Source organism: Gracilinanus agilis, chromosome 2 (assembly GCF_016433145.1).
Source record: "Gracilinanus agilis isolate LMUSP501 chromosome 2, AgileGrace, whole genome shotgun sequence".
Lineage (NCBI taxonomy): Eukaryota > Metazoa > Chordata > Mammalia > Didelphimorphia > Didelphidae > Gracilinanus > Gracilinanus agilis.
This window is the reverse complement of record NC_058131.1, coordinates 647,522,226-647,594,314: the sequence shown is the minus strand read 5'-3', so window position 1 is coordinate 647,594,314 and position 72,089 is coordinate 647,522,226. Positions and strand designations below refer to the sequence as shown.

Sequence of the window (72,089 nt, the reverse complement as noted above, 5' to 3'; positions counted from 1 at the left end):
CTCACTCAGAGTCCGAGTGCCAGGGGGACCCCGTTCGGGATTTCCATCAGGTCCAGAGGGGCTATGCCATCTGCCAGACCACCCGCCCGCTGTCCTGGGTCGAGTGTCGAGGCTCCTGCCTGGGCCAGGGCTGCTGCACGGGGCTGCGGATGAAACGGAGGAGATTCACCTTTGAGTGCAGCGATGGTTCCTCGTTTGTGGAGGAGGTGGAAAAGGCCATCAAGTGCGGCTGTGCTCGCTGCATGTAGTGCCCGAAGGGCCCGCGTCCGGGCTGACGGTGGGGGAGGGCACGGGCGAGGGAGATGGGGGAGGGAGGGAGGGGGGATGGGACGGGGAGCGACCGCAGTGAAGAGGGAGATGCCGGAAGGTGGATGGTCTGTGCGGCAAGAATAGGCATGGACGGTGGACTGGAATAGCCGTGGGACAGCAGAGCCGTGTGGCAGGAACTATGGCCATTGGAAGCAGGGGAAGGAAGGAGGGCAAGGGTGACTGCTGATGGGCAGAACCTGTGTGTAGATAGATTTTTTTTTTCCTTTTTAAAGCTCAAAACAAAATGGCAGCTGTGGGCATGGGGGCTGAGCTGAGCTGCTCTGTGTTGTCGGCTTGCCCTCTTCCCGGGGCCGGCTCGAAGTGCCTTGCACATAGTAGGCGCTCAATAAATATTTGTTGAATGAATGAATGAGTGAGTGAGGTGCCAGCAGGGGCATATGCCTTGCCCACATCCCTTCCTGCCAGATGCCCAGGCCACTCCATCCGGGTGGAATCTAGCCGTCTGTACTCAACTCTTTCTTCCTCTATGCCTGTGGCTAGGCAAAGCGGAGGAGCAGCTTCCAGGCTGAGGGGTGAGACCACCGCATGGCGCTGGAGCCCAGACGTGTTCTCCCCCTCTCCGGGCTGCCGGCTCCTAGCACGAAAGCCGCTCGGGAGGATGGCTCCTGGCTCATTTGGCCAGGCTCATGTGCAGTTCCTGTGCCAGAGAGGATGTCTTCGGGGGCGCAGACTTAATTATACGATGGAACTGATTCGGATGGTTCAACCGGCCTTCCTCCCTGGGAACGGACTGTTCAGAAAAATATTTCTGGGTGCTCTTAATGGTCTCGGGGTTGGGCACGCGGGCACCCGGCTCCCTTAGGAGCCGTAGCTGCCCTGGAGACCAGAGGCATGCTCTGAGGACTTCTGGCTTCGCGCGGGGCCTCCAGCACAGAGAAGCACAAAAGCAGACGGCGCCGACGTCAGCCCTAGAAACTTGTAGAGTTGCCCCTGGGATGGGGGTTGGAGGGGGGCGGGCAATTACCTCCTGCCGGTTCTTCCCCTTCCCGGGCAGCAGCAACGCCTTCATCCTTTCGAGGAGGCAGAACAGCCTAGTTCCGAGGCTCGCCATCCAGCACTCTTCACTTAATAGGGAAAGCAAGCATCGCCTCGAGCTCCTAGAGGGGAGCCTCTTCCCCAGGGCCCGGCAACAAGCCGAGAGGACAGCGGCGAAGGGGGGAGGCGACCGCCCCTGGGGGTCACAGATAGGAAGGCAGGGAGAGCAGGGCGCTCTTTAAAAAGTGGGCTGGGAAAATCGATCTTAGCAAGGGCAAATATCCAAGAGTTTGCCGAGGCCCAGATGCGCTGACCCTGGGGAAAATGATTTCTGAGTGGTGCCAAGGGGGCGGGGATCCGTACGCAGAGCAGAAGCCTTTCCTTTGGCTGTGGAAATGGGCTCACGGAGAAGTCATGACCAGGGTCAGACTAGAGATGACTGTCTTCTTCCTCCCCCACCTCAACGCCCCACTCGCCCTCCCCATCCTAGCAGCAGCCGAGGTCTCACCAAGCCCCAAGCCAGAACGGTAGCCATGAATAAGACTGTGGCTGGGCTCAATCCATCTCACCCAACCGGGTTCCCTCCCCGGATGTATTCTGGGCAGCTCTTTCGCTACAAAAGCCCTCGCCACGAGAGTATAAGGAAAACTGGATTTGGAATGGGATGAGCTGCTCTAGTCTTAGCTCTCTTGCTCACCTGCTGTTGGGCAAGTCCTCATCTGCAAAATGAGACTTAAACAAGAGGATTATCTACGGCCCCTTTCAGATCCAGGATTCCAATTCACGGATTAGATCCCAGGATTTGGATCACCATTTTTAGCTTTGGTCACAGCCTTCCGTGATCTCTCGGGACCAGGGACAGGCAGACTGCTGAGGCACGAGATGGCACGGGTGGGTGTTAGTCCAAGTTGGCTGGGAGAGTCCAAGAGATGAACTATTTGGGGAGTGAACTTGGTAAGACTTCCACCGCTGAGCTAGAGGGACAGTTTAGGATGGAAGTTGGGGAAACCATCTCTTGAGATAGAAAACATTTACCCAAATAAAAATCCAAACATGAACCAACAAGTATTTAGTAAGCACTATGCTAAGCATGGAGACTGGGAGGGATACGAAGCAGAAAGAAATCTCTGACTTTAGCCTATATTCAGGAAGGGAAGATAAAACATTTAGTCCCATTGTAAAATAGTACGGCACATTATAATTGGGGTTTGGAGGGGAGGGACGCTCCAGAGAAGGCTTCCATAGAGGAGGGGAGACTTGAGGTGGCCCCAGTGGCTCCCACTGTAGACCTCTAGGTCGGATTAGCAGGCCATCAGAGTATTAAATGGAAAGATAGCCGAAGGTGGAAATGGAGTGTGTGAGGGGCCAGGTTTAAGACTCACTAAATTGTTGACCATCCATAAATAAAAATTCCACTTGTAAATGGAATTGAATTGATTATTAATTTAAGTATTATGAAATTGAAAATAAAACATGAAACTTCATTCTTTTATTCTAAAACACCAGCCTGGCTAGAGGACCAAGGTGGGGGTGGGGGTNGAATTGATTATTAATTTAAGTATTATGAAATTGAAAATAAAACATGAAACTTCATTCTTTTATTCTAAAACACCAGCCTGGCTAGAGGGCCAAGGTGGGGTGGGGGGGTGGGGAGTGGGGGAAGGTCCTGATCTCCTCTTCCCAGATTGTCCGAGATCCAGTCTAGATGTCATTAGAACAGGGATTCTTCACTTGGGGGCCATGAACTTGTTTTTTAAAAAATGCTTTGATATCTGCCATTCAGTGTAATTGGTATCCTTTACATACTGTCTATTTTACTTTATGCCGGTAAAAACATCATTCTGAGAAGGGCCCAAGAAAAGAAAGGTTGAGAACCTCAGACTTGGAGGAGCTCTGGGTGGAAGCGCAAGGCTGGACCTTTGGGGAACTTGATTCTCTTTCGGTGGAAGACTTCCGTGGCTTGTCCTTCTGTCCTGAAGCTGCCCATGAGCTCTCGGCTGCTGTTTCAAAGGGCAGAGGAGATGGGAATTTCAAAGTTCAAAGGGTGGAATTCTCTCTCACCCTCGATGAAGTTGGCTCTGGCTTGTCTCTCAGCTCCACAATGTCCACTCTAGAAGGTCCTGGAACCATCTCTTGGGAAAGAAGGAAGGTCAAGGCATCTCTGGCCCCTGATTGAGACACAGGCTTATTTTTTTTTTTTTAAACCCTTACCTTCCACCTTGGAGTCAATACTGTGTATTGGCTCCAAGGCAGAAGGGTGGTAAGGGCTAGGCAATGGGGGTTAAGTGACTTGCCCAGGGTCACACAGCTGGGAAGTGTCTGAGGTCAAATTTGAACCTAGGACCTCCCGTCTCTAGGCCTGGCTCTCAATCCACTGAGCTACCCAGCTGCCCCCCACAGGCTTATTTTTAATGTCATCTCATGCTTTCAAAATGCTCCTTTCTTCCCCCATGGGCTTTAGCTTCCAGCAAGCAGGAGCTGGGTTTCTATTTAAAAAAAGGGAATGAAAGGTGGAAAAAAACCCCAAAACTTATGAAGTCTCCTATCCCTAAGGAAACAACTCTCAACCATTGATGTGCACTAAGTAATCCCCTTCCTCACCTCCTAAAACCCTACCAACACGAGCCACCTGATAGGCCTTGTGGGAAAAGCATCAGCCCTAAGCCCCAAGTTATAGGACAGTCAGGCCATTGTATCAGGGCAGCTGAGGACTGAGGCAATGATTTCTGTTCCTTCTCCAGTTTCTCTTAGAATACTATTCTCCCTCTTACCCAGCTAGGCCTAGTCTATCCTTGGGCTTCGCTCTTCCAAACATGATAGGGAGAGCTCAGCAGGCCTCCATTCCAGATTTTTCTTGCCTCCCATTCATTACATTAACAAGTTGAATTCCACCCTGATGTATGTCCCATCCTCATTTGGATTTGCTACTGAGGCCACTCCTTAAAGACATCAGCCACCTCCACACCTGACAAACCCATTTGAGAACTTTGAACTATTTTTGGTTTTATCACAGGTCACTGCATGAACAGGTTGCTTTTAGCCATTGGTACTAAAGGGAGGAATAGGGAAGAGAAAGGGTTCAATACGGATGCTTTGGCAGGGCCATTTAAAAAGGAAAATGCCACAAAACTCCCCGTGAAAACCAGTAGAAAATAGAAAAGGCTGGACTTTCTGCCTGCCTTCTTTCTTTCCTTCCTTCTCTCTCTCTCTTTCTTCCTTCCTGTTGTAGCTTAACCTTAAAGGAATCTCTTTCTACAGACTACTTACAGATTCTAATATATATACACACACAGACACACATATATTTGTATTTCATTTTGTTATAGTATTTTTTTTATGTTAAGGGTAAAAACAGTGTTTTGTTTTTGATGTTCTGCAATAACGACATTTGAGGGTTTCTTTCTCTTGGTATTGATCCCAGACAAAGCTGGTTAGTGCTAGGCCAACGAGGGAGCCAGCAGTGGTCCTTTGTTTTAGAACATATGACATTGTCTATGTTGCCTTCCATGTGAACGTGACGTTTATTCCTTCTGAGATTTGGGGTTGCTGGTCTCTTCTTCGTGGCTGCCTGCTGCCACTTGGCTGCTCCCCGGGCACGAGGAGTCTTTCTCTAGATACCCCCGGATTTAGGCAGGGCCTGGACTTCAGGAACTCCCGGCTTCCCCGGAGCCTTCCTACGGAGATGAGAGACAGGAAGCCAATGTGGAGATCCGGGGCTCGTCCTCTCCTCGCTTTCTCAAACGTCATGTATTCTCCACGAACAGCCAACAAACCATGTCCTTGAGGTGCTTTCCAGTCAGTACAACTTCATTAGAGCACTGAAATAATCATTTATATCCTCTGCCTACCCACATTTTGAAGATGCAAGAACATTCTCGGCCAGTGGTGCTCTTTGCTACCACGGCCAGAGAACTTAATATTTACTATTAATAACCAATATTTTCTCTCCACCCACAGAAGCATCCAATTATTAGCGCCGTTAAATGCCCGAGACAAAATATTGCACACGGGTGAGCTCAGTCAAGTTCTCAAATCAAAAGTATACTGCGGACCTCCAATCTAGGGAGGCCGTTACGATGTCCACAAGATTCCTATCTTAACGGCATTCATTTCACTTTGGCGGCAGACTGTGAGAAAAATCACTATTTTGGCCATCGACAACTTTAGAATTCGTATAGGTGGGTCACTAACTAGGCTGTAAATACAGCCAGCAGTTTCACTACAAAAGAGCATGCTACTGGGCGGAATGAATGACTATCCAAGGGAATGAATACTACGACACACCGGCCCACGCTTACCAAGAGCCGATGTTAAGAACACCACGTCACTCTGGGGGCTTTCGGGTGGTTTTTTTTTTTAGTAAACATTTTAGGTTTAGATATTAAACCCCTTTGGGTTCATCTAATCCAAAACTCATCCTTCATGCCGATATGGGTTTCCACAATTATGGCTTTTATGCTGGTACACCTCTCTGGAGGTTCTAGAGGTTTCCACGTCTCAAATAACCTACCTCCAAAAACCCTCCATTCATCTCGGATTCTGCTCTGCCTCCATCTCGCCTGTGTCAGCACAGTACCGAGTCCTCTGTGTCCCTAGATCTCTCCCACGAAGGACCAAAATGGTGGTGGGGGTTATTTAAACAATTGCTACTATAATTAGTGGGGCCCAACACAGAGCCAGGTGAGGAGTTCCAATGCAGAAGTCAATACTCTGGAATTTAGCTTGAAATAGGCCTCTATGAGGTTGACTTTGTCGCCTGCTCCATACTCAGTCGGCTGATGAGATGTTGAGTGGGAGGCAAAAGGGACCTGTGGAATCGCTGGCCCCCTAATTCTCCGAAAGGCAAGGTTCGAGTCTCTCCCTCCAACAGGAATCATTTTAAAATAAGGGCTGTTAGGACTGAGATTGAGTTATTCTTCATTACCAGACATAACACAAAGGTGAACCCAGAGATGAATCGTGGGCAATGGTGGTTCGGCCTTCAGTAACTTCTAGTGCTCCAGAATTAGGCAACAGCAACCGACAGCAGTTCTGTGTAAACCCAAAAGGAAGCACTAACTGCACCGTTATGTTTCCCTTTAAGTTAGCCCTGAAATGTTAAAAGTTTCTAAATCATACTAGGATACCACCCATCCCTTATTGATTCAAGTTTTTGCTCGCTTCAGATTTACGTGCCATTTGTGTTTTCTTTGGATAGGTAGCTGGGTGTATCCAGAGTTTCTAGACTTGCAGAGTTTCTGGACTTGATAATTCTTCATTCAGTGATTACACAAACACATTTTAATATCAAAGAGATGTTTAATAAACTTCAATAAAATAAGCGCCTTTAGAAAGCTTATAAGATAGACGTCAATGATGGAGAAGCTCTTCCCACCAATCCCATCACCCATACCACCCTTCCCCCCAAATCAAACATGGGAAAAAAGAAAAAAAAAAAGGAAATCCTTCAAAGTTTGGATTTCAGTGAGGGCCCCTTTACCAATAGCAAGAACACAGTTTCTTAGATGGCCTAACAGGAAAGTAAAACACAAAAGCACAAAAATTCCACAAAATTTCAATATTTAAAGACTTGGTACATATTCAAAGTTAAAATAACTCCAACTCCAACTTTATAGCTATACATATTGTTTTAAAGCAACTTAATATAATTTTTATCTTTATTTACACTTTCAAAGGTTCTTCAGGTGAGGTATGTAAACATTGTCTAATGAATTTTTTCAATGTTTCAGACCAACAATTCACAGCATACATTTATTTGTCATCCATTAAAGACAAAGTATTTTCCTATCCCCACTAACATAACGGAAATCCAGAGCCAAGAGATAGTATCAAATCCTTAAGAGCACCAGCTTGCTCATTTCTCATTCCTGCTCTTTGCTTTCACATTGGCCAGGTTCACGCACACAGTACCAGAGAATGGGCAGGGCCCTCTGAAGATCCAATTCTTGGACATCTTGGATAACCGTCTCTAAGACTCACACATACAGTAAAAAAAGAGCACAAGGAACTGACCTCAGCAAAGACACTGGGAGGAACCTGAAAAGACCTTTAGAGGAATGGCGGATAGGTTTTTGGAGCTCCCTGCAGTACACATTTAGGTGGATACCCCGCTCTGACCCCGCCACCTCCTTAAATAAATTCTACGGGGCCGAGACCTACCAAGCATCCCCAAACAAAATGCCCCGTCAGCTTCCCAGGAGGCTTGCCACGGCTCCTTTGGCAAAGTGACCAGTGTGGGTTTCTAGGAGCCCCCTCTGGCCTCGGACACACGATCTAAAGAAACTTGTCTGTGCTTTTGGGCTGATCTCGGGGGACCATCTCGAGCCCGAGGCAGGGTTCCCCGAGGATTCCTTCCCGATGCCGCTGCCGCCACAAGGAGCCCATCACTAGCGCCCCCGTGATCCCGGGAGGGTGAGGCCCAGCTCTCTCGGGGTGACTCTGGGGGGGCCATAGTGAAGATGTCTTTTCACTCCACCCCCAACCAATAACACAAGACACACAAGAGGAGGCCAGTTTCTTTGCCTGTTTGGCTTCAGGCCTAGCAAAGGAAAGGTTCATCCAAGGGAACACTTCGAGCTAAGTAACACTAGCAAAACTTCTCCAAACATTTTCATAAATACAAGAGAGAAGACGTAGTCAAAAAGCCTAAAATTTACAGAACAGCTTCTAAAGAGAACGCAGGGCTTTTCTGACCGGAGTTCAGGGTGGTCCTGGGAGGTGCTGCTGGTCTGCCTTGGGGGAAGGGACTGAAGGGATGGTGAGGAAGCCCCCGGGATGCGCCTGGGACATTCTCTACCTAGTTAGTGCTTCAAAGTGGAGGGCTTGTGTGTGGTTTTATAGAAAATGGAACTTAGTCAAAAGGGAATTAAAATATGGCCAGATGACAAGTTTCTTCTAATGGCCATTTCTTTTCCTGTTCTAAGAGCTCCCCAAAGCTGCCTCCTTTGCAGCTTGGCTCCCCCTCCCACTCGGACTCCTGACAGGGACCAGCATTCCTCCCTGGACTGGGTCTTCCTCAGTGCTGCCGGGCCTGGTCCTAACAGATTTCACATCTCCTCTATGGAAGTAGGAATAGGAACAGGCACATCCACAGAAGCAGAAATTCAAGTAGAGCAACGTCTCCGAGCCGAGCCCAGAGTTCTTAGCAGGACGACATTCCACCCCTGCCCAGCTGTCCGAGCCCAGGAGCCACGGGGGTCCCCATCATGAGGGTCATTCTCAAGATTCTTATTGCTTATGAGCGGCACACCAAAAGGAACAAAGGGAAATCTGCTCTGCAGACCCGTGTACTGACCACTGACCAGTTTCAGTCCTCTATATATAGAGACAAAGACATCATTTTTAAAAAAGTTATTGGATGAGATGAAGAGAAGCATTAAAGCTCAGACTTGATGCTACTTTAAAAATCACCCCTCCCCCTGCAAACCCCCCACCCCCACCCAACAGCTCATTCTTGTTTTCTTTCTAGATGTGAACTGGATTTATTAAAAGCAAAACCACAGCTCATAATATATCCTTCTACAACATTACAATGCAAACTGACATCACTCAGAACATGAATCTGCACACAGCACACGTAATAAATATATTTTTAAAAAACTATTTACAATATTTCTTCTTGAGACCATTAGATGAGTATGTCATCTCATTTCTTCCCCCAAAGATTAAAAAAGTTTTGAATGTCTAGCTTAGTGCTAAATTCCCTGGCACCTGCAGTAAACCATTCACATTTTATTGTAAAACCAGATTTACTTACAAACAGGATCTTAGAAAAAACATCCTCCAGCATTACTATTCGGGTAACCTCTTCACTTGTTTGGAAAAGACAAATGGAGGTTCCAAAGAAATATAAATTGCGATTCAACTGGACGAAAATATCCCAGTGTGCCCTCAGCTCTGGTTACTAGCATTCCCAGTGACACGGGCTCCGGTCCTCTACACGAGGGCAGTAACATACTTCTCAGTATTTACTACTCAGACAAGGGAGCCCAAGAATGAAGCTAAACATGATTATGGAAATTAGGGTTTCACTACTCTATGGAAACTTTTTGTACAAACCAGGACTCCTGAGAAGTAAACTGGACACATCTTAGAACAGATGGATTCACTTCATAACCCCCTGGTTATGAGCAGGATCAGGCTAGATGCCCACAGATACTTGTTAAGAGGGAGAAAGATGAGGTGTTCACTGGAAACGTTCAAAATAATTCAAGTGACATTTCCTTCCCGCCATTAGTGAAGGGCAGAGAAGGTTTTTAAAAATGATTATCAATGTGTCTTAATGCTTTGTTGAGGTGACTGATGGCTTCCCCCATTTCCCACGGATGTGCACGCATCCAGATTTCCATGGGCCTGCAGCTGAGGCTCCTGTTCCCACTGAGGTTCTCAAGCTGAGGAGAGGCCAACTGTGTCTGCAAAAATAAAGGCTTGCCTGAAGCAATGCCAGGTAATGGATCTTCTAGGGGCTGTGGCTAGAGCTCACGATGTAGGGCACAGGGCTCCAATCTTATTGTGAAGTGGATAAAAATCAGGAAATGCAATATGGCTCCTCACCCATGGTTTTCTCACACCTGGATCTGCTATGCAAGTTAAAAAGTACCTGTGGCATAAGGAGGAGAAAGATTTTAGTCTCCTCTTTTCTTCCTCTCACGTTATTTGGGGGTGTAATAGCTGGGCACAGTGGCTGGGGGTGTTTAACTGTCAAAAAAACCCCAATGCTTTTATGACAGCCCTTTTGACCAATAGTACAGTTGGTTTATATTCTTAAAATAAATACTTTCAATAGAAGCATTTGAACAGGAAATTACCACTATTTACAAAGTGAAATCAACTCCACAGTGGTATGTATAAATATGTATATATACAGATATCTGAAACCTTATTCACTGAGACAGTCATTAACAAACCATACTCCTAGGACTACTCAGAACATAGTAACTATTGGTAAAAATTCACAACTTTAAGCTACAGTGGCTCTAAAAATACCCCTCCTCAGTTATGGCATAAATATACAACTTAATGCAAGCCTACTTTGTATAGACTCTTTTCTGCAAACCAGAGTTTTGAATATTTTACAGCATTAAATATAAGACAACATATTGTATAAATTACAGAAAGCAATTGGGCATGAAAACAACATCAAAGGCTCAAAGACAATGACAAGAAGAACAATTAAAGAGAAACAAAGGGACAATTTTTAGACAAGAAAATATAAAACTTGTGAAACAGATGAATATAAAAACTGATTAAGACAGTACAGGAGAAGGTGCTTGCACCACTATAGGGGGTGGGGATGGGGGCAGTGCCATAAAGGAATCAGAGGCCTAGAAGTGGAAGTCATAGGAAAGGATGAGAAATTCTGGTTCCCTTCCAATGGGGGGGTGAGGGGAGGTGGGGGGCTCTGTTCAAAATCAAAAGGATAGCTGTGGTGAGAAAAGATCAAGGGGCTAAAGGGAAGTCTCAACAAAGGCAGAGACAAAGTGTTAGTAGTCACAGATTGCTAGCTTGGAGGGTAATAGAACTGCAAACGCTTTAACTGTGGAAGGGACTAAACAAGTTAGCAATATGACTGCCATCCACTTCCAGCTTCTGTGCAGTAATAGGTCTCTCTCAAAAAGGTACAAGTTTATACTGGAATAATGAAAATAAAGATCAATACCTACTCCTAGTAGTCGCACTACAGATACATGATGGATTCGAATGTTACTTACATATGTGTCACTGACAATCATTCAATCAACAATGGAACACATCATCCTTTATGAAAAAGCATCACTCTACAGGCCAATGAGGAACTGTGTGTATACACTCAGGAGAAAATGCAATTATCATCAAAGAAGGGAAAAATTATAGAAAGATTAACTTTCTAAATAGGTATTTATGAAGACCAATCTGATCCTACATGGCATTTTGGAAAACCATGTATGTTTTTTTCAAACTAGCTACCCAAAAAGAAAGAGGCCTTGAATTTCCTTTTTTTAAAAGACACTTATGGTCCAATATACTCAAAATTGAGATGAAGCTCAGAGACTCTGCAGGCGTACCAGCAAGCTGAGTCACTAAACAATTCTCCGTCTAGAGCCAAGCTCTCAATGGGCACTTAATGAACATTAAATGACAATATATAGGAATTGCATATGGCACCCATGTTGTGTGTGTGTGTGTATGTGTGTATGTGTGTGTGTGAGAATAACTTCATATTTAACACCACTGGCACAACTATTTTCTAGAAAGGCAAAGCCAAAGAGTTTTCTCAAGAACCGAGCATATGAGATAAAGCTCTGAGAGAAGGACAAAGACATGATCATCATAATAACTGGTTATCCTGGTCTATTTTACAGAGTCCAGAACAATCAACCCCTCAGTGCAGGTATTATTACCAATGATGCTATGTAGCCCCTGGGAAGATACTTCCCCGATATAACACAATCTCAAAATACTGTAGAACACAAAGGAGTCTGTGTTTCTCTTCAAAATTTGTTTATCTTTGAAGCAAAGGATTTAGATTCCAAGATTTCTTTTGAAACATTGCATAGTAGGGGGGTCTGTCCTGCCATGTGCAAGGAGGACACAGTATCCATAATCTTCAGAAAGTTGTTATTCTGCTTGTTTTAAGAATGGAATCCTTTTTTATTACTTTTTAAATATTAAAAAAAAAAAAGCAGGGAAACATAGGGCTGGTCAAGAATGTGATACTTATGTACCTAAGGCAGTCATGATTCAATATGGGGTTGTTTTTCAAACCTGATTTCTAAACAACTAATAAAAATACTCTGGTACTATGGACAGTCTGTCCAGCCTACATGATGGCAATACAAGAAATAGCAAAGAACTTTCAGCAATGCAATAATCATTTTCCTTTTTAAGTGGAAAAAAAGGCAGAAGAATTTCTCTTTGATATTTATGAATAGAAAACAAGGAGCTGACCTTTCCATTATCATTTGCCCTTGTGTCATCACTCTTTGGAGCAGACAAGAAAAAAAAATAACGAATCACTTAAAGCTTCCATGATCCTGTGACTCCACGTTAGCCTGAAGGTTCTATATATTCTGGTCTCTCTTTTCTGCACTTTTGTTTTGGTTTCACCTTCTACGTGACAATTTTGGAAGGTGCAAAGGAACATGTTCATCAAGGGCTCAGTGACATAAACCTCTTTTTCTGGACTCAGATTAAAAAAAAATTATAATACTATTTAAGACTAAATGATATTTTAAAATCATTTTGAAAGGCAAGCTATTATGATTTGAAGTGATCTTTGCTTTGAATTCTATTAAAAAAAGAGCTTTTCCATAGCCAAATTTGCAATCCAGAAAACTAGGAGTCCAACAGGAGAGTAATGAATTCTTTCCAAACAGAAATACAACTTTGCTTTTTTCAATGACAAGTAAATAAGTCCTCAGTATACTTGGATTAATTTGCTTACACATTTCAGAATTTTGAACTTAGTCAGATTCTGGATAAATAGATTGGTTAATAGATGGGTAAATAATAAGACAGAGGAAGAAGGTCTACTTCTAAGGTGTATGAAATTGATGGAAAATGCCTATTTGGAAAATAAGAGATATGCACACATCCACTTTTGTAGAGAGAGAGAATGAGTTATAAAGATAAGTAAGTGGGAAAAGAAGGGGAAAAAAAGGAGTCAGAATTTTTTTTTTTTAATAGAGGTAGAAGAAGGTGGAAGCAAGGAAACAAAGAAGAATGAAGAGACTTCTCTAACAGGAAAGGTGGTTAGGGGGGAAAAAATCACATGGATCTACTGATCTCAAAGTAAGCAATTTGAGTTTCTCAAACTTGAGCTGGTGTCAGAAAAGAAAATGTGGCATTTTTTGATATATCAGTTTGGCTCAGCTGGTGGTTTCCTACAGCCCCTAGTATCATTCCCTTGGCCAGAGCAGGAGCTGGGTAAGCAAAGGCCACAACATCATGGTCATTGCTGAGAGTGATGGTGACACCATCTGGTAATGCCAGTCTTTACTACTCTGCAGTACCCTTTGCCCCTCTTCTTCCAATAAGGCCCAGAAACCAATCAAATTGATAACTCAGAATGAGAGTAATGGCATAAACTATAAGTGGCAAGTATGGGGCAATGATTAGTATATTTTGGAAAAAAAAATCTCAATTCCATTTGCTTATCTCCAAGTAATGACTTTTGTCTATGATGTCTGAAGTTTTTCAGTTAAGAAATCTATAATAAGATAGTATGTGATGGATATAATTGATTGATCTAAATTCTCTATTAGTAGGTGGCATACACATATGGTAGTATATATTTTTATACCTCTTCCCAGGTTACCTATTATAAGTATACTGCTACATGTATCATATTATGCCTACAGTAATACGTAAAAGTGATCACAGTAGTTATTTCTATGTTAGTTTCTTTTTTAGTAATAGTAATGGGCACTGTCCGAAAACTCCATAAATACTAAGGGGTCAGCAAACTCCTAATGGGAATTTGTGACCAGCAGCTATTAGTAATGCCACAAGATGGAATAGAAATAGAGAATTTTGCCTGCTTTGGGGGCACCTCTAAGTCATCAGGTATCTGACTGTGAGAATTAAAGGAGCTGGTTAGGTGGGTTGTTTCTGAATGCTGATTTGGTAGAAGTCTTCCTTTTACCTCTCCACACTGAAAGTCTTAAGACTTCTCCTGCAAGTAGAACTCAGGTTTCCCCTGAGAAATAGGTGAATATTTAGAAGACAAAGGAAGAAGGTATATTCTAAGGTATATAAAATTCAATTTGAGAGAAAATGTCTAACTGGAATGGGAGATGATAGTTATTTAGATACATATACATACACATTCACCTTTGAAGAGACAGAATGAGTTACAAAGAAAAGTCAGTGGGAGAAGATATGAGTATTCTAGGGGTGAGGATGCCAACTGTCTCAAAATTCTCTCATTGATCTAAAAACATTTGGGGATGTAGTGACAATTCAGTGCAAGCCAGGAAGGATACCACAATGCCACAATGAATATGGGTTGATAGGAAAACATCCTGTAACTTGTTGGCAGGCAGTGCTGCAGAGACTGGCATTGCAGCTGCAAGCCTGTGGAGGAAAGGGCTAAAAGAATACTTGGCAAACAACAGAAAGAGAGTAGCAGGAGGAGAAAGCTTCTTGTACACTTACTGCACACATCATTTCAAAGGAAACTTTCAGAAGCCTTGGTACAGAGTAACCTAAACAATGTGATGAGATTTGCTCAAGATACAGAATCATCATTTTTAAAAGGTGTCCCATCTGTCCCAAAGAATTCCATCTGCTTCAATAGTAGTAGTACAAACTATCAGTAGATTTAAGAGGCTCCATTATTTTAACAGATGTGAAATACACACATTTTCCAAGAATAGCCCAGAATAGGAAAACAGAAAATGATGAAATCTCCAAATAAGATTTAAAATCTCCAAATAAAATTTGAAAGAAAGTCTATGTAAAGTCCTCTCCATTTACCCCATTACTCCATGCTTCTCTGCCTTATTTCAGCTCCTGCAAAAATGGGATATGTATAGCTAAAAAAACCAAAACAAATCCAAACCAGATATATTTCTACTAGGGGAAGATGCACCTGGCAGAGGTAAATGAAGGACTATTTAAATCATGATTAAATTCTCTTCATCAATATTTTTGTAAGAGATTTAAGAAAAATAAACACTCTTAAAAAAACACTACAACTGTGTCCCTATTTTCATGCACCTCAGTGTTGGGGGGCAAGGGGGAGGGAAGGACTATTAAAATGTACACTTGGCAACTTCATTAATGTCAGTAGCTCGCAAGTAGCTAAGCACAGGGATTTTTTCAAAGAATAAACACAATCTATATCTTATAGACTAATGAACAAAGGTTATTCCTTCCAAACCCCTATTACAAGTCTTGGAATCTTTGAAGTTCAGCACACCCCTCCAGGTTGGGTGAATCAAGTGCCTGTCACTCCCTTCTTCTTTATTGTACCTCTACCAGTTGCTAGCATTAAGTAGAATGCATCTTTCCAGACGTCATAGAAATGCCTCTTATCTTGATTTGAGTGAAGGGCATATAAAAAAGACAAACTAGTTTTATGTCCAGAGATAGTGAACATCTCAGAATGGGTAACTGTTCTTCAAACGGACACCCATAGGGTACCCTTTTCAGGTGTTGCAAAGGAAGTAAAAACATGGAAACGTCTTCCACAATTCAGCTTTCATTTGCAGTAGCTCAATGGGAAATGTTCTGGTTTTGCAGAGAAGCAACATGAGAGGCACAGAATTATAGCCAATGTGTGCTCCCTTCCTCTTTCCAGAGGCTTACATTGAAGAAGTAAAAAGGATTTTTGTTAAAGACACCAGTGGCTGGACTGGGAGCCACTGAAGGAAGAGCCTGCATGGGAAGGGCTGGCTGACTAGTCCAAAGGAGGTGGATTTGTTTGTTTGTTTGAATTGTAGCAGCTGATTCACTTAGTGGTTCCCTCTGGGGGAGAAGGACGCTAACCCTTGACATTATCTCGCAGGTTACACTGGTTAGATCTTCAAATGTCTATTTCTAAAATAGGGGGACAATGATGAAGAGGCATCTTGTTCTATTCGACTGCACAATACTGATGCCATGAACACATCATCATGTGGGGAAAACACCAATAACAAATTGAAAATTGGAACTGAGGCATGTTCATTACTGTGTGCCCACATGCTGGGCATACACAAAGCTGAGCCTTGGAAGGACTTTGGACAAGAGAGAAAATAAAAATGGCTGGTTTGATCCTAACAATATTATTACAAGTGGACAGAGGAAAAAAAGTTTAGATTGTTTTGGGAATCAGAGAAACTATTAGGAGGAAAGTCAGGCTATAAGACCCCAAATCAAGGAAGATGACCGATACTGAAGAATGGGCAGCAAAGCCTGAGGCTACAAACAAATTCTCAACTTCTTGTGCCACGTGGATTTTAAGAGGGGTTCAATGATGAGAATACATGGTATGAAATTTTAAAAACTCAAAGTCCACAGAAGTGACCAACAATTATATGATAAGTTTAAAAAAAAGTTAACAAATAGGATAATGTTTAATTAAAGGGCAACAGACCCCTCCCCCTAGAGTCTTCACACCATCCAAAACGATTTTGGTTCTGCTTTACCACAGAGGTAAAATTATAACCCAAAAAAGAGTGGGAGGGAAGGAACACCAAGAGGTTTTCAAAGAGGAACAAATGTTCAAACAGAGACACCACTGAAAGGCTGCTGGAAAACTACTTCAGGGGCTTGATGGTAGTCATTTCTGCTACAGTACAAGTGCTTGTGCATCAAGTATAAAATGCAAGCCTTTAATCATACAGATTAGCTTTTTTTTTATTTAAAAAAAAAAGGATAAATAAGGCACTGTACTTTTAAACTAAAACTGCCTGGTTCCAAGTTTAAAATCCAAGGAACATTCAGAAAGTAATTAATAACTCTCTTTCTCAGCTATAGAGGAGAAAGTAAGTTCCTTTCTCCATCTCAGACATTGTTTTCTGATGCCTAAAATTGTGGGTGGTTTCCTTTAACTGCAGATTTTAAAGGCTTGCTACAGCTTATAAAAGCAGAGGTTGAGTTAATGCAAAATAAAGGGTTGCTGTCATAGAACAGCTTAAAACTGGCTCCCATTCTTTGTCACTTGGCCTCCAGGCGTCTTCTCTTGCTATGGGAATAGTCCAGTTTTGCCCGAAGCTTTCGTTTTCTCTGGGCCATGATGCTTTCCTGGGTTTTCTTCATGGATGATTTGTTATTCTTGGTTTTTCCACTATTCTGCTTTTTGTGAGAAGATTTTTGTGGTCTGGAAGGGGTCTCACCAGCAACTTTCTGCTTTGGAGATTTGGAGAGTTTCTCTCGAGGGTTGGGTTGGGTTTGGGGAGGCTTTTTATGAGTATTCTCTTTTCCTTTCCGGAGGGGAAGGTGGCTCTTTCCTGAAGCCTTGTCTGTGACTTTCTTACTCTTTTTCTCTTTCAAGGATGTCTTTTTGGCCAGCTTGTTAGTCTTATCTGATGAAGGCCTTTTCTTGTTAGCAGGAGCTTTGGAGGATGTTTCTAAATGTTTTGCTTTACTGGCTTTCTTTACTTGCAATCGGTCCTTGCTAGAGGAAGTAGCACTGTCTTGCAGGCTGCTGCTCTCACTGGATGTTTTCTTCTTTTTGTTCTGTTGACCTTCTACTTTAGGTAAGAAATCAGACTTCCCTTTCCTTCCTCGGGATCCTTCAGCACTTGAAGACTTCCCAGGAAATCCATCTGTACTGACTTGCAAAGCAAGCTTAGGAGACATTAAAGGGTTAATGCAAACACTTTTCCGATTCTGTTTATTTTCTATAGGGAGATCAAATGAACTTTCTGTCTTCTGATTCTTTATTGAACGTTGTTGGGCTCGGAGCTTTCCTCTAATATTAGAATATTTTCTTAAGATTCGAGTGCTTGCTGGTGTAGGCAAGTTAGAAGAAGGCTGGCTAGTTCTTTCTTCCTTGGACTCCAAACTGGCTTCAGAGTGAGATCCAAGGCTGACAGTGGTAGACTCCGGTGACTCCATTTTATCAGCATTTTCTCGGAGCTTGGCCCAGAGTTTTTGAGTTTTCCAATTATTTCTAGCAGGTGTGGCCCCAGGAAATTTTTTTAAGTGTTTTTTCAAGCGCTCAGCCTGCTGTGAACTAGGATACTGATTGGAAGAGGAAGTTTTCTGGAGGGGGCTTTTGATTGGGGGTACATCTCCTGGGAGACGAGTATTGAGTTTCTTCACAATTACAAGTGATTTTGTTTCAGTTGTCTCTAAGAACCACTGACAAACATTAGACAGTTTAAAAGGCTTCATGAATAGCATCTGAACAGGGGAAAGCTTCTGAACTTCTAATGGGCCCTTACATTTGCGTGATCTTTTCTTACTTTTCCAGATCTCTTTCAGTTTGTCTGACTTATTCTTCACCTTCGGTGTGGGCTGGGTTTCTTTCTCTAGCTGGATCCAGCCTTTCTGAACTCTAAGGTACTGGGCATTGAAGTCCGCAATGAGTTCCTGATTCTCTTCTTCAGCACACCATTCCACAAACTTTGGCTGATCATCCACCAGCGTGTCCATATCTTTCAATTCCATGGAATCATCAGTGTCTGAAGCTTGGTTTTCTTCTGGCACTGAATTTACCAGCACAACATCCTTTCCTGCAGTAGGTTTAACAGTATCTGAAGAGTCCACTGTATGAGCATGTCTTAGGTTATAGGTGGGAGAGGTGAGCCTTTTCTGTTTCATGGATGATTTTAGGGTTGTACCATTGCTTTCCCCTCTGTCACTTGGTAATGCACACAGACTAGATGGCTTATCACTAAGTTTTATATTTTCGCTGTCTACCACATTGACAACTCCCTCTAAATCTTTTGCAGGGTTGCTCACAGATTCTTTTTCTGATTGTTTTGTGTCCTCCTTACAGGGACTGCTTTCTGCAAGAAGGTGAACATTTCCAGTGGCAGAATTAGTCTGTTCACAGATGGCAAGCCTCTCTCCTTGTGGGTCCAGGTTAGTTGTGATGATGGGGTTATTACTTTGAGATGAAGTTTCTTCTCCTCTGGTAACTCTGACTTCTTTTGCTATCACACTTTTAAAAGTCTGTCTGGTGGTTATTCCATTCCCTTCACCGTCCTTTTGCTCAAGATCCTTCTCATCGGTGTTTGTATTTCCAATATTCTTCAACAGTGTTTTATGGAAGCAATCAGTTGGGAAATGTACAGAGGCTGCTCCGTCTAGGTACACTTCTCTCTTAGGACGTTTTGCACCAGGACTTTTAGAAACCTTGATTTGAAGACAAGGAAGCTGGAAAGCAGTTGGTGTATCTGAAAGTTGACTTCTTAAGCACCTATCAGAGGCCACAAGGGCTTTTTTACCTTTCTTTTTCTTCTTGTCTGAATTCTCTTCTGAATGAATATTTTGATCACAATCCTCTGTTTCTGAAGACTGTTTATCATCACTTTGCTCTTCATTCTCTAGTTTATTTGTATCATCTGTTGCCTCACTTTCCTCAACTTCATCAAGATTTATATTAGTATGCACAACTTCAACTTGTTTGTGTTGATTTTCATCTTGCTCTTGAGGGTTTTCAATTTTAGTTTCAATATTAATGCTTTGATTTCTATCAACACTTTCCAAATCTGCAAGGGGATCCAGATTCAAGTCACCAGGGGAAGCCTGATTTTTAGAGCAAACAAGACTTTCCTCTCTGGTAAGAGTTTCAGAAGGAGAATGAGGCCTTGAGGCACTAATAGTGTCACTATTCTCTTCAAGAATGCTCTCAGGAGAGTGGTCAGTGCAGCTATCCATTTCCAGGGTTGGAACACTCACCTCACTATTGCCTAATAGTTCAGTTTGTAATTGGTCCCCCATATGCAAAGGTGAGCCATTTTCTATGGTATCAGAATTGCCTTCTAGTACCTTCTCTTTACGGACAAGAGAAAGAGGAGACTTTGCAGTTGTAGTTTCTTCAGAACTCAGAAAACTGACTTGATTGGGTTCAGTTTGTACTTCAGTGTCATCAATAGCAGAATAAGCTTCAGACTCCTCAGAGTCATTTTTTGATGCAGAGTCTTGGAACACTTCCTTGAGAGGAATTCTTTCCTCACTGTGTCCTTCAGGGTCTTCTCCAAGGATCTCTATATCTCCTGTGGATCCATTGTCTGAAATTGTCTGGGCCTGTTTGGAAGTGCCTGAGGCCTCTGTTTGCAGAGCTGAGTAGCTGCTTCTGTCCTCACCTCGTGTTCTAGCCAATGTGCGGACAGTTGGTAGTTCACAACAGTCTCCATTAAAAAGATATCCTCGAGTGCTCTTTCTTGCTGTCTTCCGAGAAGATAATATTGATCTCTGACTCTCAAAGTGGCACTCAGTTATGGGTTGGCTGATATAGACAACATCATACTGGTTATCATAATCGTTAATTCTCAAACCTGAAGTTCTTTTACTTTTCCGAGCTGTTTTAATGGAGGCTGATATAATTTTTGTTCGTGAATGTCCAATGGATGTTTTGTGTAGACCTGGCATAGAGCTTGGTGATAACCAAACATCTTTGGAATTATCAAATTGGCCCTTGTCACCAGGATGTAAATGGCAGCCTGCCTTATTCCTTCCTAGCATGTGGAGATGATTTTCCTGCTTTGGCCTTGTATCTTGTTCATTTTCCTCTAAATCCTGGTGCAAAGATGATTTTGAGCTACATTGTAAAGCATTCTCTTTGTCAGCAGTTCTAGGTGAGCTTCCCATAAACCCTGAGTCCCAAGTCTCTTCTGGTAAAGCTCTGAATAAGTTCTTTTGAGAAACCATACAACTGTCTCCATCCTCAGTACTATTCACATTTGCCACTTTTACAGCAATAAAACCTTCTACTAACGCTGTGCTTTGTATCTGGTCTTTTTCATCCTCAGATTTTTTAACACTAACGTCACTCTCTTGTCCAGTAGTTTGCCCTTCTGGGCATTTAGAAACATGGTGGGAGTTAAATGAGGAAGAATTAGATGCAGTGAGGTATCCAAGAGTAGAACTATCCTTTGGACCACCAGAATTGGCTTTAGTAGTTGGAAGTTCAGAAGAATCTTTTTTGATAACAGTGAAAGAATTCTCTTTTCTGTCTAAGGATTTCATTTCAGCAGGCTCCTTCAGGGTTGGCCCTGTAAAACAAGGGGACCCTTGACATGCTGTTCGGTCTACGAGTAAATCTGCAGAAGGGGACTTCAGGTCAAAACAAATAGTTCCCTTTTCCTGGTTTTCAGTGCTTAGCTGACCACACCCAGGACTGCAAGTAGAAAGATCCATCGTTTCAGAATCAGGAAATCGCTGGCCTTCAGTCCCTGGCTGCACTTCTGTGTAGAGGTCGTTTAGAACACGAATGAACTGCTTCTGATGATGGGTACACAATCTGACCATAAACTTTTCCAGTGGTGACTTCGGCTGATTGTTAGAATCTACTGTTATGGTCTCTGCTGGGTCCTCACTAGACAGATAGAGAGAAAAATAGTCAATAAAGTCAAGTTAGTTTCAAAAAAGAAGAAGAAAAAAATGTATTATTACTGAACCTTAATTCCACTCATTTGTCAAAATAGCCAGAATTCATTTCTAATGGATATGGCTTAGAATGATGACCAAAGTAATAAGTTCAGGTGGTTAGCTGAACTAAGTTTGCTTCCTTAGATTTACTTGCTGGTGGATTACAGCATTCACAAAATTAAAGTTAATAAACCAGAGCTCTGTCTCAGAATTAAGAGAAACCTTAGGTCATTCAGCCCAAACCCCTCATTTGATGAATGAGGAAACTGAATGAAGTCCAGAAAGCCGAGGGACTTGCCCTTGTTGTTGATTAATAAGTAGGTGTGTCAGGATTCACTCACACCTAATTCAAAATTATCAAAAGGAGTGGTCTACCAGATACAAAAGAAGAAAAGGACAAAACCACTTCTTTTGAAAATTCCAAACAATATGCTTAAATAATCCTGATTTTCAAAATTATTTCACTTACATTCTCTATCATTACAGAACATCCTTCATTCTTTCAAAAGGGTTGCTCAGAAATATCTCTGCTCCATGTTCATGAAAATGATTACTAAATATGAAATTGCCTTAACATTGCCATTTAAAGACAGCAATTCTATCAGTATGGCTTGCTGACACACTTAGGCAAACAGATTATCAGGCTCAGAAATAAACAGCCAATTTGAAAATGAAGCCCTAGTACTCTAATAATTTAATACATGACAAAATTATGATAAATCTTAGGGTTTGTATTTCACAAGTGGTATTCATATATATATATATGTGTGTGTGTGTGTGTGTATACATATATATATAATTTTTTTTCAACACAGTCTGTTAGTTGATAACAACAATGCAATGAACTGCCTTCTGAGACGTTAATACAAAGGCAGACTTACAACCCAAAGTGTCTGACTCCCAGGATTTAATTCTGAATTTGTGAGGCAGTGAGGTGGCACAGTTGAAAAAGTGTGGGACTTGGAGTCAGGAAAGCCTGAGTTCAAATCCAGTTTTAGACACTTACTGGTGGGGTGACCCTGGACAATTCGCTTCACCTCTGTTTGCCCCAGTTTCCTCATCTGTAAAATGAGGATAATAATAGCACCTATTTCCCAGGGTGGTTGTATGGGAACAAATACAATAATATTTATAAACTGCTTAGCTCAGTGCCTACTAGCACATAGTAAGTACTATATAAATGTTGGCTATTAATACTATTAACATTAGGTCATTGTGGCATTTTCTCAGTCATCTAAAGAAAATCTCTAATTTTGGGTAATTTTTATGTTATACCAGAACCCTTTATTTTGAAAGCATCTATAAACTAAGCCATGATAAGCTTCTTGAGTTTTAATGGGGAATTTATATGATGTATATAGAAATGACTTCATACCGGGGAAAAAGTAAATGTAGTGGCGACAAGGCAGCAAGGTTTAGCAAGATAACTTTCAGCACGTCTGGGATTTGCTGAGAGAAAAGCATCCTAAATATGTTTAATATAATGGTCCTGCTTAGCCAAGTTTTCTCATTGCCAATATTTCCAAGAAGTTTTATTCGATTTATCAATGGCTTTTTGTATAAAATCATAAACTCCTTCATAATAGAATCCATTGTTAGAATGCCTGGTGCAGAGCAATAATTTTTATGATGATGACATCTTTCATGAAATCATCCCTCTGTTCTCAATTTTCAAATTAATTATAAGAAATCTTCTGGCAATCCTGTGACAAGTGTGAACTAGGAAGTTTACATTCTCTCTTTTTGGTTTTCTATCTAAACCCTAAAAATTCCTGAAGAACATGGCTCTTGATGCATGGCATAAAAGTGTACTCCATCAGGTGAGGAATCAATTCAGTGTTCAGATTTTATCTCTTCTATCTTGGTGCAGATTTATCTCTTACTTTTTGGGATGATTTTCCCTAGTCTGCTCATGTTAAGTTTAGAGAATTTCATTTTTTTTCTGGAAGACATCTTTTGTGAATGGAAATAGAATGTAAAAAAGTTCTCTGAACTTATGAGCTATTTTTCATTGTCTTGCATTCTGGCTATGTACATAGCATAGGCACTTAAAAATCTTGAATACTTTCCCACACTGTCAGCCAGGTATAAAAAAGTCTGAAGTATAACCCACAGAAATGTTATAGGTAGAAGGGAAGGGGATAAAGCACCTAATATGTGCCAAGGGAGGCAACTAGATGGTACAGTAGATAAGAGCACCCGGTCTGGAGTCAGGAGGGCCTGAGTTCAAATCTGGCCTTAGACACTTACTAACTAGATGATTCTGGACAAGTCACTTAACAGGGTTTGCCTCCATTTCCTCATCTGAAAAATGAGTCAGAGAAGGAAATAGTAAACCACTCCAGTAATATTTGCCAAAAAAAAACCACAAATGAGGTCACAAAGAGTTGGACATGACCACAATGGATCAGGTATCATATTAAATACTGACTACGAATATCTCATTATCCCCCATTTATAGTTGAGGAAATAGGCAAACAGAGGAGAAGTGACTTGTCCAGGATCAAAGAGCTAAGTAAATATCTGAAGCTGAATTTGAACTTAGTTCTTCCTGAACACAGATCCACTATCCTATCTATTTTGCACCATCAGCCACCTCTAAGGCTTTGAATTAGAACTTGCTATTTGAGAAATAGATACTGAGAATTCTCCTAATGTTTTATATTTCCATTTCTGCTCCAAATAAATGCCTTTATTGATTTTTAAAAAGTATTGGGACTTCCATTATGAAGGAGTTAAAGCACACTCTCTATTTTCACAATAAGCAAGATACCAACACTATTTGGCCACCCCTGGGCAAATAAGCGGCCTTCTGAGGGCTCTCAGACTATACCATATAGATTTCTAGAAAAGATATCATAATAAAGTGACTACCTTATGACTTTGCTAATTTATTCATATTAAAAATAGAACAATGTCTCGTTTATCCAGCATTATCAAGAGCAGATGTTCTGAATAAGTGAAATTTCCATATATATAATTATTGCTAACATCTTTGAGCAAATCCATTTTCTGTTATTTTAGCTATCTAAACTGGAACTCTTCTAAAATGTATTAAAGAGATTTCGCTATCTTCTGAAATAGGATCATTTAAATAAGGCTACTATACTCTTGTCTTGCCTATCTTGTAACAGATGTTTGACCCAAATATAGAGCTTACCTCTGTGTTAAAAGACTGCAGACCACTGGGGTTTTGTGTCTTTGCCTTTAGTCATTTCTTCTTCCCACCCCTCACCTGTCTTAATTCTTTCTAATCAATCACTACCTAGGAAACCAGATGATATTTAGGACCACCCGGGCAGGAAGATCTGAGAAACTTCTCTACCTATGGTGCATAAGTTTTGTGGATATTAACTTTGGGCCTTTGGAGTCCTTTTTAGCTTACTTCTTGGATCTTAGCCAATTTAACCAAATAACTAACTGAGAGTTCCAGATACATGAACTATAAATGAAATCAATGCTGCTGTACTCACAGCAAATCAAATGATGCATTGCAAACACTTCCCAGTTTCTCATGAAGAAAAGTGCTGTTATAAAAGCTAAGTCATGAGCAATTATAATATCTTAACTCACATCCTTCACAAAGCAATGTACAATGGTCTAGAGTAGAAGGTACTTGATCAAAATTTGTGGAATGACTAGATCAAAGGATAAAAGGCCAGGAAAACTGACAACAGATTTCAAGAATTAGGCTTTAGGACAGCAAACTCTGGTGTGATACAAATGTCTTTCAGTTAACAGATAAACTGAGGTAACGCTTTTGCAAATCAAATTAAGTTCAATGAATCAGGTTTTTCCCTTTGCCTTACATTATATAATCAAGGATATGATCTATTCTGGCCCTGAGTAACAAAATCATTCTTGAGAATATTTAATCATGTTTCAGGGGAAAACAAAATGGTCAAATTAACAACAGTATTCCAAAACATTAACATTTAAATTGGAAATAATAAGCAACTTAATACATGAATTATGTTGAATCTTTCCAAATTAAAAAGATACTTAACTGGCTGATGTCCTGATATAGGGGGCTATGAACACACAGACATAACCTTTCAGTCATTCAGAGTGCTCATGTGCAACTAGATAATTCATTAATTCCTTAAATCTGTATATGAGGGAATTTGAATAAATGTACCTTTACCCTCAATCAAAAGAACCTGACCTAAGCACTTAAAATTATTTAATAGCACACTTAACAATGTATTTAATAATCTAGTCTTTGCTGGAAAAAAAAAATTAAAGGTTGTAATTTCTCTTTCTTGGGCTCTGGTAGAGCCAAACTCAAAAAGTACTTTGACTTATTTTATTTTTAAAATGAGAAGACTGGGAGAATATTCAAATCTCTTATATCTCTGACATTTTAAGATGCCAATGATCAATGAAGAAACTCATGGAATACATAGAGAGGAAATGAAAGTACTGCTGATGATTTCTGTGACTCTAATGTTTACTACTCTCTAAAGGCAAGCCTTGGAGTCTGTTAAAAAATCCTTAGACCTGGTGTCTAACAAAATTCTAAAAAGTAAATTCGGATAAACCTTCCTATTCCAGAAACCTTTACAAAAATACAGACTTTGTACTACAGAAATGACATGAGTGTTCATTACTATCATCTATATGTACATTATAATTTTAATGAAAAATGAAAATTCCTCTTAGCTATCTAGTCCTTCCTTTGCTTTTTTTTTTAAACCCTTACCTTCCATCTTACAATCAATACTATGTATGGGTCCTAAGGCAGAAGAGTGGTAAGGGCTAGACAACTGGGGGATAAGTGACTTGCCCAGAGTCACATAGCTGAGAAGTGTCTGAGATCAAATTTGAACCTAGGATCTACGATCTCTGGGCCTGGCTCTCAATCCACTGAGCCATCTAGCTTCCTTCTCTTCCTTTTTAAAGCCCACTAAGAATTTTAACCAGATATGAGACTCTTTATAATAATAACTGACCTTTGGTCAGGTTTAATAAAATCTCTCTACTACTATATCTAATCTTAAACTTAAAACTATGATAATAAAAACACTTTTGACTGTTTTTCATTTTCCTAGTTTGTTTTGTTTCCTGTGGAATCACCCCCTCCCAAATACATGCCGCCTCCCCTAAAGCCTCTCTAAACCATAACAATTTATAATGTTGGCCTGTTTTATGATCTTGATCCTCCACTTCTCTTCTACAACCATAACTCCTAAAGTACTTCCTACCCTTTTACTAATGTCTTCCCAAAGTGTAAGAATTAGTCATTTATAGCCTTATCATTGCTTTAGTTTTAAACTCTAAGAAGACTTTACCTTTGACCCTATTTATTCATTTTTCCCAAGGAGTCCTTGGTCTTCATGTAAAAGTCCTTTTGAAGTCTAAATTCAGCACAATATATTAGAGAATACTTAAAAAATATATCACAGAGAAGCAAATGACCCTAATGGAAAACAATTTTCTACTTGAGAAAAAAACCTGTTTTGGTCTAGAGATTATTGTCCTTGTTATAAGTGCGTTTCAGTGGCTGACTACCCCATATGAGGCCAATAAGCCACTTAATGGACCTGGATTTAACGTTATTTGTTACGCTTCATTTTTTCTAAAGCCCAAGAAGAAGGATGTCTATATCAGAATGGACCACAGACCAACTATAATCAGCATTTTCAAAAAACACTTATAATACAGGAACAAAGAACCTTAAAACAAGAGGGACTAGCAGAAGGGGAAAGGTGGGCTCTATGGGAAAAAAAAGGGGAGCTTTTACACATAAAAGGACTTGAACAAATATCTGCTGAATTAAATTTCATAGTTTAACCCTAAGTGCAGAACTGGCTAGTATGTCCGTAATCAATTAATGTTCTATCCCTTAATTTCTTCATGACTATCCAACTAGCCATGACTGCCTAACTTTGAAGATTGTGGCATTGGGGGGTAGAAGAGAATAGAATACTCATAAATTGCTTTGAAAGGCATATTTAAAGAGGAGGAGCTATTTCACAATCCTATCTTTAATGATTTGCCTAAAAATTAATTTTTCCAGTATAGATAGTGGGTATAGTTAAAATCACCTACCATCACCTCGACTATTTGAACAAACAGATAAAAAGGTAAATATATTCTAGCTACAATTTATCTTATGATGGGATTTGGATCATAGGCAACACGTACTCTAAATCCCTCTTTTTAGAGATGAAGAAACCTAGTGCCCGAGATTGTTTTAGGAAGGTGAAGTGCCCAGTGTTAAACAGTTAAGTAGTGGGATTTGAGCTCAGGTCTTCCACCATTCCAAAGTAGGACTTCAATCACCAACACTCCAGATTTCTGGGCCAAATTATCTCTCCCTGGCTACTACTTTCCAGGGTATATTTTCCTCCCCATTAAAATGTGAGATCCTGGATGGTAGGAATTGTCTTTGTTTTTGTATTTGCATATTAGAAAAATGTTTGGCACATAGTAAGTGCTTAATAATTGGCTTTTCATTCAAGAATTTATTCTGAACCTATTGGTCTTCCTATTAAACTAGGAATAGACATAGCAAGAGATGGGGATGAAAAGAAAAAGAGTTTGAAGTTTGGAAGTGAGAAATTCAGTCACTTATAACCTGTCCTTCAGCAACAATGAGATTTCTAGGGAAGCAAACGTAATCTCTTTGAAACATATATAACAATCTTTTATTGTTTACAAGTGGAACTCTAACTGATGCTTTGTCTTCTTTCATCTTCTCCTATCTGGCTATCTTGGCTATCACTTTTACAGCTCAGGCAAGAGATCCATGGACTTTACCTCTTAGTATATATTATTCCTGAATGGATAGGACTCCCTCCCACACTGCCCCAAGATAGCTTCATTCCTGGGGTGGGGGTGGGGGGTGGGAGGGTACATCAGAAGAAGTCCAGGTCCTCAGGAACAATGCCCTCAAGGGGAAGCCACATATGGCTTGATTTGGGTGACAGTCTCTACCCTCATCACCTAGACAGTGTGTTGTGTCTGGGAATAGATAAAGAGCTAACTAATAATGTAGAAAGGCTCATCTTGTTCATGTTGAGATAAAGATGGAGACCACAAAAGAGCAGCAATCTTGATAGGAACATAAACTTAGACATATTAATGATCTGTGGAATTAAGTAATATCTCAGCAGCTAAAAGAAAAGCAGCTATAGGGAAATAATCTAAAAAGTATACCAGACAAGCAAACATAATGGACTTCTCTACTAGCAGCAATGCAAAGATCCAGAGCCAGGCTGAGGGACTTATGAGAAAGAAAACTAGCCACATTCAGAGGAAGAACTGTGGGAGGAGAAACACAGAAGAAAAACAACTGCTTGATCACATGGGCTGATGGGGATATTATTAGACGCTAAACGATAACTAGTCCAACTAGCAATAATATGGAATTAGGTCTTGATCAATGATAAATGTAAAACCCAGTGGAATTGTGCATCAGGGAGGTTTGGGGGAGAGCGAAAGAATATGAAACATGTAACTATGGGAAAATATTAAAAATAAAAAAAATATATAATTGGAAAGTATTTAACAAAATAAATAAAAATAAAATAGCACATAAAAATTAAAATAAAAAATAAAAAGTATACCAGAGGATCATGGTAGACAGAGGAAGCAATCATTTAAGTAGAAGAAAGCAGTTACTACCAGGGAGATTAGAAATAGGCTATAATTATAAAATAATCCAGCTTGATTCCTTCTTGAGGCACTGAAGGAAAAGCACACTTTTTTCAGCTATAGTAGTTTTTTTACTAACCCTCTATGCAGCGAGCCTTCTCTGCCCTATGTATTCATATTAAATATATACCTTTAACAGCTTTAATATCATTACTTCAGTTATATTATCACAATTAGTGACTCAGCCCATCTCCCCCTGTTGTACCTCTAATATTTCAGTGACATTCTGATTTCTGTAGTGGCTTGGTTTTCTTCCATTCAGTATAGCAAATAAAATTTGTAATAAAAACAGAAAAATAAGGGAAATAAAGATAAATTTTGAAGAACTAATAAAATTTCAAGAAAGATAAAATTCCATTGATTTTTCTCTGGAAACATATTTCTGTTATCCCACATACTATACTCTGGGTAAATTAGGGATATTGTTAGTACAACTGTGTGTGTGTGTGGGGGGGGGGGGTGGTGGTGGTAGTAATGGTACAGGAATCTCTTTAAAATTATAATCAATTTGCTTAAATCACACACACACACACACACACACACACACACACACACACACACACACACACACAAATCAGAGCAGCATAAAAACATTTTTAAATGCATTTGAATAATGGTGAAACCACCATAACCTTCAGAGAAATAACATTTGGAAGGATCACGGAAATATCCTTACTTCACCCTACTGAAGTAGAATATAAGTAAGACCAAAGAATGGTAAATGAACTTTACTGAAAAGAAATTTGCCTTTCAACCTTTACATATCCATTCATTGTTATTTCCAGGCCGTCAGAATTTATAATGTGATTTCAGCAGTTGCAAACTAGCAATTTATCCTTTAGTTTAAAAGAATCCTTTGATGAACTATAAATAAGGAGAGGAACAAATTTTCAATCTGAATGGATTATGCAAAGGAGAGATTATCAGGTGAAAAGAAATGAAGAATTAATGTTTCCTAGTGGAAGTGGCTGCCAGGTAGGATTTTGAACACTACTATCAAACCCCTAAAGTTTAACTGAGATATTTAAAATCGCTGTCTATGGCACCAAAAGGTCAGGGATCAATGAGAGGCTGTATGTGAGGGCATCAGGTATGCTTGAAAGACAACTAGACTTGGAGCCAATCTCAGGTCTACTTACCCCAGCTAAGCTGCCTTACTTAATTGAATCTCAGTTTCCTCATCCATAAAATTGGGGAAAGGAGAGGGGAGAGTTAGGGGTTGAACTAACCTTGTCCCTCAGCACAACTGAATCAACTGCAGTAAAAAAGCACTTCTTTTTTCTCCTATGTTCCCTAATTCTCCATAATGTTCATCCCCAATCTAGTTAGAGGTACACTGCCAAATACAGTTGTCCCTAAGTTCCCTGGCACAAAAGATACCAGTTAACTGCAGCTGTTCAGCACATACACAAAAAAAGGAGGTTAATACTATTCACTATTATGCTATGTTAGTAAAATAATCTTTGGTATTTTGTTGGATGACATTAAAATTCAGATGTTTAGGAAGGAAAAAAAGTTTTCTAATTTGTTTCTAATGCATAATAACATGAGGAAATAAAAACATTCTGCATTGTCAGGTTTTTTTTTATGGAATTCTGCTTTTTCAGAGTTACTTTATAAGTCTGAAAAAAGACTGATTTTTACTACAGTAAAATAGAAAGTCATTGGACTCTGATAGAAAAAAAGGGGGGTGGAGGCTGGGCACCTGAATGCTATATTTAAAGAAAGTGAAAACTATCCAATCTATTACCACCAGAACACAGAGTAAAAATATTTCTATATTTACATTATTTAAATTAATAAAATTAGGTAATTAGAATAATTATTTAGAATTAACCAATCACTTTCACAATGTCACAACCAAAATCCAAAGCTTTCTCATCAAAGAAAAAATACTGGAAGCTTTCAGAAGAAAGTGGTTCAAGTAGCAAGGAACAATATAGTAAGGATCACACAAGATCTGATAGTTTCTCCTAAGAACAATTACCAAAAGGCCCACAAACCAAGAAAAATTTACTATAAAAAAATGAATATATAAATAAGAGTCATTCTCCAACTGATAAATGGTCAAAAGATATGAATTGGCAGTTTTCAGAGGAAGAAATAAAAGCTACCAAGTCATATGAAAAAATTCCCTAAATCACAATTCTGAATTACCACCTAACACCCATCAAACTGGGCAAGATGGCAGAAAAATCACAAATGCTGGAAGGAATATGGAAAAATAGGTACAGTCATACACTACTGGAGTTGTGCATTGGTCCCTTCATTATGAAAAACAATTTGGAACTATACCAAAAGGACTATAAAACTGTGCATACCTTTTGACCCAGGCACACCACTATTAGGTCTATACTCCAAAAAGTTTAAAGGGAAAAGGACACTTATGTACAAAACACTTATAGTGGTTATTTCTGTGGTAGCAAAAAATTATAAGCCAAGGGAATGCCCATCAATTGAGGAAAGGCTGAACAAGTTCTAGTATTTTAATGTGATGGAATACTATGGTGTTTTATGACAAGAAATGACAAGCAGGATGGTTTCAGAAAAACCTGGAAGACTTCTATGTACTGATGCAAAGTGAAATAAGTAGAACCAGGAGAATAAAAAACACAGTGACAGCAATGGGAGAAAATAAACTTTAAATGGATGAGAGGTCTTCCAAGCACCTCTGATGAAATGATAAGAAGTAGGAACTTTGGAATTCAACAAGAGTTCAGTGAAACCTGCAAAAGTAAATTCATTTGAGCAACCTGAAGATGTATATGTTATGTTACTTGTAGAACTGACAGTCTAATTGGGGAGGAAAAAAAAACAAACAAGAATCCCACCAGAATGGTAACATCTTCAAAGGGTACTGGAAGAGTTAATTAGGAAAACAGTTTCTGAGGGTGAACTAGTTCTGTTCTAATTTTCCAAAGAGGAGAAAGAGAAGTGAGTAAAAGGAATACATTAATGTAGAAAGGAGTTAAGCTGGGTTACAATTTGTTATTTCTCATAAACTGGAGTGAATGAGAAAACTATACAAACATGGAGAAAGGGGTAGGTTAAGTGGACATCTGATGAATTTCACTCTTATTGGAAAGAGAGAAAAGAGATTTGAACATGCCTGCATGCTTGCACTTGAGCGTGTGCGCACACACACATCAAATTCAACAAGGAAATAAATGAGGTCACGGGGATGGGGACAAGAAGAAGGAACTAGTCACAAGACAAACAATTTCCTGATTCAAAAGGATTAAAAGGGAGAAGGAAAAAAAAAATCAAAGAACTAGATTCTAAAGTAGTACTTTAGATCGTCTCAGACAACCAAGGGGATGACCGAATAAACTGTGGAATAATAAGGTAAAATATTAGTTTCAAAAAATGAATTTAGAAAAAGATGATTTCAGAGAATCTGAGTGGTATGAAATGATGCCAACTGAGGTGAATAGAACCAGGTTAAAAATGTATACAAAGATAGTGCCATTGTAAATAATAATAATGATCATAGTAATAATGACTAGCGTTTGACACATGAACTCTCTTGATACTCTTACCTCATCAATCCTAGGAGGTAAGTATTTTATTTTATTATTTTACATATAAGAAAGATAAAACTGAGAAAGCACACGTGATTTGAATGGAGTCCCAAAGTTAAGTGTCTGAGCCAGGATTTGAACTCGGTTCTTTCTGATTCCAAGGGCAACACTATTCTTTTTAGGCCCCGGCCTTGAAAAGCATAAGAACTCTCAAAATGGAAAAAGAATGTCTCCAAAGAATGGATCTAGGGTATACCCATCTCCCAAAAGAGAGGTTCAGATATATGGCCAAATTAATTTTGCTTGAATATACTCTATCTGTATTCAAATTGTTTTTGTCCTCTTGGCTTCAAAATATGGAGTGGAAGGAGAGAGTTAGTAATATGATTGTCCCAGAAATAAAAGGAGGTCCATTGTAACATATATTTACAGAAGAGGAAAAAAGGAAGTTCAGAAAGAAGCAGGGACAAGCAATTTAGTTCTGAACGTGGGTGAGTGAATAGCTGGCTTTCCTTTCCTGACTTCCGGAGAGAGTTTAACTTCAGTTGAGAGGGTTAACAAGTTGTGCCTGGTTGACTCGAGCACCAAAGCAACATTTAGTGTGATAGGCTAGAGACATCTTCTCTATTCCTTTTTGTATTTCTCTATTTTCATTCTTTCCACCTCTTTTGCAAATAAAAGCCATTAAAAGTTATTTTGACTTTGAGCTATAATATTTTAAATCAGGGACCACCATATTATTTATAATTTTCATATATTTTAGTCAAAACATTAAAATTTAATTCCTACACTAGCAAAAAGTATCTACCTTAGCTATCAATCCATCATCATATATCATACCCATCATATGATCTCTGTGCTTTCTCTAGTTCCTAAATTAATAACCAGAAATTCTATTAGACATCTACTGTCCAATTCCCAATTAGAAGGTAAGATCCTTTAGGAATAGGGATTGTAATTTTACTTTTCTCTGTATCCCTAGCATTTAGCACAGTGTGTGGCACATTGCAGGGGCTTAATAAATGCTCATTGATTAACTGTTATTTATACGAGCAAAGCAGTGTATTAGGCAACAGTAATTATAAGGGTTCTCTCACAAATTCCCAATTTAAAAAATACCCTCTGCTCCAACTCAGAACTTGTTTTGCTGCCCCTATAGATAGATGGTGTTCATTTCCATTTTGGGCTGAATTGCTTACCCCTCTACCTTCTTATCCTTGCTCAAGAAAACCTATTCAACCTGATTCATGTTTTACCACCCCAAAGTGCCTGAGATCACATATTTTCCATTTCTTGACCTTATATAAGTACATATAAACTGAATGACACATTTTGGCATGTGGTTATATATTTATGTTTTTTCTAATCCCCAATAGCTAACATGTAAGCTTCTTTACACTGGAATCAACAAATGCTTTTCAAATAAATGAGGGAGAACAAGGACATTAAATAGGAAGAATAGCAACAAAAGCAACACAATCCTCTGAATCCTGAAAAGATTTTGCTTGCTTTTTAGCAGAGCCAAATTTCTGATGGGAAAAAATTGTTATGAGACTCAAAAAAAGGGAAATATTTCTCCCTGGAGAATATTTCTAAAACCTAAAATTATGCCACATAGACAACACAAATTCACACCTGCAAGTCAATTTCAACACGATTACACTACATTCTCTATCCAATGCCATTTGTTGTTGCTATAGGACTGTTGTCCTTGTTCAATCGGGTCCTACTCTTCATGACCCCATTTGGGATTTTCTTGGCAAAGACAGTGGAGTAGTTTGCCCTTTTCCTTCTCCATTTCATTTTACAAATGAGGAAACTGAGATCAACAGGGTTTAGTGACGTGCCCAGGTCACACAGGTAGAAAGTGAAGTCAGATTTGCTATCAGCTTACTCTGCTGAAATTTCAGTTTTTTCAGAAACAAGTGATCCTTTCCAAGGTAGCTTTTGGCAGGATTCAAGACCAAAGTACCTGAAATCAGCAGGAAAAGAACAAAGCCCAAACAATCCCTTCTCAAGGCTGATTCTCTTGGGGACGGCAAAGAAGCTCAGTGGATTGAGAGCCAGGCCTGGAGACAGGAGGTCCTGGGTTCAAATCTGATCTCAGACACTTCTTAGCTGTATGACCCTGAACAAATCACTTAACCCTATTTGCCTAGCCTTGTAAAAGGGGAAAATGGGAAGGATTATGGTTGGACTTGATATTTAAAGTTTGATGGCCAGGAATAGATTACTCGATTCCAAAATAACAGACCCAAGTCAAGATGATTTTTATGGTGGTTTATTTACAATTAGGAAGGTTGAAGGTAGGGAAATTGAGAGAGAGAAACTCTGGTCCGGACCAGAGACCCAAACCAGGGAGGCATCAGAGGCCCCAGCAGAGGGGCACAGAAGTTTAAACAAGGCTTCTAGCCACAAGGCCTCTAAGAAGAGAGGCTTCCTTGAGGCTAGAGTCTCCAGAAACACTAAGGGAAGAGAAAGAGTCAGCCTAACTTACCCATGTGACAATTCAAAGGGAAGCTGTCTGAGGACTCCCTCGAGCTCCTCCAACACCAAGTTCAAAAGGCAAAAAGCCCCTCACAGGAAGTTACCATCATATTTAAAATATAGCAGTTTTTTGTCACTTCCTGCATCCATCTCCAGTTTTACATGGACAAATGGCAGCCTAGACCCTGTTTTGGACTGCCCATGGGCAGTCACTTGTTTTTGATTTGTTACTAGCACATGTGGGTCACAGACCTCCCCCCTCCCCGTTTAATTCTAAATTGGGTGGGGTGACATTATTCCTGGTGGCTAAAGTCTAAAGAATGAATGAGGGTGAGCTAATTCCATTTACATAGCCTTTACTATTCTTCTCCCTTGGAAATGATACTTACTATTTATTCTAAAACAGAAGACAAGGGTTTAAATAAAAAAGAAAAAAACCTATTTACCTACTATATTTTGTGTTAGGTGATGTGAGGAATAGATAAGATTTGGTCACTGTTTTTAAAAGGTTTTAATTACTATCATACAAGTTTATTTGGCTAATGAGTTATTTATAGCCAGTATAGTACTATAGGCTGGAGTGAAAAATGGACTGTTTTTATGGAGTAAATCTTAAGCTGGGCCTTAAAAGACAGCAATTCACAAAAAAATGGGGAGGTCAATCCAATAAAGGAAAACAGCAACAAGGGCAGAGGCAAAATACCAAAAACCAAAACATAAGGCATAGGCATATCTTGTAGATAGACATTCAGGAACAATGATTAGATAGGCTATTTCTCATGCTGTTGTAAACTGTATGTTTGGGAAGAGTTACAATGTAAATCTTCTAAAATCTGATTCTAGAAAGCCTTTAATTAATATCTAACTATTATTTCACTAAATTCTACTTAGTAAAAAAGACATTTCACAGAAATTATAGGGAAAGGGTAAACAACCATAATATTAACGGATGCATACCAACTGCAAATAGGGTTACTGAAAAGGTTTAGTTCTTCTATGTGGCCTACAGCAACTCAAAAAGCACTAGAAACAACTTATAGGGGAAGTTGTTTAGGTTATTATTAACTTGCTTAAACAATCTACTTAATTAAGCTTTTTAAGATAAAAATAATCTTTAAGATCAGGAATGCTTATCCTTTCACTGGCTAAAATTCTACCTAAATAAAAATAAAACTACAATTAAAAGGTTTTTGTTCCCTCTTTTAGTTGCTGCTCAGTTAGTAACACTATAGAAGTTCATATTTTTCCAACATCAGCATTTAAGCTCACCCAGTAGAGGAGCTTAAAATTAAAGTACTTAAAATTCTTCTCAGTACAGAAACATATAAGAAATCAAGATTTGGGTGTTATTCATTGTTATACATTTATTAAAGATTCAAAAGCACAAAACTGAATATGAAAATAATATATAGTATGTGAGGTGAGCTTTTCATTATTAAAATTTTTAAAAATAAAATTAGACTGTGTATAAAAATTAAATTAACCCTCCCAAGAAGAATACTTGGGAGTACCTAATTTCCCATTTTTTAAAAGTGAGCAGCCATTTGCTATATCTGGATGAGTTAATATTTTATCTATACTAATATTTTATCTATGACTATTGAATGTTCTTATATGGTTTCATAATAATACCTCACATTTTCAAAGTTTTGTGCAAATTAATTTACACCATACTTTCTCATCAATTATCTCAAAATATTATTGGATATATGGTACAACCAGTAGTATTCCCTTTTCACAGGTGAGGAAACCTAGGCTCAGAGAAGTTATAATTTGCTCAAAATCACACTATCAAAATATAAACACGCCTTGAGGACAGAGATTAATTCTCATTTTTTCATAAGACAAAGGACCCATTGCAAGTGTCCTCATATGAGATCCTCAACAAATGTTTACAGAATGAAACTTAATAGGCAATTTAGCAAAAATTAGACTGAGACCAACATTTCACATCATATTCCACAATAAATTCTAAATGGATGAATGGCCTTAATATATCATACTAAAAAAATTAGAAAAGCATACTACATACCTCTACAGCTATGGATAAATAATTAAAGGATATAATATAATGTCAAAAGTCACTCCCCATTAGGTAAGTGGTCAAAGAATATGAAGTTTTTAAAAGAATTTACAAATACTAACAATTACATAAAAGAAAGCTGTAAGTCACTAACAATAAGAGAAATGCAGATTAAAACAACATGAGGTTTTACTTCATGCATTTCCAATTGAAAATGATGACCAAAGATGGCAATAGTCAATGTTAAGAGAGGTTGTAGGAATATAGGTACATTGCTGGTAGGGATGTAAATAAGCACAAACATTTTGGAAAGTAATTTGAAATTATGCAAATACACTCCTGGGCTTATGTCCCAAGAAGACCACTAACAAGAATGTCTCCATGCACCACCAATATATTTATTAATAGCACTTTTTGTGATAGGAAAGAATTGGAAACAAAAGAGATGCCTACCTGACTGGGGAATGGTTAAACAAATTATGGCATGTGAACATAATGGAATATTACTATGTTTTAAGAAATGATGAGTATGATGAATACAAATAAGTATGGAAATATCTACATGAAGTGATGCAGAATAAAGTAAGCACACCCAAGGAAAAAATATACAACAGTGTTGTTCAAAAGAGCAACCACACATAACATAAAGTCAAGTGAATGTTGGAAAATTATAAAGTACAAGGTTTGAAAGAAGAGATAAGAAGCCATTTCCAATTCATCCCTTACAGAGCTATTAGACATGGAACATATTTTATACTTCAGTTAACTTTTTGTTTCTGTTTTTAAAAATACCATTTGTTATATGGAATATAACATTCCCTTCCCCCTTCTCAGGAGTAATGCAGAAAATATGGTGATCAAAAAAAACAAAAGACGTCAATAAAAACGTATTTTTTATAAAAAGAATTGGGTAGAATCCAGGTCTTCTGATTCCTAAACCAATGTTCTTTCTACTGTAGCCTTTCTTTTGATGAGAAACACTCTAAGACTATAAAACAAGCCAATTCTCAAAATTATTTGTGTAGATAACTTGTTCTGGGGTCTGACTCTCTGCCCTACTGGCCAATGACCACACCTCTTTTCAATCATGTGCCTTTCCTAGTTGTTCTTTATAAACTTCCTTGCCCCTAACATTGTCTTTCAAATTCCTTCTTGCTTCCACAGCCCTCCTGCCATACTAGATTAATACTTCAATCAGCAAGTGGGTATTAAAGGGCTATGGATTGATGGCAGAAAGAGGCATGTAGTCTTGCAGTGGTGCTCTTAAGTAACTCACTGTAAGGTGGCAAGAACTTAGGAGGAGTATTTAGTAGCTACCTCATTTCAAAACTGCTTCCCAACCCCAGGACTCTCTTACCATTTGATAGTCCATAAGGTTTGCTATTAAGGAGAAAAACCTTCCACCTATACTTTCTATCCTCCACTTAAGTCTTCTCCTCTACCATAACCAAAAACACAGGGTAGAATCCAATTTATTTCCAGTTTCAGTCATTGATTTGCCCCACCCCTTGGATTCAGTCAGCTGCTCAGTATGTACTATGACAAAAGACAGTTCTAGTGCTTCACAGTTTTAAAAAGGCCTTAAAGCCGTCCCCATAAGGTCGGTACTCAATAAACTACTATCCTAGTACAAATAGGGAAACTGAGGCTTTAATAGATTAAGTGACTTGCCCAGGGCCAAAGAATTATCAATGTCAAAGGTTAGATTCAAATAGATCTTTCCTAACTCCAATGTTATTTCAACTACGCTGTTTAGCTTTTCAACCATATTTCCAACAAACTAGTCGTGATGAGATACTCATTGCCTCCAATATACATAATGATTACTTGCTTCTTTGTCAGTGTCTCCATTTATACTATTACATCCTCACCTGCAGTACCTAATCTACTCCCCTCTACCTATCTCTCAGGACACTATTCTGAACGCTTAATCTGAGTGCCCTCCCTCTGAGGTTATCTCCAATTTATCTTGTATAAACCTTATTTCCAGTTATTGGCGTGTTGTTTCATGTTGGTAAGTGAGTTCTTGGAGGCTAAGAGACAGGTTTTTTGTCTTCTTTTGCAGCCCTGGCATTTAGCCCAGTGCTAGGCACTTAGGAGACACTTAATAATGTTTATTGCAATGACTTGACGGCTAACACATATTTTAATATACATTACCTAGTTCCTTTTGTACTTTCTGCTCTTAACACAATTAGTATCTATGCTTTTTTCTATTCTCTGTATTGCAAAATTAATCTTAAGCAGAATATAGTGCTGACTTAGACACATGGAGAGAAGGAAAATGAAAGATCTTCTCATCTAGTAAATACCAAACTTTTTAGATTTTGCATCCGTAGCATCAGCAAAAATCTAGGGGCATATGTTCCCAATGTGTATATATGTATGTTTATAAATTATATGCATGTATGACTATATTTATGAAACATTAAAAAAAGACATTTTAAAAGGATAAGATAATCAATAGAGAGCCACTAGAATTTATTGAGTAAAGGTCAGATTCATGATTTACACAAATCATTTAAGAAGTTGTGTGGAAAATGGACTGGAAAAGAGAATGGCTTAATATAGAGACATTTAAAAGGCTATTGCAATAATCCAGTCATGATTAGGGATAGGAATGGGGACAGAGGGAGGGAAGGAGGAAAGGAAACACACAAAAGATGTAGAGATTGAAATGATAAGATCTGGCAATTGACTGACTGTGGGATGAGGGGAAAAGGGAAGAGTCAAGGAAAATGCAAATGTTGAAAACTGTGAGTGGTGACCAACAGAATAGGCAAGTTCAGAGGAGGTATGAGTTTGAGGAGAAAGCAACAAAACATCCTTTTATTCCTAATGAATCATCCTGTGCTTCTCTTTCACTGTGTGTATGGCAGGAGTAATTAATGGCCACTGTGATAGAGGCAGAATAAGGGAGGGGGCAGAGCAGTGGTGCAAACAAGCCTAGGATGGCCTAATAGAGGAGGAGGGGAAGATGCACTCTGACTGCTGACCATATACTCTTGGGGTCATTAGATAACATCTACATTGGAGGCCACCTCTCTATAGTCTTAATTTTACAGATGAGGAAACTGAGGCTGAGAAAAATTAAAGTACTTGCCTATTAGGACTCTTCTAGTTGGTGGCAAACCTATGAAATTCCTGTTGCATTTGTTATGTCTACTATATGCCAGACCCTGGGGATAGGAACACTTAAAAAAAAAAAAAACAGTCCCTCCACTAAAGAGGCTTACATTCTATGGGGGTGGGGACCAATGTGTTCATGCATAAAGAAATGCAAAATGTGTACAAAAGAAATTTTTTTTGGAGAAAGCACAACCAACTTGGGTGGTCAAGAAAATGTAACATCTGAAGAGGCAGGGGTTCTAAGAGGGAGAAGAGAATTCAGACATGAAGAGCAGCCTGTGCACAGGTATGGAGATGGGAGACGGACTACTAAATACAATCTGATTAAAACACCGAGTGTATGAGGGGGAGTAAAATGAAGTCAATCTGCACAGTGAGGCTGGACACAGAGCGGAAAAGACTCTGATGTCTAGCCAACAGGATCATGATGTATATTTCTGTGGCCAAAGATTAATAAATGAATGCACAGTGTTTGTGTAATCACTTTAATGCTTCAGGGATCTGTGATTTCATTAGCATTACCTTTCACATAGGCAAATTGCCATGTCCTCTATCATTTTAGTAGACAGTCTTCAAAAATGGTCTCTGAAAAATTTTAGAAATCATCACTTTGAATCAACCTAGTGACCAACCCTACTAAGATGGTCTTCAATTACAAATAGTTCTTTTTGCTAAGCCCATTTTTAAAACCTTTCCAGCTTGGTGCAGAACCTACCACTGACAGACTTCAAAAATTCAGAACTTCCTCCATCCCATACCCAGTTATCATGTCTTTATATGCCTGTAGTGGAATTATGTAATTGTTTTCCATATCACGTAGTAGAGTGCTAGGTACACTATGAAGGCTTTAATAAATTCTGGTTAACTGGTCAGAGGTATTCTAATACTTTTCATAATAAAATTGCTGATTTTATGCATGTGGCAATTTCCCCTCATTAAGTCTATACTTAATATTTAGTTAAAATGGAAGCTAAGGAAAGTATCAATCATTAATTTGCCATTTAAAGTGGTAGTCTGAATCACAGCTGCTTAGATTTGAAAGTAGTAAATGGAATTACTTGTTCCACCTAACCACATTGTGTTTAGAAATCACCATCATTCATATCTACAAATATTTACTGAGCCCCAAAAGTACACTGTACTAGACAATGCAGATATAAAGAGGTAAATGATATAGTCATTGCCCCCCAAGGACTTATGATTTAGCTGCAGAGTTGGGTCACCTAAATAAAAAGATAAATAGGATATGCTGAATGACAAATGAATACTGTAGAGGACAAATGCCAGAAGAGTTTAGAATAGGGAGAATTGTCAAGTGCTGGGACAAATTTAGACTTAATAATAGCTAGTTTACATAGGGTTTTTTCCTTTCTTCCTACAATCCATAAACCTCATGTCTTAGGATCAATACTAAATAGTAGTTCTAAGGCATAAGAACAGTAACATGGGCTAGGCAACAGGGGTTAAGTGGTTTACTAGCCTAGAGTCACACAGCAAGGTAATGTCTGAGGTCAGAGTTGAACCCAAGTCCTCCCAACTCAAGATCTGGCATTCGATCCACTGAGTCACCTAACTGCCCCTATATAGTGTTTTAAGGTTTGCAAAGTGCTTTATAAATAACACTAATCTCATTCTATCCTCAAAATCACTCTCTGAGGTAGGTGCTATTACTATTCCCATTATGAAGAAAATGAGGCATAGAGCAGTTAAGTGACCTGCCCAGGGTCATACACAGAGTCAATGTGTCTTCCATCCAGCACTCTTGAGATTTCTACCTAGCCACACTTGGAGGACATGGCAATGGCAGAGAAGAGTATATTATTAGTACAGTACATTTTTCCTGCACGCTGGTATTCAAATCACAGTGTTGAACTAAACTAAGCAAAAACTTAAAGCCTTTAAACAAACCAGATAGTCAGTTTGGGTATGGCCCAACTATGGTTTACTTCTTGTGGTAAGTGGACAAAAGACAAGATTAAAGGGAACCTATTCACAAACACAAAAAGGCAAAGTTCTTCAGAGGTAAAACTGCTATGGCAGAAAATTTTATGGTAATATGACAAAGATAATAATGTCATTTTAAGAAAACCATGACATGAAAATCCAAATTTAGAAAACTAGTAGCTATGGACATGAATTACATTAAAAAACAAATGACCAGAGTTGGTCTTGGTCAGGGACACATGACAAAACTAGTGGAAGTGTGCATCAGCCATGGGTGGGGGGAGAGCTGGGGGGGGGGGGGGGGCGGCGAAGGGGAAAGGAGGGGCATGAATCATGTAACCATGTTAAAAATGAATATTAATAAATGTTTGGGAAAAAACAACAACAAATGACCAGAAGGTCTTTTAAAAGAGGTATTTTCAGTTGTACAATTTGAGATCTGGTTTGATTTATAAATATTTGGCCTAATATATCCATCTACTGTATAAAAGTCAGGGGGGCAGCTGGGTAGCTCAGTGGAGTGAGAGTCAGGCCTAGAGACAGGAGGTCCTACGTTCAAACCCGGCCTCAGCCACTTCCCAGCTGTGTGACCCTGGGCAAGTCACTTGACCCCCATTGCCCACCCTTACCAATCTTCTACCTATGAGACAATACACCAAAGTACAAAGGGTTTAAAAAAAAAAAAGTCAGATTCATTTCTATCAGATTTACCTAGTCATACTTTACTGAACTGACGTAAAAAATGTTTTGGAACAAAAGACAGACATATATAATGCAGAGCACAGAATATGGTTATGCAAGTAGATACAATATGAAAAATAATGCCAAATATTAAGTCTACATATCACATCTATTCAAATAAATAAAGCAGCCCCTTATTTTCACATGGATTGTATTTCAAAAAACTCCTTTTAGGAATAAAGAACTGGAGGGATTCCATATGAACTGGAACGACTTCCAGGAATTGATGAAGAGTGAAAGGAGCAGAACCAGGAGAACATTGTACACAGAGACTGATATTCTGTGGTAAAATCGAATGTAATGGACTTCCATACTAGCAGCAATGCAATGACCCAGGACAATTCTGAGGGATGTACGAGAAATAACACTATTCACATCCAGAGAAACTGTGGGAGTAGAAACAAAGAAGAAAAACAACTGCTTGAACACATGGGCTGATGGGGATATTATTGGGGATGTAGATACTAAATGATAACTCTAGTCCAACTATCAATAATATGGAATTAGGTCTTGATCAATGATACATGTAAAATCCAGTGGAACTGTGTACCGGCTAAGGGGGGTTAGGGAGGTTTGGGGGAGAGGGAAAGAACATGAAACATGTAACTATGGGAATATATTCAAAATAAATATTTTTTAAAAACTCCTTTTAAAAATGGGTTAGTTATTTGGAACTTTAAAGTTTTCATAGAAATGACATTATCATTAGGTAGCTAATTCCTAAGGCCAGCCCACAAAGCCTCTTTAGAAAAATGTACACACAAACAATGGATATAGTTTATGTGTTCAGTGTGCCAAGGACTGTTAGTCCTAGTTTGATCTTTTCACACACACTCAAGTATTTATCATAATAAATAGTACTCCATTTGAAAACCAAGGATGTAATTGAAATTGCAGGAAAACTATTTCAACCAGTTTAAGCCCAATACAAAAGCATGAGTCTCAAAGGTTTGGCACTTCTATTGAAGTCTTTAAAATTGTAATTCCCTTTGTACTCCATGTCTACATAACCTGCGTATATCTATTGGCTAAGATGCACTAAGATCGTGTGTATGGTTTTTTAGAAAGATTAATCTGTTAACATTTTCCTTATGGTTTGTCCATTATATGCAGAGTCCAGCATTCCAAAGAGCAAATACTACTAAGTAAATTGTTACTTTCACTTAAAAATAACTCTTACATAGTATTACATTCAGAAAAAGGATAAATCTAGTCTCCAAAGAAAAAGTTCACTTATCTTAAGTTTGCTTAACTTTGCTAAAAATTGTGTTCTCATTTTTACTAAATAGCTTTAAAAAAAGTTACCCAAGGAAAGAGCTAAATAGTATAATGGCCAGGGCGTTTCATCTGAACACTGTAATTTAACTACTTATAAAGGGATTTCATCTGGAAATTCACCAATGGTAAAAATGCATCAAATATTTTTTGCCACATTTGTTTATAGTATATAACTTTTGCCCCTCATATTATTATCATTCCATGTCATTTAAAATATTTAAACAAAATAAAAAGAATAAAACTTTTAAAAGTTTTTCACAACAAAATTTATTAGAAGAATAGTGGTTTTGAAAAGTCTAGCATCCAGTGAGAACTACCATACACAACATTACAGCTGGGAATGTTCTTCCAAAATGTCATGGTCAAATAATACAATGGAGCCATTAAGTTTACACATGCACGAAAGAACTATCGCTTCTGACATATAATGCAAAAAAAAAAAAAAAAAAAAAAAAGGGGGGGGGGGGAGGAAGGGACCACATGGATTAAAATTTAAGTACTTATCACATACATTAAGACACAGCTTATTTAGTCCAGTCAAAAATCAGAACTGCATTAAAAAAATTAATGTAGTGCAATCAAACCAAAAACCTTAATTTGTGATCATAAGTGCTCTACTACATAAAACATTGATCATAGCAAGAAACAAAAAGTTCAAATCACACAGTACAAAAAAATCTGTAAATAAATATAAACTACAGTACAAGAGAAATATTAAATTATACAATTCCGTCAAACTGTAAACAGTATTGAAATGAGGTCCATAAGAGTAAAAGGGGTTCCTGTTATATATTTTTTCATGACACTTGAGCTTCTAGAAACTGATAAATGCCATTTTTCATATCTTCAAAGACTATGAGTTATACAAATGGAAAGAGAATTCTTTTTATATGTAAGATATCAAATAAAAAAGCAGAGGAATAATCTGTTTTGCTAACCACAGCTAACACTGCAGTAACTAAAAGATGTGTTTAAAGATTACTCTCTTGTAGACTGAATTCTTCTCTAAAGATGCAAAGGACTAATTAGAACTTCACATCAGAAGAAACTTGCTATCAAGAGGTTAAAGATTACCAATTAGATGGAAGTGCCTGCTTCATGCAGGAACCTCTCATCCCCCCTCCCTCTCTATACCTCTGCTGATTCTTTGACATTTTTACATATTAAATAATGTAACACCGACTTTGGCAGAATCACTACTAATAAACTCAAAGCACTCCTGGCCCATTGGTTCCATCACAGTGGCCAGTGCACAGAATTCTCTAAAGACATTGCATAACTAGAATGTAGAGGTCAGACACCCAAGGACCAGTGCTTGAATTTAGTAGTAGTCATGGTGAAGAAGCAAGAGCCACATTAAGGAACTGCCTCTATATATAGAAGCAGCTGGGAATGTCATTTACTTTAGTTGTGCTGGCTATTAGTGGCATTTTTAAGTATATAATTTAATTCTGTGTGTGTGTATACATACATACTTACACACACACACACACATACATACATATATTTCTTACAATACATTGTTAACAGGAACCCCCATGTTATCTGTTCAGTAGTAATAACTGAATATACAGAATGCCACTATAAGTGTCTGAGGCACTGTGTGCTGGAGAGTTATATGCAGCTTTAAAATCCGTTTGGCTGAGTTATACCTGGATACCTGAACTGAGTTTTAAGTTGACATTCATCAAGGATGTGCTACCAGCACTTCAAAAGAAAAACAAAACAAAAAATACAAGTCACTGCTAGGTTTAGGAATAGAGGAGAAGTACCTGAATTGAGTTCGAAGAGTGTGTCAACTGTCCCTGAGGGTTCTTAAACAGTGTGAACAAATCGGCTTGCTAATAATAAGCACATTAGTCTTACTTTACAGAGCGGACTGATAAAATACCCATGTCTGACAATTTAACAAGTGGAGGTTATAAAGAATTATGAGCGAACACTCCAAAAGTATATTGTATACACTTCTTTTCAAAGCAGCAATAATCTGCTGTAAAGTATATATCCCATCAGTACAAGAAACAAGTGGGAATCTGATAAAAGTTTCTATCTTTAAAAGTCTGGTTTTCCGACAACACGGCATACAACCGATCATATCAATAACCAAAGACTATTTATCTCCTAAATCAGAATGCACCTAATTACAGACTAGCAATTCAGGATTAGGTTTTTAATCAAACACTTTGCTATTACATACTAAAATTCCTTAAACTGACTAATGCTGGTATTCTAACCTATGTAATTATTTCCCCACCCACCCCTTCATTTTAGAAATATACCATTCCACAACTTAAAAACATTAAGATCCATTTTTTTCAGTCCTCTGATGTAAAAAGCATGTCAGTGAGCAAATATTAAAAATTTACATGGTAAAAAGGCTTGAATTTCAGCCAAAGATTCTAAATACTGCTCATTCCCTGAAGACATAAAGGGAGAGACAATCTCTACCCATTTTCCTAGTGACAATAATGGTCTGACACAATTTTTTATTTAGGGGAATTCCCCACCCACCCACTTCCTCTCAAATCTAAATTGTTAAGCCCTAAAATAGCTTAATGAAAAGAGAGAAAGATCAAGCAAACACTAGAGTTGCCTGGAAGGTATAATGTTATCTTTTTTTTCCCTAAAGACAAAGATTTATATAATGAGATCTGACCCCAGATTAGGAGATGGTTTGTTTTCTTTTTTTAATCACTCTAAAACTTACAGTACCTAAGACTCTGAAGACAAGATAAATTAAGACTTTAGTGTTGTAACAGAAAAAGTGCTGAATTATCCCTTTTCCAGTATTTTTTAAATGTCAGACAAGTGCTTTAATAGTGACAGTAAAATGTACTGCTCATACTTCCAACAATAAGGAAAAAAAAAATCACCTGTGAAAAAGAAAAGCCTTTATAGAAGTGCAGCACCAAGTACTTATTAAACTCAATTGGTAGGTGTCCCCATTATTCTGATGGGGGCAGAAAATAGTTTAGATCTTAATTTCATTTGGCTAGTAACTGCTGTAGTCTGTTCTAATGTATCTGTGTCCTATGTCCAGCCCCTTCCACACTATCCACTGAGAAATTAATCTCTAAAGAGATTATTTTAAATTAGTGTTTTCAGGATGGTACCTGAGAAAGGGAACAATTATGCAGAACAAGGAACCCAAGACTGCACTAATACTGGTAATAGTTTCACAAATTCTTTGCCCAAGACAAACCTACAAGTCTAAGAGGTATGGATCGTTGAATATGTGTAACTGGTTTGTTTTTGTTTTTGTTTTTTGGTATGTGTGTACAGGGTCATTTCCAGTGTCTAAAAATAATTACCTTAAGACTGTTCAATAACAGCCCAAGACAAGATAAACAGTTAAAATTTTTACATACAAATAATATAGATTAAATATGACTACAATACTTGCTCCATCCAATTAACCTGTGATTAACTAAAAGTGCTTACTTTTAGACTTCTGCAGAATCTCTTTTAGCTATTTTAACATATAGCTATAAATGAATCAGAAAACTTAAAAAGTACCCTCCAACAAGGAATAGTATCAGTAATTTGTACATAATTCATATATTTTGAGTTTGCCAATTCAACACAAATTAATCTAGATGCTTCTCTCAAATGGCTAGAAAAAGGATCTAAAAGATTTTTGACTCAAGAAATGTAGATGGCTCAACCTTATCACAGTTATGCCCTCTTACTAGTTTTCAGAGTTTAGGACAAAATGTTTAAGCTCTCCCATCTTTATCTCAACCTACTTTCTTTCTCTCCTCAGCCTACACATTTTTATCCCCTTTCCATCCCTTACCTCCATCTCCATCTCCTTCATAAGAGTTAGGGCTCACAGCTATAGTGTTATGCTACAAGGCTAACAATTTTTAAAGGTTAAAGCAAGGTCATTTTGGAGAAAAAGAGGTTAATTGCACAAAATTCTCTCCAGTTTCCCTTCAATTGCCATATTCATGTAACCTGCTCAGTTGTAACCACTTAGTCCTAAGAAAACCAAACAGAAAGATCTGAGGATTTATATTCCACGCACCACAAAGTTATCTTTTTCTTTTTAGTGAAGTTTGAAGAGCATTTTCATATGAATAGAATATTTCCCAGGCCCATACAACATAGTAACCCATCAACAACTGGGCTGTTTAGTTGAGACCATTAAGCTTTCAATATACTTGGTCTGGCCAGAGGTATCAACATAAAGCCATAATTCTAAAGGAAGATAATAAGTAGAAAACGGTCTACTATTTCATGAAAGCCAAGAAGACTTGGCTTATCAAATTTTAATGTTTCTAATGAAACACTGAGTATGTTTTATTTGGGAGCTTTTCAGTCCATTGTCAATCTTCTATCACCAAAGACAGTAACCTGAATATAGAGGAAAGGATGGCTCATGTGAAAAATGTCCTCTGGTATTTAGACAGGTAAAAGAAATGAAAAAGTAGAAGGGAGTGGTTCAAAACTAAGGGGGAAACAGCTATAATAAAGTGGCACCTAATAATCTAATAAGTATATTGATAGCTACTCAAAATATCAAATTTAAGCAGAGAAGCAATTCGGCCCCCTCCAAAAGTTTTAAGTTTCAAGTTCTGGAAAGGATCACAAAAACTCAGATGGAGCCCTGTAACTGTAGGTAAGTTCCAAGAGAGGCATACAAAGAGGTTTAAGGGGTCCATTGTTATAGAACAGCCCCCATTTTGTATTAATAAGAAGAATGGACATACTATACTGTATCTACCTCATGATGATAAGAGATTGGCTATAGCATAGCCTTTCTAAGGAGTATGTTTTGCATATAGTAAGGAGTTCTCTCAAGGGGAAAAAAAAAGTTAATTTCTTTAAACTTCCTATGGTGCCAAAGTATTAGAATATCTGATCCCTTATAGCTCATGTCATGGCTAGGATAAAATGTTAGGATACGAAATGCCAATTGGTTGAGGTAATGATTGGTACTAGATAACCAGAGTTTTTAAAAGCACTTCAACATTGGAAAGGAAATATGGTTCAAATAAAGCTAATACACTTCACATTTGCTGAACTTGCTCACCAGAACCATACAGTTAACTCTACATAAGGACCCCTTATCACAAAGTCTTCCTCATATTCATGATTTGCTGCAGCAAAGGCTTACTAGCAACATCTATTTCAATATAAAAGCAAACTTTAAATACTTCCAAGTATTCTTCACACAAATGTAAAATTTGTGTGAAAGGAAACAACCTTATCTTTCATGGTACTTGAAACAGGAAAAAATTTCACAGCTGATTGCTAATTGTTCATAACCACTCACTCAACTTCCTATCATCCTACTTTAACACACTATCATGACAGTAGATTGTATGTATGTATTACTGCCAAACTTGATAACTACACATAAAGTACACTGGTTTGGAAATCAAAAGACTACTGATAAAAATACCAGAAAGTAATCTTTCCACAGAATCGCTTAGTGTTTTTTCTTTAACAGTGGCATAAGTTTGCGTATCGTGATCAACATTCTCTCACAAAAAGGTAGGAATAATAGGTTTAAATACATATCCCTGACCTAGTGGCATTATCATTCACTTCTAAGAAAAGATGTGAGAAAGAAGACTTTTGTGATAATAAATTATATTTTCCCACTCCAACAAAGAAACTGGTCAACTGGGGTCTGGGCCCTACAAACCTCTGGTCAGCAGAAATTAAGCATGCTAATAAGACAATCCCCCATAACATATTTAAGATGATCCCAAACACAACTAGTATGTCTACACTGAAAGTGCCAATATAGCATAGCGGCAAATCAAGAGAAGTCAAACATTAAGGGATCACTGCAGCACCTAGATTGATAGCCAGCCATGTGATGAACCACTTCAAGAAATACATGGTATAATGGAACTTTGAGAACAAAATTTTACATTAAAAGTGCACCTGAATATTACAAACTAACTTTACAAAACCTACAATAAGGTAAAATATATATCTTTTGAAATATTCAGCAGCTTTTAAAAATTTTTTTTGTTTTGTCTTTTTTTGAGAGGCTCATGAAATTTAAAAGGGACCACTAACTAATTCCAACCATGCTTCACAAAACAATAATGGCTATTTTATATTGCAGTTACCAGTGTAATGCAATTAGTGCTTAAAAAAAATTACTAAAAAAAAAAAAAAAAAAAAAGCCAACACAAGAGACCTTTGGAGGAAATATGCTTGTTCAAAAGCTTCTCTGAAAAGAAAATTCACCTGAATATTAAGTCGTCACTGATCTCAAGTGTAATGTTAAAAAGCTTCACAGACATATGAATATTACAATCTTCAGGTCTCAGGATACTTAATCTGAGAACATTTAGAGTTTGGTTTGTTTTAAAATTCACTTTCTAACCAAAGCAAATAATAGAAGTACTCAAATTTTCACTATTTACAATTCTTAGCCTACAATCTGAAATGACACAATACAAGTTCTCTTTTTAAACTGCAGCATTAAAGGGTAGGCACACCATTCTTCTGCTGCTCGATTGTCATCCACTGAAACACACATAGAAAATATTTATGTTAGTAAAATGATCACTCCATGTACACTACAATGACAAAGTTTACAAAACTCAACTCATACATCACTTAAATAGACTACCATATAGGGTTAAACCTCTCTGAACAGTAAAATTCTACAAAAGTTGAACTTTTAGGGCCAAATTTTTAAATGGGCCTTTAATGGTATCTGTCTGCAAATCAAAAAATAGCACATGCACAAATTAACTGCATTCACAAGAGCCTTTTTGCAGCAACCTTTAGCTAGTGAATAATCCAAGTACAAGAAGGCACTAGTAGCTACAATTAATTATGTGCTAACAAAAAAAAAGTAATAAGGGTGGAAATAGGAGGCTTCCTTTAAAAATGTAGCCCTTTGCTCGCAGCAAACTTTCTACAACTTCCTTCAACAGCAGATGAAGCCACACATTTAACAATGCATTTTTATTGCAACTTCCAGCTATGCTGGAAAATACTGCAGAGTTTACATACTGCTACTGAACTCAAACTGCTTATTATATTCAGATGACAACTAGAAATCTAAGAGTAAGCAGGCTCAATTCAGTCTTTAAATCATCACAAAAAGTAACTGAAGCAAACAAGGGCCCCAAGCCCAGTCTATGTTAAAAATGAGCAGTGCATATTTTTAAGTGACAGCAATGGTGTGCCTAACCTTTGAACAGATAAGTTGCAGGGGGGAAAAACAACCCTTAACCTAAAAAAGGCTAATTTAATTAACTGCTCCAAAGTTTTCAAACAAACAAAATCATGCAGTCTTGGGCCTACCTAGTCTTTCTTCACTGTGAAATATTGGTATCAGTTCTTAATTACATCTTCAATTTAATCAATGCCCAAGTACAATGCTTGTCATTTTTATTCTTTTGGTTGAGCAATTAAAAAAATGGAAAAGGCCTAAAAACTCTTCCCAATTGATTTTAATTTATAGGATGTATGCAGTGCTTTTATTTTGTTTTCCACAGTCAATAATTCTGACTTATATAGCATTAAATTCTGTGGGCTTCACCCAGTTATGGATGGTTGTTGTAGAAATACTAGAAAAATGTATTATCCAAACTTAGTTCCAAGTCTACTAGGAGTTTTAAAAACCCACCTCAAAAAAAAATTAAAAGTTTAAGGAGTGCTTATATTAACATGATCTGAAAATGTCTAAGTATTGTGTGCTAAGCAACTATTAAAAATCTATTACTGGAACCTATTACTATTAAAAACTGGAAAAGGAGAAGGGAGGAGGGAGAAATGATGATAGACGACCACACACACACACACACACACACACACACACACACACACACACACACACACACACACACGCGAGCGCGCGACCCCCCAAAAAAACAAAAAACAAAAAAATCACAACACCTGCTACTAGCAAAAGGATTATTTAAGAAGGAAACACCCTATGGATCTTTAGTCATGACTGAATTGTAGCTAAATGTGATGTGTAACCTAAATTAAATTAGGCTACCTTTGGGTTTGTGTTTTTCCCATCAACACAAAAAATGGATCCTTCATCAATGTGGTCATTTGGGCAAATTACTGAGGTTGTAATGTCAAGAGATCATTTTTAAAAGATCACAGTTATACACATTTCCCTTCCCTATTTCCCCAACCCTAACATACAGATCTGAAATAATTTAAACCAATTCCTGGAACTACACAGAGTAGTTAGTAAACGCATAATCAAATCTGTAAAAAGGGTTTAAGGTTACAAAGAAATCTAGTTTTGCTAAAAAATGAGGCATACTCTATTGTATCATTTAATGTACCCTGACTGCTCCTGAGTAAAAACGGAGCGTGTCCTCCATGAGATAAGGCTACATCCTCACAAACTGGTGAGATCAAATCCTACCCTTAGAAAATCCCAAACAAATTAAAACGAAGGTAGTGTTTACAAAGTAATTAACTGAAGCATTTTTGAAGGTAGTGTATGTACCTTTTACCCTCCCTCCCATTCCCATTGGGTGAGCACTAAACAGATTATTAATGTTAAAATGAAATTAATTTTTAAAGAAAATAATAAAATGTTTTAAGATCCAATTGATTACTTATAATCATTAAGGAGATAAGTAATCTCCACGAGCTCAAGAGATTTACCCTATCTAAAGAGCAAGTAATTTACTGTAATACTTCAATTAGCTGGATCCAAGGAGAAAGAAAATTCTGGATAATTTTTGAATATAAGATGGCTTTCTAATTATGAACAATAAAGCTCTAAGTAGAGAGTTGGGTTTAAAAAGTGGCCTTTAAAAACAAACAACAACAACAACAAAAAAGGTATTTATGATAGTAACTCCCTCCCCTCTCAGAAAAAAAGGACACTGGGTCTACAGGCAAGGAGTCCACTTCCATAAATCTGCATTTTCTGTGAGGTAACTCAATTCTCTAAATTATAGAGAAACATACAAAAGGCCAGGGGCAGAGGGGAGGTTTTTTTTGTGTGTGTGGTTTTAAAAAAAGGTATTTTGAGCCATACTGCACATGGAAAGTTTCAAAAAATGCAACATTCAGAATGCACCTTTCACCTGGGTGTCCCTGCAAAATCTGCAAAGAACAAGTGTTACAGTAAATGGCATCAGGTGCATTCAATGATAACTGAACAATGCAGTAGTGCTCACCCAGTTTGTAAAGTAATTGGCACTCTACAGTATTCCTACTCATCTTTTGATTCATTTGCACTTTGTGCTGCCTCTCCCTGGGGATCTAATTCAATCTTTACTGAAACATCTGGACCCTCCGACCTCATTAATTTCATCTTTTTCTTTGGAGGGTTTTTCAAAGTGCCCAGCCTCTCCTTTACTTTGTACTCCAGTGTACTGTGGGGAATCCCATAAATACTCTGAGCTTTGGAAACACTCATTTTTCCACTCATAACCACTGAGATTGCTTCCTCCAGTATTTCACTGTTGTACTGTCTATATCTCCCTCTTTTCTTCCGAGGCTGCTTGGAGCCTGGGTCTCCTTCTTGATCCGATGTGGGATATGGCTGTCCAGAGGTAGACTGCTCAGCATCTGAGCCCCAAGAATCCGGTCCAGCATCCAGCATACTTCTTCTGTTTTGTTTTGGAAGAATAGCCCTTAACTTTTTACTAAGCGCGCTCTCCGTTTGTGAACCCATGACCAAAGAACTATAACTATACTGGTCACCAGTGCGGGACTCCCATGAAAGGTCCATGCCTCGAACTTGTGGTATCTTTAAATCTACAGGAGATGAATGGCTCATGTCCTTTTTTCCATCTTGTTTAGTTTGAAGTGCCATTTTTTGAAAGGCAGAGTTTTCTGTAATAAAAGGAAGGTCGCTGATGTTGCTGAGTGCACCATTTCCCCTGAATTTCATGCGGCTGAAGTTGAATTCATAATGTGGTTTTGCCCAAGAGGCCTCCCTGGATAAGATTAAGTGCTGCCCATGATTCTGCAATCCAGATGACCCAAGGCTGGCAGCTGAGGAGAACTGGTTTCTGCTCAGTAGTTCTTCACTAATCTGCAGTGATCGCGCCAGTGGAACTTTGAGAGATGTGGAGTGGCCAAAACCTTCCCTGGTTCCATCCTGTAGGCTTCTTGGAGGTACCCCATCACCACTCCGAAGTCCGTCCGGACGGTGCTGGCTGGGTCTCCCAGGTCGCCTAATTGGATGGAAGGAAACTGATGTGAGCAGGACTTGCACAGGAAGGGAGGGATGGGTGAGGGGACCACTCCTTTATTAGAAGGCCTTGCTTGGGTAACATCACTTTGTGTTATTTATTTTCTCTCTCTCTAAAATTTAAAAAAGGTCTCAGCAGTCATTTTAAAACTTGTCCACAAAAAAAAAAAAACAACCAAAAACCAAAAACAAAAACAAAAATTAAACAAAAACAAAAAACAAAAACAAAAACCAGGAGCTTTTTGGGCAAAGAAAAATGAAACCTGTCAGCTGGTCTCTGGTTGGGTTCACAAATTTTCGGAGGAGAAAGGCTTCGCGCAACTGTCTGAAAATAGCACCTTAATTATAAATTACAAAGTAATCGTCAGTCTCCATAGCTCTATACACAGCTGTGTTATTAATGTGACGTTACCACTAAACAAGTACAGTAATAAAAGAGTAAGCCAAATAATTTTAAGATGTAACACATTCAACACACATTGGACAAACTGCTACAAAATCTGAACTGTTCACAATAGTGAAGGTCATGAATGGGTGCTCATTTAATCCACGCAAAAAGCTGCCGCTCATCATCAAAAAGTAAACAATTCCAAACAGCTTGTCATTCTTTAACACTTGAATTAAGCAAAGTGGTATTGCCACTAACAAAGAAGTTGCATATTAACAACTTACCACACTGCTTCCTTTTAAAACACAACAAGAAACACAAGTGAAAAACCTCTGATTCTCCATCTGACACATGCTAGGCTCAAAAGAAATGGTCTTTTCTTACCTCCAATACTTTTAATCCTCAAATGCAACTAAAACTGGTTCATTTCAAAGTTATGAGCATTTTGTTGTATGTCTTTTAAACTTCATTTTAAAAATCTATTATTTGTGGAGTAGTAATTTCTACTTATAAATTAAGTTGATGGCTCCCAAAGAATACTACCATAAGTTAAAGATTTCATGAACTACTAGTACTTAGCCCATCCCCCCACCCCAACTACAAATACAGTCTTATACTAGTTTGCAAGTGTCAGACTTTCACAATGACGGCAGATTATCAAGGTCAATAATGGCGAATGGTAAAGCATGCCCCCAAAAAGAGATAAATTAATAAAATCTAGACAAGAAAGTGAATAAGAAATCAGACATACTGGTATGGTTTCTATTATAGCTACAAAAATAACATGCTAGATTTTTTTTCCCTTGTGGGCTTTGTGTTATAAGTAAAAGTAAGACACTAGGGTTAATACCAAAACTTAACCTAAAATTAGGGCGGTACGGCTAACTCATTTAAGAGACTAGAGAACTTGATTTGAATTCCACAAAATAAAAAAGTAGAAATAATTTCCAATGTGAAGGTATGATCTGCACAGACAAACTTTAAACAAAATATTATGCTGGTTTTCCCACTACATCACAAGTAAGTCTTACCTAAGAGTTTCATTTATTAAAACTACTTGGATTCCTGAAAAATTTCCAAATGTTTCATAATACTATGATATAAGAACAGAATTCACTGAGAGGGAAATATTGAATTTAAATCAGTATCTGAAGAAAAGAAAGGTGAAAAAAGAAAAGGTAAATACTTTCTAAAAAACAAAATGGATAAAATTAAGGGGAAGTTTTATTTTTCATTTTGAAAAGTCAGAGAAAATGAAACATGAAGGAAAAATAACAGGGAAAGTGTTGTAGTAGCAGATACTACACAAAAGCATTAATAGGAAGGGATACTTTTTTTTATGATAGCTAAGAGCATATTTCAAAAAGCTATTTTGATGTCTCTTTGTTTCCTTAAATCTTTGTATAACCTTATATTCTGAAACTAATCCTAAATGTTGTTTAGGATTATTAGGAAGGTTGTTTTTCATATCTAACAATTCCACAACAACTTCTTAACATTGTTTCTATGTATCTCCATTTCTAACCTACTCTACATAAATAAAATAGCTCACTTCTTTTAAAAAAATACATGGTTGATGAAGGACTCCAGATCATCATTTACTATGAAATTTAGTTCCTAGAATCAGAAAATCAATTTTATTTTCAAGAGTGCTACTACAAAAACCAATTATATAATAATTCTGTATAATGTCCTGACAGAGGTGGTTACCTATCAATCCCCCCACATCGACCCCATCTGTTAAAGAGGCAACAGAAAGTAGCATTATATTTTATGAACTGTCAATACTAGAGATTTTATGGTTACAGTTCACATTTACCAAAACCCCAAAATTCCCTATGTACCAAGTTCTGTAATGAAGTCTACTTCTCATTCAAACCTTCAACCTAAAGATTATAATTGACATGCTTTAACTCTGGAATATCTAATTAAGGTTCTTTAGTCGTCCACAAAACCACTGAAACATCCAGAAATACAAATGCATTCTTTTCACATTTTTTAATTACTTAATAAAATTAAAGTAAAATTATTTGCTTGTGCTACCAAATTTCAGAATGCAGTTTTATTTAGATGGTGGATGAAAAGGCTGATGTTACAAAAGATCCACCATAAAATTCATTACTCTGAAGGGGTTCCATTTTTTTTAAGTGAGAAGAGATTAATATCAATCTGTAATAAATCACTTAAGATAGATTATGAAAAAGCTGCAAATATTTTCCCTTACCCGTTCCCTTGAGTATTGGAGCAACCTGGAGAATGGCTGAGGGAAGTGTTGCCAGCACATGGACTTTTCTTAGTGGACAAATCAAGGACACCGTCTGTAGAAACAACAAATGAACACCTAAGAATGTGAAAAACTAGGGGTAACTGTGAACTATCTTGGACTAAACAGTTAAAAGCTAGGTCTACTGTGGGAAGATATGTTTCCTTTTTATTTCTGAATCATCAATCATTCATCCAATCAAATTATTGTATTTATCTTGGATTCCTACTCCCCCATTCCCCAAGAAAGTCTCTTAAAAGAGGGGAAAAAACACAAGAGGTATACACTGAAAAATAATGTTGATTATAAACTAATGGCAGAGAGGGAGGGAAGTCTGTTCTATTGTCAGTGAAATCTATTAAAAAGAGGACCCTTTGGCAAAGCAACTATACATTTAACAAATACTATAGCAATATCATAAAGAAGCAGAGTGGTATAGTAAGAGAGAACAAAGTTGGCCTTGAGATTCATAAAAAAAACCTGTGTTTAAATTTTGTTTAAATCCCATCTCTGAAGCACATTAATTGCCTGATCTGAGGAAGTCTCTTAACATATCGATGCACTAAGCTAATCTTATGAGCTGCATATCAGGTACCAACCTGCATCAGTTGAACAATTTTCTTTACAGAATATTTTATATCAGTGAAATTCGAGGACTAGACTTCATGACTAACATGCCCAAAGATTAAATATTAGAGAGTCTATCCCCAATCCTGAAAAAGTTGAGACATTTCAGAGGATTATTAAAAATAAAAAAGGTACTAGAAATATTAATTTGCATTGTTCCAAGTTCTTTAGGAGACCCACTTGGCTCTGACTTTCTAAATTAAAAAAAAAATGCTTATCTCTTAAAATCACAAATTATTAAGTCAAACAGCTAAAACTAAATCTATCTAAAAAAATAAAGCCCATATGTCTTAAGCTCTAAAAATACTTCCAGGTATTGTTCAAAAAGGGAGCTTACAAACCTGATTAGGTTATTTTATTGCAATGAAATATTTTTGTTAGATTACAACTAAATGCTACATTTCTAAAAGACAGGCAATAACAAATGCTTGCTGACTGATTAGTTTACAGAGAACATTATGGACATCATTTCACCAGATCCTTTATAAGGAGAGGTACTACAGGTATTAACCTCATTTTACAAATGAGAAAACTGAGGCTCAGAGTGGATGTGGCTTGCCCATAGTCATACAGTTATCAGAAATGGGATTTGAAACCATATCTAACCTGACTCAAACTGAGGCCAGTTATTACCACTTTATCATACATAGAAATTCCAGTGTGGGATTAGGAATTACCAGTATGTGATTTCATATGCCTTAAATTAAAAAATGGGTATCCTTCCAAGATCACAAATCTAGAGATGAAAAAGATCTGAAAGATCATCTAGTTCAAACCTCTTAATTTTACAGAAAGGAAAAATGAAGAAAGAAAATGAAATATTTACATACATACATATACATACAGGGAACAAATAGCACATAAGGAATTTGAACTCAAGGTCTGTGACATCTCTGTGATCTATCTCTGGTTCTTTTTCTACACCTCACACTCTCCGCTAGAGCAAAGATGAAGTTCATAATATGGGAGCTCTTAATATGGAAATATTTCCTGGTCTATCCCTAAGCTGAGGTTTATAAGGAGGACGCTATATAAGTTTTTAAAAAATATATATCCAAATGGTATACCAAGTTCCAGGAAAGATGAAGCAATGATACTGAAATATCATTTAAGAAAGCATTCTTTATTAATGAATAGTATCCCAAGATTTATATTACCATCTGTGCATAATATTATAAAAGAAAATTACACTTGGTATAAAGCATTAGCAGTTTACCTTGTACACTGATTTTATTAAGCAATTATCCCCCAATTCCAGATATGCTTTACAATAACCCCCAAAACAGGATAACTTTTAAAGTTGGCACCTTAGGCAAAATTAATATATTAGGTTAATATTAAATATTCTCTGCCAACAAGTAACCAGAAGCAGGTCTCTGATATCTAGTATCCTATCTAGAAATAGATATCTTCTAGAGATAGAAGGATAAAGGATTCCTGGATATATTCTCATTTCTTATTGCAGGATATTGTAAACTGATGTAAATTGATATGCAGTCAGGATTAAAAATGCTTCTTTTTAAAAAGTCAATTTGGTGCCACTGATAGGCTTACAAAGGCATCCAAATTACATAGAAGTTTTTATTAAGCAAATATGTATCATCTCTTTTTTTAAAGATATATGCACAATAACGAGGTTGGTAATGTAACTTTCAACTATAACACCACTGCTGACAGAAGATAAATTATAAGCTGAATAGTAACTGTATATTAACTAGTTAACCAGTATTATTAATGCTTCAAATATAATCTATGGGGCTGCTACTCTGTGGTTGTAAACCAAAATATTACACTAATATTTTGAGCACCTACATTTTTTTTAAAAACCTTACCTTCCGTCTAGAATTAATACTGTATATTGGTTCCAAGGCAGAAGAGTGGTAAGGGGTAGGCAATGGGGGTTAAGTGACTTGCCCAGGGTCACACAGCTGGGAAGCATCTGGGGCCAGATTTGAACCTAGGACCTCTAGTCTCTATAGGTCTGGCTCTCAATCCACTGGGCTACCCAGCTTCCCCTCAGATAAATTTTTCATAAGGTTGGTAAGAACTGTGTACCTCTGGTCCAAAGATCACTCTACTTAAGTTCAGAGACTCATCACCAGGAGAAAATAAATTATTTGGTCATAGTACCTCATGAAGACTATCAAAACACAGATAAAAGTAAAGTAACTAATCTTAAGATTCTTTTGAAATATTTTTAAAAAATCAAATAACAACTGTATTGAAAAGAAAAGAAGCTCCTTTAATATCTAATATTTATTTGACAAGGTCCCAGTTTTACAGCATATGCAAATCAATGATTTTTTCTAATAAGGAAATCCTTCAAATATTTTATTACTGAGATTTTTTCCTAGTCCCTCTTACAGACAGTACATTCCCTCTGAGATATGATATCCCATCTACTCTATAGTTTACATGTTGCATTCTGTCTATTAGAATGTGAGCATCCTGAAGGCAGTAATGGTGCTTTTGCCTTTCTTTGTATTGCCCTAGTTTTAGCACAGTGCCTGGCACATGGCAAGCATTTAATCAATATTTGCCAGTACCAAAAACATAAATAATAAATAACAAAGTCAAATGTGGCGTTTACTTATGAGCAACCAAAATTAGGCTATTTTATAAATAATATGATTATATTGACTAAGCACAAGAAAGCAATGTCGAAAGAAGGGGGTTTCTGGTCATTTAAAAAAGTTAAAACTACGAAAATTATATATACCAATCTCAAGAAGCACACATTAACTATTTTATCCGACCAAAAAATTTGAAGTTAATACTTAACCATTCTTATGATTTCTCCTTTCTCTCTCCCTCCCCATTTTGGATATGTACAAAACTATACAAGACAAAAAGGAATGGCCTTACCTATAGTTTAATAGAAAGTTCATTAATTAAGCTGCAAATTTTGAATTTATAATAATCTAACCACTTCCTTGGCTAAAAATATTTTACTATTACAAAGTTGTAATGTAAAGAAAATATTTAATCAAGTTGAGGAAAAAATTTTAAGGTTCTTTAAAATAGGGCACTTTATTTATTAATCAAAACAAATGTTCAGTGTAATAAGCCAGGGGCTTGCTGTTTCTAGATTTGTACTTATGACTAGTGATAACAGATTTGAGTATACATACATTCATTTTAATTTCTCATGTGTTAAAAACAGACTCTACCAGATTTCATTTGACTTTGTGTATATGACAAATTAGACTGAATAAATAATTCAGACTTTTCACCAATTCGAAAGAGCTCCCCATAGAAGAATAAACACATCTCCAAAGAGGGAAGTATATAATTGTCTTTCATGGTTACAAGGATTTTGATACAGGTAGAAAAACCTGTGAAAAGTGATTTATTGCTTTACCCCTTCACCTTATAGGGCATAACATTTTCTAGTTAATGATGCTCATCTTAAACTAGGGGATTTCCAATCTGGGATCCACCTAAGAATTGAGTCTGGGAAGTGAAGCTACTCCAAAGATACCTACTATAAATATTTACCAAACTTTTTTATATTTATCTTTAATGTCAACAGTATGACTCAGTTAAATAAATAAGCAACTATATCTTCTGGACACAGAATATATAATATCTTACAACATGCATTAATATTTTTCAAATGTTTAAAGAGATTCTGTTATAATTAACAAAAAATAAATTCTGTAAATTCTGTAAAAATAATAAATTTAAAAGTAGCAACAGCTTTTCGTCAAGTATTTTCTTATTGAGAGGAAAGCACAATTCAAATATTAGTATATGGGAATACCTAAAAAGTCAGGGCATTGCTTGTCTTAGATCATATTTTATGAGGAGGGAAAACTTTCATTTATGCTAAATGAAAGAAAAAATTATGTAAGGGCATTTTGAAAAGTACAAAATACCATTATGCAAATATATCTAATATGTGATTTACAAGTACAAATGACTGGCCCTACTCAGTGTTAAAACAGATTCATATTTTCACTGCTGGAAAGTTAAAGAGTAATAACTTTCAGTTTCTTCTCTGTGCATACTTTGAACTAAGTGAAGCTGGAAGCTCATAATATTTTTGCCATTGCTTGAGGCACTATTTGCCAAAACTATATCTCAAAATAAGAGTATTAAATCAGCATTTTTAAAAATTGGATGGAAGAGATCTTGATAATAAAACCATACCTTGTTCACTAGGTTCTGACTGAGACTTTCTGACAGTAAGGTCCAGAGGTGAGTCTTGGTCAGCCATGAGAAGTTTGCTGAGTACAGGGTTCTGAGTAGTTGCAGCCGTGGGAGAGGTGGTAACTGGAGACGCTTTCGGCAGGCTTTGGTTCTTTGTGCTATTGGGCTGGCTGGGGTCCTGAGTAGAGCTATTTTTTGAGGTATATTCAGCAGCAAATTGTTGGATCATTCGCTGCATGATCTCACGGGCCACTAGGGGAATATTGGGGTCAGAGACCCAGGGACTGTCTGTAAACAAAAATTTATTTAATTAAAAATAAATTTTAAAAAGATGTTCAAACAAACAAAATTTTATTCTATTTCATTAAAATGTAGGGTTTTTTCCCATGAAAAAATTTTCACCTCTGAGATGCAGATTACTCTGAAACAGGAAATTTCTAAAAGTGATTTTAATATTTTTCAGTAATTTACTTAGGATTGTAAGCATTACCTAAAATCATAGCATAATAAATAGGTTTGAAAAAGTATATCTTATTCTATTGTTGACTCACCTGATACAGAAATTCTAAAATTCATCTTTTTATTAATTACCTTAAGTAAATGCAATAATTACTCTGATGCCATAAACAAAATTACTCAGAATCTTTGGCATAGCTAACCTACTTCTTAAAAATCTCTGGGAGACAAGTTACTAAATATTTAACTTGCTTGTTAACTGTGAGGTATAGTTAAAAATATAAAAGGGGAATCACTGAACTTAATGATCAGATCCCACATAAAAAGCCTAAAACAGGCCATCAAAGGGGCATATTCTTTAACTATACCTTGTTTTCAATTAATATAATAGCTTTAGGTATGTTCTGAAGCAGAAATCCAAACTATAAATGTCTGATTTAAAATAACATGTGAATTCAGAAAATCATTGTAAGTTCACTGCTAGAAGGGGCCTTAAGAATTTTTTAGCCCAATTTTCCCATTTTGTGAGAAAAGTTGGCTCTGGAGAAATTAAATGACTTATTACGCAAAGTCACAAAATAGTATCGGAGATTAGACAAAACCCTGGTATCCTGACTGGTATTCAGAATGAAAGGCACTTTCCAACCACACTACCTTCAGTCTTTAGATAGAAAGTCATTTCAGTTGGTTTTGAAAGCTGGAGTCCCTTGGCCTTTTTTGAGAGGAGAGATTTTTAGAGCTAGGAAGGGGGCTTAGAGATCATGCAGTCCAACCTACAAATAAGGAACTTGAGGTCTGTTATAGTGAAAATCTCAACATAATAAAAAGTATCTAAGTGTCTCAAAATAAAACTATTTTCATAAAATCAAATAACTAGGACAATTTTATTGTTTGTTATATACTTATTACATATAAACATATATCTATTATAATAAAATCTGTTTTAACCAATTAGATTTAGAAGAGTAAATTCTTCCTAACATTTAACCTTTTAAAAATAGAATTTGGCACTATAATAATTAGATTTACACACTTAAAGGTTAAATTTATATAAAAATAAGTAACTAGAAATTTGATTGGCATCTTTTAGTGTAGTTACACTGGAAAGTCTATGGTCTTTTTTTCTGTCTTTGTTTTTAAACCTATACCTTCTGTCTTGGAGTCAATACTGTGTATTGGTTCCAAGGCAGAAGAGTGGTAAGGGTAGGCAATGGGGGTCAAGTGACTTGCCCAGGGTCACACAGCTGGGAAGTGTCTGAGGCCAGATTTGAACCTAGGACCTCCCCGTCTCTAGGCCTGGCTCTCAATCCACTGAGCTACCGAGCTGCCCCCCTTTTTCTATTTTTTTGAGAGTATAATGTGAATGTTCAGAAAGTTCTGTGAGGCATATTATATGATGCCAAGCAAACATAATCAAAGTGAAAATAGTGGAATTAGTAAAATATACTATGGTAATCCCACTTCTTGTCAAATGCCTATGGACAATTTTTCAGGCAGAGTTTTATCTTACTTATTTCTAAAAATATATCTTCATATAAAACAATATTCCAATTTCTAAAACTTTTTTTTAAAATCAATTCTTCCAGTGGAAAAAGTAGTGAACATTTGACAAATGGAAAACACTTTCACAATAAGAACCCAATTGAAAGTGTTTAGAAGTATGTCTATACTTTTATTTATTAGCAATCATAGTCAAAGAAATTCTTGTAGCAGAATTTTGAGGAAAGACTCTAGAGTATATTTGTACACTTGTAGCAATATAGTCTAGGCAAAGGACAGTTAAGAAAAAGGCCAACAATGTCTACGTTGTATAAATGCTTGGCCCACTTTTATGTTCTGCTTCTTTTGAAAATCCTGAACATATCTGTTTATTTAATGTACCTAAAGCATATTGCATTATTCCATATATATGGAACCTAGACAATATTATCAAGACAGAAAAGCAACAAATTAGTTCTAACAAAATTAATATAAATTATCATTTAATTAAGGAAACCCCATGGACAGAACAGTATCAGTGTGCTGTGAGTCACAAAGAATATGACACAGAACAACCAAGCAACCACAAATATTTATTTAATATAGTTATTGACTAAAATAATTATTAACTAAAAGAGCTAAGCCTGACATCTACACCTCAAAAATGCAAGTCTCAGTTAATTGGAATAGGAATGGCACTCTAAAAAAAACCACTGAGTTTAACTGAAATGAAGGATCACAGACCAAATCTAAAAAGAACCTCATATGGAAAACAAATACTGAACTGATGAAAGTCATAGATAATTAAGTAACTGGAAAATTGAAATGCCTTCATAAAGTATGTTACTAAAACAAAAATCTAAACTTCACTATTTTAATCATTTAGGCTTTTAACAATTAAGTATTTAAAATACCATTTACATTCAAGTGTCTATATTCCTATTAATTTCTATGTTTCAACAAAAGTTTTAAAAATCAAAGGTTAATTCTGATCACCTAAAGTATTCAAGATAACTTATGATCATTTATCAGAATTTACAAAAGATGTACATCTAACTTAAAAGCCACAAACTTACATTTAAAAGATGAAAAAAGCTAGCTCTCTAAATTAGAAGTCAGTAAATTTAATTTCTATATATGTAAAAAAAAATAATTGCAATCTAATCTTCTATGCCAGTAATAGACCTGGAAAAAAGGATGTAGAAATACATTTAAAGGTAAGCTTTAAAAATAAGTGTCACTGGGTTAGGTGGCTCAGTGGATTGATGGCCAGCCCTCAAGTTGGGAGGGTCCTGACTTCAAACACTTCCTAGCCACCTGACCCCAGGCAAGGCCCTTAACCCCACTGCCTACCTCTTATCATTCCTTAGCCTGGGAATAGTACTGATTCTAGGATAGAAGGGAAGGTTTAAAAAAAAAAAAAAAAAAAAGGGTCACTGAACTTTTCCCCTTACTCTAAATTCATATCAAAAGGGGTTTCTCCCTTCAGAAAATGGATCTTAAAAGGTGAGGGTGGCTCCAAGAACATTGTTCTTTCCTTCAATCCACAAATTTCCTGTCACTAGAGAGAAGGAAAGTGGTTCTTCTTTTATACAATCAAGGAGAAATTCATTACGATTAATAAATGAGATTCCTATTCAAAATGCCTATCAATCATTTATACCTTATAGTGAATTACTGTAATCTGCATCAGTTCCCTGAGCAAATAAGCTAAAGGAAGAGGTAATTTTGTAACATGGACATTTCATGTACTTTAGGTCTGTAAGGAGCTAAACAGATAAGGAGAAATCTGAGGTCAACATGCAATTCTTGAAGAAAGCCTGGATAAAGAAGTGGCACTAGAGGGTGGGAACAAAGAAGTCAACCAAAGACTGGCATAAAGACTACTCTGAAATGCAGCTTGTGGACTGGGAGGTAGAAACTACAACACACTACTGAAAAGCACACTAATATAGTCCTCTAGAAAACCATGTAAATATAAAAATAGAGATTGCCCTAAAGTTAAGGGATATTTATTATGATATATGTATGCATATATTATTATACATATCAAATTACTTATATCCTATAGTTAACAACCTCTGAACAATTAGCATTTATCCATATATGTATGTCTACATATATAAAACACACGCATATCCCGTATGTGCATTATCTTTATGGCAATATTCACACAGCTTGTTTCACAGTGTCCAAATTGATTAAACAGTAAATATTTGTGCAAGAAAAATGGTAGCTTATGGGGGCAATTTCTCAGGTCTCAGAAGTTTCAAGAAAGCCAAAGCAATTTGTATAATTGTAATTTTATCATTTACTTAACAAAAAAAAAAACTAAAAAAAAAAACAAAAAACATTATTTCAGAGCAGCAAAATTGAGGGTGGCCACCTTGACAAATTGTTTAATTTTTACCATGACAAAATGAAAATGTAAGAAAAAACATAAAGTGAGCAAATTCAGTAATAAAATCAGTAATCTTTTGCAAATCTTGGTTATTATTCTTTCCCCAAACCAACCTTTTCTATAAAAGACTGCATTGAGGAATTCTTCTGCTTGTCTCTCGAAACGAATGATTTTTGCTTGCCCTTGTCTAAGCAGAGCTTCTTGCCCAGCTCCCAAAGCTGGCTCATCCAGATCGACTAAATGTTCCTGCAAAAATAGTCAGTGAAACATTTGCAAAAAATATTTCTCCAATATAATCAATACTGACATAAAACAAAAACCATACAACTTAACATGATTTTTTGAAATTTCATTGCCACCTTTAATTCAAAACCAAAATTCACTTGAATGCATTTGAATTTCAACCAAATTTTATCTCCCATGAAAAAGGAAATGCAAAGAGACAGTATGTGTATTAAACATACACAGAATATACATTAAGGGCTTAAACTTGAGGAGGGAAGGATCTATTTGCACAAAAATATTTGTAGCAGCTCTTTTTGTAGTGGCAAAGAATGGAAATTGAGGATATATCCATCATTTGGGGAATAATTGAACAATTTGTGGTATATAATCAGATTATGAAATACTATTGTGTTATATGAAAGATGAACAAGATGATTTCAGAAAGAGGTAGAAATACCTACATGAAATAATTCAGAGAGAAATAAGCAGAACCAGGAGAATTTTGTATACAGTAACTGCAAGATTGTGGAATAATTAATAGTGAATGACTTAGCTACTCTCAGCAATACAATGATCCAGGGAAATTCTGAGGGATTTATCAAAAAGAATGCTATCCACCACCTCCAGAAAAAGAAATGATGGAGTTGTAACACAGATCAAATACTATTTTTCACTTTAGTTTATTTGGGTTTTTATTTTGGGGTTTTGGTTTTAATATGAGTATTCTCTTACAACAATGAACAACAAAGAAATATTTTGCATGATAATACATGTATAATCCAGACTGAACCGCTTACCAGCTCTGGGAAATGGGAGAGAAGAGAGGGTGACAATTTGGGATCATGTAACTTCAGAAAACTTAAGTGGATAATGGTTATTACATGTAATTGGTAAAATTAAATATCTTTACCCCCCCCCAAAAATAGCTTAAACCTGAACTGAGATTTCAAAGATAAAATATACCCCTCTTATGATATCTATTTAGACTACACTTAAGGGTCTATGTAGACTTTTGATGAGTAAGCAAACCCAAGATCAAATGCTAGTTGAACCATTATATTGGCAATATAAAGTGCTTCAAACTAAAAATATTAATAATGTAATGTATTGAATGTACAGTTTTGCTAACTAGGCATACTCATTTTTAATTTTAAGAAAACTTTCACAGAAATTTAACTATTATTATTCAGTGAGAAATGAGAAAATATTTCAAAAGAATCTGTTTAGAGGGCAGCCAAAGTAGGAGAAAAGGAAAAGTAAATTCATTAATTCTCTCCATCTCCCTATCCAATCTTTGCTTGTCAAATGCTGCACTGACAATTAGGAAAAGTCCCATTGATTTGTGCTTATGTCTACCACTGGGGATAGACCAGTAGTGTGACTTAGAAAATGAGAGCATAATGGAAAGAAAAGGCATTTTGGGTAGCCTTTACAGTTTATACAAGTTACTAGAATTCAAGGATATACATTTCTTTTCAAAATGGAAGACTAAAGAGATGTTTTCAATTTTTAAATAAGAATGTAAATCGATACTATGAAATATAAACAATTATTTGAGTTATGTAAACAATAATTTGAATGAAGGGGTTTTTTTTCCATTTTTTTACCTCCTTCTAAGTGGAAAACTGCTTGTTGCATGAATTTTCCTACAGCTCTCTAATTCCTTTCTTTCCCCCTAAAACTCCACAACAAAATTACATATTTTGTAAATAGCAAACACCTATTATCAAACATACTGTTTAATAGTGAACAATCACAAAATATACAACATGAAACATTTTTAAATATTACTAAGCTTAAGAAACTATGATTATTTTAAATATATGTGAAAAATTAAGCTTGTTACCTAACAAAATAAATCTTCGTTTTAGTTGAAATGTTCCTAAAATGATAATAGTAATTCTAATAAACATTATGGTAACTATATTTGCCATTTCTTATGTTATGAGGAATTGGTCCAGTTTAAACAATTATTTAAGAAACTGAGTTCATACAAGGAAATACTCATAAAATTTTCATATTAAGTTAGCAAACGGTTTCTATAAAAGTGTATATATATCTCAAAAGCAATTTCAAAAACAATTTCCAATCCAGAAGAGTTTTAAATTTTATTAAATTGTTCAGGGATTTACTATGAGACTTATAATTGCCATGCACTGTACTGAAAAATGAAGCCTCTTCAAACCAGGCTTTCTTCTGTCAAAATGGCTTATACACAGTCCTTTGGTACAGATTATTACCAAAGCCAACAGAGGAACTAAAATGCAACTACTTGCATCAGCTTTGTAATTCACAAAGATCCTTTTCAATAGACTTTCAACCAATCAACAATTATTTATTAAGTGTCTACTATGTGCCAGGCACTGGGGCTACAAAACAAAAACCAAAAACAGTTCCAGCCCTTAGGAACATTAGAGTATATTCAGGGAATACAACATGTACATATGCGAAATAATTTTAGGGAGAAGGCACAACAGCAGTCAAATAAAAAAAAATTCAGACACAAGATACAGAACTTTCAATCTTCCACATTTTTGCACCAGATTTAATTCATATAGCAGTTACAAAAACATCAGTGATTTTTCCTAGACTATGTATATACATTTAAAAAGCATAACTCCCCCCAAAATTCATTGACAGTAACTAATAAATATGAAAATTATCAAATAAAGGCAGTTATACGAACAAATATAATAAAGCATTAGGATTATTTCAATTCGTTTCCCTGACAATTTTCCTTCAAAAAGAGAGTATAAAAGGTATGAGGAAGAATACAAAATGGTATCCTAGTCACTGTATAATCAAACACCTTTATTACTCTTTCTTGTTGTTATCCCATTTACCAAAGAACAGTCATTTAATATCTAGTTACGGAGCAATAGTAGAAATGCTAATGGAATCTCCTATTTCACCATTTCTTCAACCAATAATTTAAAATTCTAAGAATCAAAAAGAACCTTGAAGGTCACCTAATGTCCATACTGGCAGAAGATCATCTCTGGATACTGAAAAATATTATTTACTGCAAGATTCACAAGGGTTTGTTAAGAGTACAGAAATGGATTTGCATATAATTAAAAAGAAGTTTACACATAAGATTGATTAGCTTTTCTTAAAGGTTTCAGATTTGCTGATAAGGAGAGAAGGGATTATCCGCTTCTGGAAGTTTTCACTATCATGTAACCTGAAAGGCAACAAAGAGCTAGTATTGGTGGCCTATAGCTCTATTATTTCTGAACTGTTAGGTTTTCATGTGCTTCCCTAGATATTCACTATATTTCTAATCCTAGATTTCACAATAAAAAGGTAGTGTGAAATATAGAATATAGGAGTCTCAACTTCAGGACTAGAAGGAGCTGATTAATCTTTGGTATTACTTTACTGCAAAGATCACTTCATCACCAATGTAATAATTATTTTTAAAATGTAATAACTTTTTATCTAGTAGTAATGGAAGGTTTTTTTTAATGTATTCCTATACATCACAGGAATTGACATTTTTATTCTTCTTACTTGCATAAACAAATCTTGTACCTCTCTTTCCATAGACAACCTGGTAACAACCTTCAGCTGTGGAAAATATGCTGAATGACTAAAATTATAGTACTTAAACAATAAACCACTTAAACATTCTTCTAAGTTGCTTAATCAAAGGCTTAAAAAAATTAACTGATTCAAGGGCAAAACTGGTGGCAACTGATTTTAAAAACAAACCTCTGAGGCATAAATAATAGTAATAACTGGACATGTCCTGCTTCTCAAGTATCTCCTCTAAACCAACTCCTCTTTATCAAGTACAGCATTTTGATCAAACCCCTCAGGGGTCTATTATTATGTAATATCATATAGCCACACCGAGGGTGCTAGAATCTCACTGCTTGGAAAACTAATGAAAATTTGCAAGTTGTAATTATTCATATCCCCATGTGGCTTAAGGTAAATTATTTCTAAATCTAAAATGGATATATTGCACAGGCATCCTCCAGGGTTTATTAAAGCTCTCATTCAACCTGCAGTTAAGCAGTGCTGTCTTCCTTTCAGATCTGAAATTTAGTTTTCTTTCCTTTAAAAAAAAAAAGTACTTTTTTTACCTGTCACAATGTATAATAGTTTCTCTCATTATTCCCAATATAAAAATACTGGTGTTGAAATAGTAAAAGTAGTAAAATAGTTTTCTTTTGAAATGTTGCCTCAGCCTAGACTAGACTCTTCAAGGGCAGATTGTTACACTTTTGTCAGGGGATCCCCAGCATAGACCAAAGGTCCTACTTGCATTTTAGAGGGCACTGGTTTCCCCACTGCCCAGTTCCTACTTCACAACCACCTACTCTGACTCTAAAGGGAGGAAAGATGGGGATAGGGAAGAGAAAAGCCAATAAGGCTTCACTGACAGACTCCAAATAGTGGGATATACTAATAAACTCTTTGCACACCAACAATGCCCTACTACTGCCTGTGCTCTCTTAACTTTTCATACCTACTCTGATCCCTGATTATTCACAGAGCCAGAAGTCTCAGGTTCTGACCAGGCAGCCCAGAAACCTCATCATGCCTCTTAATCAGTCTATCAATTTGGACCAGGTCCTCATTTACTCAGCCTGTATTAGGTTCTATGGCTGTTGATATATTCCAGATCTTAGACAGAAGTGAAGAAGGATAGCAGAATGAGTATCTATTCCACTGCTAATGCAGTGGCCTAAATAGAACCACTTCTGCTAGAAATCATTCACCAGAGTGAATAGGAACACTTTGAAAAGCAGCATAATATAATGAACAAAATCCTGTATCAGATATCAGGAAGATTCTAGTTCTTACCCCACCTTAGACATGAGCTATATGACCCTGTACATGTCATACAGCCGCTTCTCTGGGTCTCTGTTTCTGTAAAAGAAAAGAGTTGGACTCAGAGATTTCTAAGGTCTCTTTTATCTCTTAAATCTATGACATTTTGATCTGTAATTTTCTTTAAGCACCACCACCAATTATCTTGCCCTTTCTCTTCAGCCAGCCCTCTCTCACCCCCTGGGGTCTGGAAGCCAATTTAGAGAGGCCCAACCCTTTTCTACTCTTTTTCTCCCCCAAAATGGCTAACTATAGTTGCACAGAAGCATTTTCTTCCTCTCGGTAGAAGGAAAACTAGAATAAGAAGAACCTTGGTCTCCTAAAGGCCACTCTTAAGATAAGGAAGTATGGTATACTAGAAAGTACATTATTCTTAATGTTAGGTGACTTAGTCTTGCCTCTGACTAAGGCCCCTGGGTAACTTACTTTTCTCATGCCATCACTTTAAAAAAAATTATGACATGATTTCCTAACAACTTTGGAGAGATGGCAAAATGAAAATCCTTCCAATAGGTATAAAAGAAGGTCCCTTTCCATAAGTACAAACTAAGGTCCTGAATTTAGTTCCTCAAATAATTAGGAGCTTCCTTGTGCCTTGGTTTTCTCAAAACTAATGAACCATAGTTGAAAGTCTTATATTCTTCCATTTCCCCAGACCCTGATACAACACACGTGGCATCTTTTAGATGCTCCTCATCCCACACTACAGTGAGCTCAAGGTAGTAGAAACAGATAAGTCACTGCAAGAAGTGTTTTTAAGTGAACTAAAAAAATTTTTTTCCATTTCTAAAAAATATAAAAACCATCCTTAGTCCTAAACTACACAAGAATACAAAGTCAGTTGGATTAGGCCTTTTGTTTGCTGATATCTGCTTGACTGGACCACAGTTCTTATGGCTAGGGAGTAGGTCAACAAAGCCTTCCCTCATGCCAACCCCCCCCCCCCGTATTTTATATTTCTCTTATGGCAGTATTTGACCTTGTATAATAGATATTTATGTATATGACA

General features: G+C 37.1%; 2 protein-coding genes across 2 annotated transcripts in view; one reads left to right on the top strand and one right to left on the bottom strand.

The window, feature by feature from the left end:
• SLIT1 (slit guidance ligand 1) overlaps positions 1 to 1,180 on the top strand; it is a 250,314-nt gene extending 249,134 nt beyond the window's left edge. Inside the window, exon 34 of the mRNA XM_044660208.1 lies at positions 10 to 1,180. Within this exon, the coding sequence (XP_044516143.1) occupies positions 10 to 248 (239 nt within the window). The 3' untranslated portion in view covers positions 249 to 1,180. The remainder of the gene's footprint in view (positions 1 to 9) is intronic.
• Positions 1,181 to 16,353: 15,173 nt separating this feature from the next.
• LCOR (ligand dependent nuclear receptor corepressor) lies at positions 16,354 to 66,199 on the bottom strand. Its single transcript, XM_044665732.1, has 4 exons — positions 66,127 to 66,199; positions 61,678 to 61,965; positions 56,860 to 56,953; positions 16,354 to 21,259 (listed from the first exon to the last, which is right to left on the bottom strand). Exons 2-4 carry the CDS (start codon positions 61,913 to 61,915, stop codon positions 16,927 to 16,929), a joined length of 4,665 nt encoding a protein of 1,554 aa, XP_044521667.1. The 5' UTR covers positions 61,916 to 61,965; positions 66,127 to 66,199; the 3' UTR covers positions 16,354 to 16,926.
• Positions 66,200 to 72,089: the final 5,890 nt, after the last annotated feature.

Bases quoted from the DNA above. Each gene is read 5' to 3' on its own strand.
- LCOR (XM_044665732.1), bottom strand. From the start codon at position 61,915: ATGCAGCGAATGATCCAACAATTTGCTGCTGAATATACCTCAAAAAAT. The intron at 56,954-61,677 runs GTATGGTTTTAT...TTGTTTCTACAG, and splicing joins GTCAGAACCTAGTGAACAAG to ACGGTGTCCTTGATTTGTCC. The intron at 21,260-56,859 runs GTAAGGGAAAAT...CTATCTGTCTAG, and splicing joins TCCAATACTCAAGGGAACGG to TGAGGACCCAGCAGAGACCA.